The sequence below is a fragment of the Sitophilus oryzae genome, unplaced genomic scaffold, assembly GCF_002938485.1.
Source record: "Sitophilus oryzae breed Bouriz unplaced genomic scaffold, Soryzae_2.0 scaffold_810_pilon_pilon, whole genome shotgun sequence".
NCBI lineage: Eukaryota > Metazoa > Arthropoda > Insecta > Coleoptera > Curculionidae > Sitophilus > Sitophilus oryzae.
Genome location: NW_022147429.1, coordinates 6,566,255 through 6,627,202, shown reverse-complemented (window position 1 = coordinate 6,627,202; position 60,948 = coordinate 6,566,255). Strand labels below are relative to the sequence as shown.

The 60,948-nt window shown below is 33.9% G+C and overlaps 4 protein-coding genes and 1 long non-coding RNA gene across 11 annotated transcripts; 2 read left to right on the top strand and 3 right to left on the bottom strand.

Annotated features, from left to right (window-relative positions):
- Window positions 1-1,492: 1,492 nt before the first annotated feature.
- On the bottom strand, window positions 1,493-22,087 carry LOC115888976 (proline-rich protein HaeIII subfamily 1-like). 6 transcript variants are annotated; one of them, XM_030908868.1, is made up of 6 exons: window positions 21,763-22,087; window positions 21,642-21,701; window positions 20,675-20,806; window positions 20,573-20,596; window positions 19,955-20,020; window positions 1,493-3,026 (listed from the first exon to the last, which is right to left on the bottom strand). In XM_030908868.1, exons 1-6 carry the CDS (start codon window positions 21,818-21,820, stop codon window positions 2,884-2,886), a joined length of 483 nt encoding a protein of 160 aa, XP_030764728.1. In that variant the 5' UTR covers window positions 21,821-22,087; the 3' UTR covers window positions 1,493-2,883. The 6 variants fall into 6 exon arrangements, with proteins under 6 accessions (XP_030764728.1, XP_030764731.1, XP_030764732.1 ...); XM_030908871.1 differs by lacking the exon at window positions 20,573-20,596 and having other exon boundaries at window positions 21,763-22,077; XM_030908872.1 differs by lacking the exons at window positions 21,642-21,701; window positions 21,763-22,087 and adding an exon at window positions 20,995-21,299.
- A 2,809-nt stretch (window positions 22,088-24,896) lies between these two features.
- Window positions 24,897-25,798, bottom strand: LOC115889062. The gene is made up of 3 exons (XR_004051365.1): window positions 25,773-25,798; window positions 25,555-25,687; window positions 24,897-25,086 (listed from the first exon to the last, which is right to left on the bottom strand). It is a non-coding gene; the product is annotated as an uncharacterized LOC115889062 (long non-coding RNA).
- A 6,528-nt stretch (window positions 25,799-32,326) lies between these two features.
- Window positions 32,327-38,175, top strand: LOC115889085 (structure-specific endonuclease subunit SLX4). The gene is made up of 7 exons (XM_030909000.1): window positions 32,327-32,570; window positions 32,638-32,860; window positions 33,052-33,556; window positions 35,424-37,308; window positions 37,366-37,783; window positions 37,839-38,037; window positions 38,086-38,175. Exons 2-7 carry the CDS (start codon window positions 32,796-32,798, stop codon window positions 38,158-38,160), a joined length of 3,147 nt encoding a protein of 1,048 aa, XP_030764860.1. The 5' UTR covers window positions 32,327-32,570; window positions 32,638-32,795; the 3' UTR covers window positions 38,161-38,175.
- Window positions 38,176-38,181: 6 nt separating this feature from the next.
- Window positions 38,182-39,227, bottom strand: LOC115889087 (iron-sulfur cluster assembly scaffold protein IscU). The gene is made up of 2 exons (XM_030909002.1): window positions 39,045-39,227; window positions 38,182-38,991 (listed from the first exon to the last, which is right to left on the bottom strand). The coding sequence occupies exon 2, from the start codon at window positions 38,980-38,982 to the stop codon at window positions 38,515-38,517; it is 468 nt and encodes a 155-aa protein (XP_030764862.1). The 5' UTR covers window positions 38,983-38,991; window positions 39,045-39,227; the 3' UTR covers window positions 38,182-38,514.
- Window positions 39,228-39,317: 90 nt separating this feature from the next.
- Window positions 39,318-57,274, top strand: LOC115889086 (alanine--tRNA ligase, mitochondrial). Of its 2 annotated transcripts, XM_030909001.1 has the most exons (12): window positions 39,318-39,739; window positions 39,819-39,992; window positions 40,044-40,189; window positions 40,261-40,452; window positions 40,504-40,648; window positions 40,703-40,842; window positions 40,897-41,044; window positions 41,108-42,162; window positions 47,314-47,515; window positions 47,570-47,727; window positions 47,784-47,994; window positions 57,032-57,274. In XM_030909001.1, the coding sequence occupies exons 1-12, from the start codon at window positions 39,509-39,511 to the stop codon at window positions 57,236-57,238; spliced, it is 3,009 nt and encodes a 1,002-aa protein (XP_030764861.1). In that variant the 5' UTR covers window positions 39,318-39,508; the 3' UTR covers window positions 57,239-57,274. The 2 variants fall into 2 exon arrangements, 1 of the variants encoding a protein (XP_030764861.1); XR_004051367.1 differs by lacking the exon at window positions 57,032-57,274 and having other exon boundaries at window positions 47,583-47,727; window positions 47,784-47,924.
- The last annotated feature ends 3,674 nt before the right edge of the window (window positions 57,275-60,948 follow it).

Sequence of the window (60,948 nt, the reverse complement as noted above, 5' to 3'; positions counted from 1 at the left end):
ATGCTAATGATAAGCAAAATTGTATTATTTAAGCCTGGCAATAAAGACCGCGTGATGCATAGACCGCATCACATTGGACAAGTATTTGGATGGATCTTTTATCTTTTTATTCGAGGTATACCGGATTTTTAACTAAATTTTATATATCCGGGAAAATACAGAGTACAAAATCAGTTGTCTGTATTTTCTATATTATTTATTTTATAAATTTTAATAAGATTTAAAGCCACCTTTTCTTTCTAATTACATACCTGGTGCGTCTCAAAAGTTTCGGTTATAGGATAGGTTTGGAATTGTGAAAATTTCAAACGTTTTTCTTTTGATTTAAAAATACTTTTGATATTTTTCAAATAAGGGTATTCCAAAATTATACCGGGTATTTCTCAAAAGTATTTCTCACTCATATAACGTTTTTATTATTGCAGATAAGAAATCGAGATTTGGTATGTTGGTATTTGACATAAATTAGGATTGATTGACGTATTCAATACTTGTTTTCGGTCACTTCCTGTTTCACCGGAAATTACTGCAACTTTTGATTTTTAAATGGCACCTTCGGTATTTTGTTCTTATTTCGAATATGGTTTATTTGAAATTGCAACATGCGATTCATAACGACAATTTGACTCAAAATACCAAATGTGTGGTACCAAATTATTCGTAAAAAAATGCTTTTTCCCAAATATACTGATAAGCCACCATCGTGAAAAATCTACCATCTACCATTTGAAAAAAATTGAGATATTTGGATGCATCTTTTAACCGACCAAGATAAGGATAAGACACTAAAAACATTAGAAGATCAAATCTATTTTTCCAAGTCTCCTTATTAAAAATTAGTGTTTTTAACACAGCCGTCGAAACCGTGGAGCCTAGATTGAAATTTAAAATACAATTTTGTGTTAAGCAAAAATGTCAAAAGTTGACATATCATTCTATTCAGAGTGTCATTTTCTATCGAATAAAGTAAAAAAATACCGAGTGCTATTTAAAAATCAAAAGTTGCAGTAATTTCCGGTAAAAGAGGAAATGGCCGATCAGAATTGAATACGTCAATCAATTCTAATTGTCATATACTAACGTATCAAATCTCTTTTTTTCCGTGAACAAGTAAAAAAGGCTATAGGGGTGAGCCACTTTTGAGACGCACCCGGTATTATTCAATTAAAAGTAAATTTAATCTCATTATGAAAAAAAATCTATTATTTGCCCTGTAAACTATAGGATGATTGTCTAATAAAACAAAATACCGCTATAAAGAATATTGTATTTATTTCGTACATTTAACATAAATACATACAGTCTTAATACTTCATAAATATTTATAAGCATAATATATAATTATAATAACTAGAATATTTATATTTATTTATCCATTTAGGGGTTGTAACAGCTCTTAAAAGTATCACAAAAATGGTAAATTATTTACTAAGATAATGAAGAAATTGATCAAACCATGCATATAATAATGACTTAGGGTAACTCGTAAATCTTTTTTTTTGAGTATATACGTATCAAAAAATCTTGGAATTGACACTGATTAAAAATACATGATTTTGTTAATACTCAATGCCTAATATATTCGTCTAAAGTCTGTCCAACAAGAATATACATGACAGTTGTCTGCTAATTTAATTTACAGTAAATTGTATCATTTGTCATTTTTTGGATGTCCTACGTCAAAATCTTCCCTAACTCCTTGGACAGACTTTAATTATCAAATTATATATAAAAATAATATATGGTCCAATTTGCTACAAGCAACTTTTTGAGAGACATTTTGTGCGCATTAAGAAATAGATAATGTCAAATAATAATTTTTTATAAATGCCATTTGAAATATACCTATTTTACGCTAAAATGGCGATGACACAATTGAATAAAAAATACATTAAGAAATAAAATGAACCCATTTGATAAATATATAAAAACATAGATCTACTCTAAATAACAATAAATTTAAATATAAAAATATGTATATACACTCACCGACACGAAAAACGGGCACCTTAAAATTTGTACCTATGTATTTTAAAGTATAATATATTTTGTTCTCGTTGGACCATTCTGATTATTTTTCAAGCAATTTGTAGCTAAATTACGTGATATTTTAGTACTTCTTTTTAAATTAAAAATGAAAATCTGCCCATATGCCAATTATACAAGGGAAAACAAAGTGTTAATATTTTGGTAAAAGTTTGAAACACCCTGTAGAATATGTTAACAAAGCAAGAAATTTAAAAATCGCTTTATCATCTAGATACATCTTAATAGAGTTTTTGTTTTTCTAATGTCATTGTCAATTGAAAAGTCATATTATTATGTGAAGGGCTTTAAAAATCATCAAAATCGGTCCACTAGTACACAATATAGAAAACTTTAAAATACATCAAAATTTTAAGGTGTTCATTATTTGTGCCGGTGAGTAAATGTAATTTTATATTATTTACAATGAATAATCCCTAAATTAAAAGAACTATCTTTTTTATTGTGTATTCATTATAAAATAAGAAAATATTTTTCATCTCATCTCTATTTATCTTATCTGAAAAACTGCAAACACAGCGAAGAAAAAAATGTCACTATATCGGTTTAATTGAAGATGTGTACAGTAACTGAAATAAATTGATTCTTTGCCTATTAAGAAAGTTTTCTGAGAAACTTTTATATTTTTTTATTCCATTCCTGACTAAATTTTATAGATGTTTTAAATTAAAGATAGTAATTCCAACGGTGCTAGTAATATTTCACTGTTTATTTTTTATTTTTCGTAGGAAATATATAATAATAATAATCTGAAAACGTCAATGAAAACTATAAGTGATAATGGACGATTTAAGATAACAACCAATCTGATTTAATTCATTGTATTATTGTTTTAACTTAACTTTGATAACTGGGATTATAAGGAGCTTGTTTTCCATATCCTTCGTGGATAGGCTGTGGTGGATGCATTGGGGGTTGTGATACTGCTATATCGTAGGGCGGTGGCTGGTGTTGAAATCCTGGATGAGGTGGGTAACCCCCTGTAAAGTAAAAAGAGGAAATACATATATCGAACTCTTTTAATGTCTTTTTTTCTCTGTATCAACAAAAATATCGTTCATAAATTATTTTCGTGGGTATTGGTCAATTTTAATTTAACGATTGCTATAGATTATTTATATATTTATAAATAAGAAAAAAAAAACATATAGATATATCTTTAAAAAATAGTTAGCTATTAAACAGCAATCTAAAAAATAAAAGCTATCTTTTCCAAAACGCCACTGCGAAAATCAGCTTGTTACTGGAGATGAACCTACCACAAAGATATAGATATTGTTTAAAAAAACATTATTTTACTGTAGAGCAATAGTGAAAATATTAAAATGTGTTTTAACCGAAGTTCTTTAACTAAAGACTAAAAAAAATTTTTTTTTCAAAAAATTCCAAATTTATTTTTTTTTCGCGAAAAAAAATCATAATCGTGTTTCTGGGGTCGAAATATACCACCCCTAAAAGTATTTGCACTTATTTTAAGACTCACCCTGTATATATAAGAACTTTAGTTACATTTTTTCTAACTAGAATTATGTTTTCCATGTGATGGACAATTCAATATCACTTTAACGTATTTTCAGCAAAGTGTATATAAGTATTAGCAGAATACAGGCAAGCCTGGATAGCAAAGAAACAGCACTTTGTGCCTTCTTGGACATTGCAGGGGCGTTTGACAATATACCTCACAAGGTGGTCAAGAGATCTCTTGAAACAAGAGGGGCGAACAGTACGATAATTCGCTGGTTTTGGGAAATGCTCTCAACACGAACAGCAGAGGCTGAGATAGGTACCAAAACTGTAGTTGTTAAAACAACGCAAGGAACTCCACAAGGTGGAGTGACCTCCCCCCTACTGTGGAGCTTGGTAGTGGATGAACTACTGGAAGAATTAACTCTAGCGGGAATACACTGCATAGGGTACGCAGATGACATAGTCATCATTGCACAGGGGAAACATGAAGGCACCCTGTGTGATATTATCCAAAGAGGATTCCGCATCGCTGAGAGATGGTGCAGGACTGTCGGGCTGAGTATTAACTCAGATAAAACCGCAGTAGTGCCATTCACCAGAAAGCGAAGTTTGAAAAACTTGAAAAGAATCCATCTAGATGGAAAGGAAATACTGCCATCACAGGAAGTGAAATATCTGGGAATAACCCTGGATAGTAAACTTCTCTGGAACAGGCATATTAAGAACATTACCAGCAAAGCCACAAAGGCTCTCATGATATGCAGAAGACTGGCGGGAAATAGGTGGGGCTGCGCCCCTAACATTTTGCGCTGGATGTATACCATGATAGTAAGACCCATGATTACTTATGGAGCAGTTGCTTGGTATACAAAACTAGAGCAACGTACAGCAAGGCAAACCCTGTGCAAAGTACAGAGACTGGCATGTATCTGCATCACAGGTGCCATGAGAACATGTCCAACAGCAGCAATGGAGGTCATTCTAGACCTAACACCACTGCATATTGTCGTCGGTAGTTATGCCAATGCGACAATGATTAGAATGGTCATTGACGGAAACAGTACTGGGAGAATTTTCAGGTCAGGGGCTTGGAACACCCTCAAAAAGAAAATTCCACTTCTCCAACTCCCAGTGGATGACATACCAAGAATTTACAACTTTGAGAAACACCTCACTGTAGTATTGAGTAATAAAAAGGATTGGAAGAAAGAAACGCTTACTCAGCATATAAAAGACCATACCATCACGTGGTATACTGATGCTTCCAAAACCAAAGCAGGGACAGGGATAGGAGTATTTGGGCCGAAAACTGAATACTCCGAACCAATGGGCACCTACCCCAGTATCCTTCAGGCAGAAATTTGCGCTATCGAAAGATGCGTACAATTTATCTTGGATAGGAACTATCGAAAACAGGAAATTGCCATCCTATCCGATAGTCAAGCAGCACTTAACGCGATCAACTCAGTAACCATCAATTCGAAGTTGGTCAAAGAATGCCTAGAGAAGCTCAACAAATTAGGCAAAGAAAATAAAGTCCTCCTACTCTGGGTGCCTGCTCACCAAGGGATAGAAGGCAATGAAAAAGCAAATGATCTAGTAGGAAAGGAGCGAACACTCCACTAACTGGACCAGAACCGTTCTGTTTTCCAAACGGGAACCAACTGAAAGCGGAACTGAAGAATCTGGAAGACTCCATCCGTAACTTGGAATGGGTGTCCTCCAACGGTCTAAGACACTCGAAAAGTTCCTTAGAACTTATGACCGAGAAAATCAAAGGTTTTCCTTGATTTAAGTAAAACAATCTTCGGATTGTCACGGGGTTTCTAACAGGACACTGTCTCCTCAACGAACACCTCATTAGGCTGAAACTGAGAAACAACGGCGAATGCAGATTTTGTGGGGAAAATGGGGAAACACCAGAACACCTTATCACTGAGTGTGCCGAGACGACGACCATTCGTGCCATGAACCTTGGCACGTCTGATGTCGAGGATGGAGAGCTGGCCTCTGTGGAGCCGTCTCAGATACTGGCTTTTCTTAAAGCCCTGAGACTGTATGATGAGTTATAACTCGTTATAACTCAAGAAAGGGGAACACACAATAGATCTATAAGGTCGCGGTGATTAACTCCCCTTCTAAACATTCTACATTCTACATTCTACAAGTATTAGCAGAGCAAGTAAACCGACGAGTAGCGACAGTCCGGTTTTCAATTTACTTTGGGCTGCGCGATTGGCATTTATCAAATATCTTCCAGAATGCCTCAGGCAACGAATCATTTTTTTAATTATTTATTAGCTGTAAGATATTTTGTACATTCAAATATAGAATAGAGATTAAACAAAACAAAAAAAATATGTATAAAACTTTTCGTAAGCTGAGCAGTTAAATAGGTAGTCTATTCTTGACAACCAGATGAAACATATTGGTGACATCATTAAGGTATTTCGTAAATTACTGAACATTGGTAATTGTTATTATTACCTATTTGGTAACTGTTATTATTATTTGATAATTGTTATTATTATTTAAATGGGCTGTCAAACGATTTTTTATTCTGACTTTTTGATTTTTAATTTGAATTTTCTTTATCAATAAAAGTTCTCATCGCAAAGTTTATTACTTATTTTATGCGAGAAAAGAGACACTGGTAAATCACTTTTGGCCGTAGATGCCATATTTGAAGTAATTCCAATGCAGTGGCGGCTCGTGAAGGAAGGTTTGGTTTGGTTGGAAAATAAATTTCACCTATGAAGTATTATTCTGCGACACGTTGTACTAATTTTTAAATGGTACGAAACCTATTAGGTTTAGTACCAAGATATTTGAAACGTTCTTAAATACCTATTGCCTACCTTGCCTCTTATCGTTAAATATCGCGGAAATTTATGACTCCTTAATATTTGCCCTTTTGCAGTTTCATTTCGTTTTAGAAAACCAGTGATCCAAGTACAGAAAGAATAACGTTATGAATAGGATTCAAAGAAATTGATAGTGAATAGGAAAAAAAGAAACACTAAAATTCAATTCTTCCTCGGAACGGGTGCCGGTGCAATAAATAAAATAATTCTTACCGGTGAAGAAAGGCTTAACCTTCAAATTTCAACAATATTATTTGTTGCATTGAATTTTAAAAACTGCTAAAATTCTTTATCTTTTGTTAGAGTTAAAATACTTTTATTTAAATATAAACTTAAATTTAGAAACACAAACAATCTAAATAATTCTCGCCTTAAATGTCCAAATAAAAACAAAAACATACGCTAATTAATTCACCTACGCTGTACTCACTACCTGCACTTTAACTTCATGAGTCATGCATACAAGATTGAGACGTTGTCGCATTTTTCAACAGTCAATAGTCAGATTATTTAAACTACCAATGAAAACAAACCCTCAAGCGCCAAATATCTCGCCTCAACCCTGCGATAGAGGTGTACCCCGTCGTCGGCCGTCGACTCGCATGGTCTTAAATCGTCGCTCATAATAGGTAGGCAATTCGAACTCTCCCAACAATTATTTCGCCTTTGTGGAGTCGCGTACTTTTTTGGCTGGGTTTACACGGTTTACATTGCGCCTGACCATGGATGTATTTATATATTTTTTTTAGTTTGATAGTGTTGAATGTGTTGTAGAATTGTCATAAGTTCATTTTAAAGGCCTCAGAGGCCTACCCTGACAAGCCACCACTGTTACAATGCAAACGTGTGTAGTGTTATGGTTATCTAAACACAAATTAACTGCCTTTTTAAATAAAGCCTGTTGCTGATGCTTTTTATACAGTTTAAGAAATACAAGTGTGTTTAATTATTTTAGGCATTTTGAAATAAGTATCAAAGTGTACTTTACTGTATAGAATCACAAGTATTTTCATAAGTTTATTTTTAAAATAGGTACCATTTACCTGAAAAAAACTGGTATATGCGCCCAAAATTATAAATTGAAAGACAATCAAAATTAATAAAGGCCTATAACATACCCCCCCTACATGAATTTAACAAAAACGGAATTCACTGAATTAGTAATTCAAAATGTAATTATTTTTTTCTAAACAATATGAACTGATCTCAGACACCCTAAACCTAAAACGCATAATCAGAATTCGAAAATAAAACGCATAATTGACAAATAATGATGACGTTACGTTCTATTTTCAAAACAGCATTTTTTTCATTAATATTACTTTATTTTATTAATCATTAATTTACTTTTATATAAAAAACAATTATGATTGTGACTGACAGAATTGTGCAAATAATAGTTTTATCAGCGGCTCAACAGTAATATATACCGGGTGTTGCATAGTCGAGCGGGACATAGGAAATCCCATGTAAATTTTAATGGGGTCAATTATTGGCTTCTCTAATTAATTTAGAGAATAATTCTATTTAGGATTATTGAAGAGCACTAAAACCCACATTCAAAAGAATAACTTTAGATATTTTTAATTAGCCCGTTTACGAGTTATCGCCGATTTCTTTTTAAATATTCTCCTTTCTTATGGCCCTATATTTACTTATGAGCATCAGTCAAGGTAAAAGATAAATGTCAAATGAAGTTGTCATTTCAGAAATTTATCTATTTAGTGCTTTATTATTATTATTAAAAACTCATACCTACATCGAAAATATTAGCCATGAATTACACTACCGAAGAAAAAGTATTGATGATTAAATGGTATTATCAAGGAAATAGTTATCAAAAGGTGTCGGACATGTTTGCTGCTCTGTATCCGAATAGACCGATAACTGGAAAATCTACAATCGCAAGGAATATCCAGAGATTTGAGACCAAAAGTACCCTAATAAATAACTGCAGATGGGAAGCAAGGCAGGAACAAAGAGAAGATGCAAGAAATGATACCGACTTGGAAGTTTTATTGTGCGTGGAAGAGAACGATGGAAAGATCAGCACAAGGAGACTTGAGGATGAAATAGGAATAGATCACACTACAGCGTTTCGAATTTTGAAACGACATAAATACTATTCCTTCAAATATGAAAAGCACCAAGAGCTACGAGATGGGGACGAAATACGGCGGCAGGCGTTTTGTTTTGATATGATGGAAACACGGATAGGGAATTTTTAAAAAACATATGTTTCACTGACGAATGCACGTTTACCTTAAATAATGGACCCAATGTTCAAAATTATCGATATTGGAACAAAGAAAACCAACACAGGATTGTCGAAACAAGTACGCAATATCCACAGAAAGTAAATGTTTGGGCAGGGATATTCGGATATAATATTATCGGGCCATTATTTCTTACGCGAAATTTAAAAGCAGAATCTTATTTGGAACTACTCGAAAATCATATTTTACCTGCTTTACATGATGCCGCTAGGGAAAATCAGGAAGTTTGGTACCAAATGGATGGCTGCCCGGTACATAGTACCCTGGCTGTTCGGGAATATTTAGACAATAGTTTTAACGGAAACGTTATTGGCCTAAATCATACAGTAAATTGGCCAGCAAGGTCTCCTGATATTTCGCCAAATGATTTCTTTCTCTGGGGCCATTTAAAAAACAGGATATACAAGGATAAAAAATACCCAAATCTAGACGAGTTAAAAAATGCTATTTCTGTCGAATGCAATAGAGAGAGAGCGAATGTAAGAAGAGAAGTCTAACAGTCCATGGAAGAATATTTGAACACCTTCTTAAATCCTAAAGTTCTAACAATTTAATAGTACCTAATATAATATGTTATTGAATATTGTAATAATACTATAATTAACCTTGTAATTGATTACTTTATTTTACTTTAATTCATATTAAAGATGGCGGCAGCTATAAATAATGTTCAAAATTGTAACAAGTGTTTTGTGAATTTTAAGCAAAGCGATACTATAATTAAATGTAGCGGAATATGTGAGCAAATAGTGCATAAGCATTGTACCAATCTCGGAAGAAATGAAAGTAAAATCTTACCAGAGTGTCCTAATCTACGATGGTTTTATTGTGATCAATGTGTCAAAAACACATCAATTTTGTCAGCAGTCTTCCGGAATTTAGACAAGAAATTGAACGAGCTTCTGAAAACTGTAAGTACACAGTCTACATTAATCAAGGAGCAAGGCACAAGAATACCCACACTAGAAAAATCTTTGAGTGTTTACCAAAACCAAGAAAATAAAAATATTGGCAATAATATAACCAAAACAACAAAGTCACCGCCATCTACAACCATAACGTTGACTGGAACCCAACAAATAGAGGAATCTAGACTTAATCCAAGCGTTATTAAGGTAAACCACAAGAGGGAGACAAATAGCAACAATTTGTCGAATAAGGGCGCCGAAAAAACCGGAGCTATTAACAAATCCCATAGAGAGTTTTCGCATCAACAACGTAAGAAATCCGGAAGACCCAAGCAGCAGAAGTACATCAAAGGTAGCAATGTAGAGAAGACAAGTCTTAAAGCTGTTGAGAAGCATGCCTGGATTTATGTTACTCGTCTGAATAGAAATACATCTCAAGATGATATAATATCTCACATTTCTCAGATCTGCAAAGTTGAGTGTACAAAGTTAGAACAGAAAAACAGCGACAGAGTGGCATCGTTTAGAATTCGCGCGCCATTCGACAAAAAGAACGAAATCATGGATGGAAATATATGGCCCAATGGAACGTGGATCGACAGATTCCACTTCCCATCTAACAAGACAAAACCTCAGGACTTAAGAAACTACGGCACAGGTGTTTCCGACAACGAAGAAGATTTTTTAAACAGGACCATGATCGAGATACCATCAACATAATGCATTTTAATATTCAGGGATTGACCCCAGACAAGCTGATAAGCCTGGAAGCAATTCTGGATGAATCCAAAATCGATGTCTGCTATCTGTCAGAGCATTGGACAGAGGGTAGTATTAGCTCTTTGAGTTTTGGTAATTATAGAGTGGCTAGCTCATTTTGTAGGAGGGAATTCAAGAGAGGTGGAGTCTGCATCATATTAAAAGCCGGCCTTGATTGTATAAATGTTTTAAATGAAAAGATCTGTATCGAAAAAGAATTCAAAATATGCTCAGTTAAAAATATGAAAAAAGAACGTTTAACGATAATCGTATATCTTCCTCAAAAAATATAAATAAAACAGCATGGAGGGTCACAAACGAGAACAGACAAGGAAGTAGAAATAGTTTATCCGTATCGCATTTATATGACCCACTCTCCGAGAATGTTATTATTTCAGATACAAAAACAATTTGTAATAAATTAAATAAGTTTTTTGTCGATAATACCACACAAAACAAGAAAATCTAGTTTTTTAACAATAATTCTTTAAATAGGCCATTTTTTCTATATCCAACCAATCCTGAAAAAATTTTGAAAGCTATACACAGAGTATCCAATAAACGATCATACGGCGTCGATGGTCTTCCGGGCACTTTATTAATCGAAGTTGCGGAAATATCATATCCTTTGTCGGTGGTCATTAACCATAGTTTTGCACAGAGGATATATCCCGACATATTTAAAAAATCTCGAATTTTGCCAATCTATAAAGGTAAGGGGGATAAACGCGAAGCAAAAAACTATAGACCTGTAGCCCTTCAGAGCCAGTTTGCTAAAATTTTTGAATATTTTAATCAAAGGCTTTGTAAGTTGTTAGAAAAATACCATCTTTTATCTCCCCATCAAAATGGATTCAGGGCAAATTTCTCCACAGAAACGGACTTAATAATGCTACAAAAAATATTATAAAAGGCTTAGAAGAACGAAAATTTGTTTGTGGTTTGTTTTTTGATATGACGCGTGCATTTGACTCGGTGAATCATGAACTTTTAATTCATAAATTAAACTGCATGGGTATTCGGGGCCCTCCTCTGAACTGGCTAAAATCGTATCTGTCTAGCAGAACTCAGTTAGTTGAGAAGGACGGTACTAGATCTGAGATGGAAAAAATTAGCCTAGGAACACCTCAAGGCTCTTGTCTATCGCCAACGTCATTCAATGTATTTATTAATGATTTACCACAAAAAACATCCACGTATGGTATACCAATCCTATACGCGGATGACTGTAACGTCATAATACAGGCAGATACCTATAGGGAGCGAACTGACAAATGTAACTGGACAGTCCAGCAAATGCTGAGCTGGTGTTACCATATAATGGACTTAAACTAAATGCTTCCAAGTCTAATATAGTAGAGTTTGCTACAAAGAATAGATCCCTCGACTATAGTTTGTTAGTGAAGGCCGAAAATCGGTCTCTTGAGAGTGTCCACTGCAGTAAATTCCTGGGCGTACATCTAGACCAGAAGCTAACATGGAGAGGTCATACCAAGTTTATTTATTTATATTCATTGTATTTATATTCAATTATTGTATTTACAATTAAGAATGGGGAAGAATTATCCCGACGGCGCGGCGCCGCGGGAAGTTCACAGTCACAACACCCGCTACAAAGATGAATTTGATATCCCATATACGCGCCTTACTATGGGACAACACAACCCATCGATATTTGGGAGAAGGTGTTTAAATAAAATGAGAAGGGTGTCCGTAGAGTTTAACTCTCTAAACCTAAACAAAAAAAATAAGTTTAATTTAAAGAAATTTTTTATATTATGGAGCTACTACACCCTAGACGAATTCTTCTGGGAGCCGGAAATTCCATGCTTGTCAGCAGATATATAATAATATTTCTTCTTTAGAATTGTTTTTGTTTGTGTATAAAAACGGTATATATTTGTTTTATATTTCTATTTGTATGATTTTATATCAAAAATTGTTGTTTTCTGTATATATTTTTCGACGATCCTATAATCTAAGTACCATGTATTTATATTAAAAGGAATTAATAAACTAAACTAAACTAAACTAAACTATTAATTTGTATTTATAAATACATCTTTAAGATTTCCGATGTAGGAATGAGTTTTTAATAATAATAAAGCACTAAATAGGTAAATTTCTGAAATGACAACTTCATTTGACAGTTATCTTTTACCTTGACTGGTGCTCATAAGTAAATTTAAAAATTTAACGTAATACTGGAAACATCACATCAAGCTTTTAGTTATTTTATGAAACAGAAAAAAATACGTTATGAATGGGGCTGTTTTGCAGTTTACGAATATGTTAGCGTACTGCGTTGCTTCAAGTGTTGGAAATTTGGGCATATGGCTAGAACGCATGGTACAAAGAATACAAGGTATGATATTGCGCAGGTTGGTCGCTACGTCACAGGTGATAACAGGCGCTATTGGTCAGCACGCTCCGCGCGCCAGGCCAAATCGTCAAGATATTGTTATAAACCTGTTTTTTTTTTGTTTATATACCGTCATTGAATTATCGCTAAGCAAGTTACTGTGGAGCAGTGCATAAGAAGTCGGGCTAGGAAGCGAGAGACCGGAGTTCGAATCTCGACCGGAACATCACTTTTTATTTATTTTTTTAAATACTGTTGTATTCTATAGTTGATTTTTGTAGTAGTAGTATAAAAAAAAGAACTATTTATTCTGTTATGTTTTAATCTCCGTTATTAATATAAATTGATTGTTAGTACAATACCTCATTTAATATAAAATAATATTCTACTTTTTGAAATGTATCGGGCCCTAATTGTACCTAAAAGTAATATATTTTTAGTGATATACCATATTGTAAACTATTTAATATTTCAGTCACTTAAAAAGTTAATTTGCATTGAATAATTGCCTACCATTAAAGGAAATTTGAGCTATATAATCCTTGATGGGCATATTCTGGGTATGCAAATACTTCCTTTAAATTTTGGGTGTCGTTCAACCGATTTATTCTCAAAACCAGAAACATCTACATATAAAAAGAAGCACAGGTCACTAATTATAATAAACTTCACCCTTGGTATTACTTCCACTAATTATAATAAACTTCACCCTTAGAATTACTTCTATCACAATTACAATACGTTCATCTGCATTGGCATTTTCTACTTTTCGATGGGAAACAATAAACTTCCCAACATTTTTTAAATGATGTAACAATTCCTCTTGTGGTTACTTTTCCATAGATATCCTCAACTCTGTCCTCATGTGAATTCAGAGGCAATGAAAATGAAAATTATTTACCATAAACATCGCAAACTAAAAACCTAATAAACAATTTTATACCGAATATAGAAATAAATTTAGTATTTTTACCTATTATCGTCCAAATCCATGTTAATAGATAATTATTATTTTTAAATATATTTTTGGAACTGCTGGTTTTAGTAATTATTAAATTAAACGAACTAAAAAGTCTTAAAAATAAACAATTCTTAACCATAACCAGAGCCATAACCTCTAAAATGCAGATCTCCTGTCAACTTTCTTTATTTTTTATTTATTCCTCATTTTCCTAGTGACGTCACAGGTGGTATGCGCGAACTGAACGAAATTGGAGCCGCTATCGATCATACCTTGTATTCTTTGTACCATGACTAGAACGTGTCGACAGGAACATAATACCTGTTCACAATGCGCGGGAAATCACAAATCCGAGGCATGTACTTCACAAGAAAAATGTTGTGCAAATTGTAAATATGTTAGTACTGTTTTGAATGTGCCAAATATTTCTTATGATCATTCAGTGTTTGATCGTGGCTGTGTTTCGTATCAGAGGCACTTAGAGAAACGTAGGTTGAACGTTAATTTTGAATAGCCATTAAAACAAATTAAAGAACTGTGTCTGTGTATCAATATTCAAGGATTTACTAATAAAATAAATGAATTGCGACAACTCACCCGTGATAGCAATCCTTTGATTATCTGCGTAAATGAAACACACGTAACGGACGATTTCCTCGACAGTGAACTATTTATTGATGGATTTTGGACATTTTGTTTGCTACTCTCAAAGCCGACACACGGGCGGTGTAATAATTTATATAAAAGAATATATCCAAGCTTCAGTTGTTAAGGAAACAGTGTCGAAACTGTTGTGATTGGCTCACTGTATCGTTCCCCAAACGGCAATTTGGATACGTTCATGTTATTTTTTGAAGAACTACTTGAGGACGAGGTTATTGCGAGTAATAACGCTGTTATTTTGGGTGATTTTAACATTCGCTTTGATTATGACAATAGAGCCAAAGAAAGATTAAATGCTATAAGCCAAGACGCCGGTTTTACTCAAATTGTTAAAGACGACACAAGAATAACTAATGTATCATCGTCATTGATCGATCTAATATTTACTAACGATTATAATCTTGTGGAAGCTCCGCGAAATTTTCCACAGATATCAGACCACATGATTATTGGATGCTATCTCGAGTCACGTGATTATACAAGGAAACAAGAAGACACCTATAAACGCAAACTAAATGAAGAGTGCATGGAACAGATAATAGCGGAACTTAATACCAAGTCTTGGAATTATACTTCAACAGATGTAGATATTATATACAATGACCATACAGAATATTAATGAAGTTGTAAATACCATAGCTCCCTTGAGCAAAGTTAATCGCCGTCATGTTTCCTGGATGAACGCTACTGTATTGCAAACACGGAATGAACGTGATCACGCATATAAGAAATTTAAGTTTACTAGAAATCAAGTGGATTGGAGAAATTATCAACAAAAGAGGAACAACTTTGTTCATGTGTCTAGAACAGAAAAAATAAAATTTTATGAACAAAATATTGACAAGTGCAGAGGTGATAGCAATCGAATGTGGCACACACTGAAGCTTCTCATTGGGAAGGATCGAGGTAGTGTGGAATGGGAAAAGATTCAGTTTGACAGTGGGGACCGCAATACAAAGGTCGAGAATAAATTTAATATATTTTATAGAGATAGCATTACACAAATTGCAAATAGTATCCCTTGTGGTACCTTAGATTTGGCGAATAGCCTAAAAGCAGTAGAGACAGAATTTTCAAGTTTTTCGCGGGTTACATTAAGCCAGCTAAGAAAAATAGTTTTTCAATTTAAAAATAAGTCAACAGGTGATAATGTACTAAGTATAGAGTTGATGAAAAGTATTTTTTGTATAGTGGGTTATCCACTGCTTTATTTGATAAATACATCATTGTCTACGGGTAAAGTTCCTGAAGAATTAAAAATAAGGACTATTGTACCGGTACCAAAAGTTAAGAACCCAAAAAAACCTGAGGACTTTCGACCAATTAATTTGCTACCTTTGGTGGACAAGATTCTGGAAACTATCGTTGCTGAACAGTTGAGAGAATACTTGGAAAAGGGAAACTTCATCTACCGTGGACAGTCGGGGTTTCGTGCAAAACATTCTTGCGAGTCCGCGCTGCAATATGTGTGTTCAGAGTGGCGTAATGAAGTAAGTCGAGGAAACTTGGTGGTTAGTGTATTTATTGATCTGCAGCGTGCGTTTGAAACTATAGACCGTAGTATACTAATTGAAAAACGGTACAGTTATGGTATTAAAAGTACAGTAATTGATTGGTTTCGTAGTTATTTAAGTGAACGGTTTCAAAAAACTAGAATTAAGCTCAGTGTGTCACTGGACATTGAAAATAAATTAGGAGTGCCTCAGGGAAGTGTACTTGGGCCATTATTGTTTTTAGTGTATATTAATAAAATGAATAGGGTTATAAATAGATCATTTGTTAGTTTGTTTGCTGATGATACTCTAATTTCTGTTGCGGGAAGCAATTTTAACGAAATCGTCAATCTAATGAATAGCGAATTAGATATTTTGTATAATTGGCTTTGTGGTAATAAACTGAAATTGAATGCTTCAAAAACGAAGGCGATGATTTTCGGCAGTAAAATAAATTGTAAGAAGTTTACAGATAATAATTTTCTATTGCACATTAATCAAGTGAAAATAAACCTTGTAACGGAAATTAAGTATCTGGGTGTTGTTTTGGACCCGCAATTGAGATTCTCCTTGTACATTGACTATATGTGTAAAAAGTTAGGTAAAAAAATTGGAATGTTTAAAAGAGTGTCTAAAGAATTGACTCTGTGGACTAGAAAAACTGTTTACAATACAATAATCTATCCACATTTTCAATATTGTAACTCATTACTATTAGCATGTACAAGGGGAGATCTTCATAGGTTACAATTATTGCAGAACAAGTGTATGAGAATCATTATAGGGTGTAATAAATACACACCTGTAAAAACAATGTTAAACATTTTGCAGTGGAACTCGGTCCAATTTGATTTTAATCTACAAGATCGAGCATGGTTTGTTGCCTAAGTATTTTGATATATTTGTGCGTTGTAGAAATGAATGTCACAATTATAATATAAGAGATAAAAATAAATATAATATAATTAAAGTATCTACATCGCAACTTCAAAAACAGCTGTTCTTTGATGGATTGAAATTGTATAATAAACTACCAGACGATTTTAAATTGGCAAATAGTATTTATACATTTAAGAAACTAGTTTCTAAGTATTACGCTGATAATTTGGATATTTAAGTGAAATTACATATATGTAAAAAATTGTTGTTAAGTAGCATTTTTGCTAAATAAAGAACTATTATTATTATTATTATTATTATTATTATAAATACAAGGTCATAAGAAAGGAGAAATATTTAAAAAGAAATCGGCGATAACTCGTAAACAAGCTAATCAAAAATATCTAAAGTTATTCTTTTGAATGTGGGTTTTAGTGCTCTTCAATAAACCTAAATAGAATTATTCTCTGAAATAATTAGGGAAGTCAATAATTGACCGCATTAAAATTTACTTGGGATTTGCTATGTCCCGTCCGACGATGCAACCCCGGTATGTGTTGTAATTAATGTTTATATAAATAATGCTTATGTCTTTGTGTTGGATCCATTTCCAGTAATAGGCCACTGACAAGTTGATTTTCGTTTGGATTCAACGCAGTTTTGGAAAAAACGCTTTTATTTTATAGATTTCTATTAACAAAACAGAAAAAAAATATTTTTTTTTCAAAAATTATAATCCTAAACTATTATAAAACAAAAATATTTTAAAATAGTTGCTGGTATATTTTGTAATATGCAATTGTTTATATTACAAATTAATATAAATGTAAAGTTATCAAATATCTGTTTAAACTTTTAAACATCTTTATCTGTTTGAACAGCTTTATGCCCAATTGCACCGTTTGTATAAACTTTGTTTAAAGGCTAAACAGTGATTAACTATATAATATCTTATTATAGTTAATCACTGTTTAGCCTTTAAACAATGTTTATACAAACCACAAAACATCCCCCTTTAGAACTTTTTCTTTAATGGCCATAAGCGGGAATAAAAGACCAACCGCCCGAACAAACACTAGAGGTGCCACCGGTCATCAAATGGTGGGAAAACTGCGAAAATTTAATCATCTAATTTTGACACAGGGTGTCGCGCTTAACTTTTTTAATTTTAATACAATATTCATTGTTTTCGAACTATATTATTAGACTTTGTTGTATTTTGTGAATGTATAAATGTTTTCTTAGTATAAAGTTGCATTATATTAATTTAAATTATATTACATGCATATTTAAAATTCAAATATTATGACATATATGTCAGTTGCCGTCACAAAACATCCCCCTTTAGAACTTCATCTATCATGTTAAGAAATGAAAGTAAATAATAAAGCGCCTCTCGTGTTTGTTCGCACTCTAAAAATTTCAATTAATTCCTGTATTATTTTATTTATTTTTAATATATTTTTTAAATTTACATTTTTATAATTGTAAAGTAATATATTACATTTAAATGGAATATATTACATAACAATTATGTCAATTACAGGATTAGAAGCTTGTTTTCTAACATTTTTTAAATAAAACGAATTATAAAATTTCAATATATGTATATTTGTCGTTGGCATGAAAAAAGTAAAATATAAAATGGACAAACGCTTACTTACATTGCAATAAAACTTCCACTTTTAGTTTTGCAATCCAAACGCAATATTTCTATTTCACAAATAAAAATATCCGACAACACTAAAATCACTGAAACTTCCGCGGCTGAAAACGAAAACTGAAAAATATAACGGCACTTTTTGTTTTGGACCTGCATATCAACATTACGCTGTACTATTATGTGTTTGTTGTTAAAATAATATAAAATATCTAATTATAACTTGTAAATTTTAATATTTTAACATGATTTTAACGACTCTTGACAAAAATTAACTTTTTGTTATCAAGATGACATTTTAGACGGCAACTGACATATATGTCATAATATTTGAACCTTAAATATGTATGTAATATAATTTAAATTACTATAATGCAACTTTATACTAAGAAAACATTTATACATTCACAAAATACAACAAAGTCTAATAATATAATTTGAAAACAATGAATATTGAATTAAAATTGAAAAAGTTAAGCGCGACCCCTTGTGTTAAAATTAGATGATTAAATTTTCGCAATTTTTACACCATTTGATGACCGGTAGCGCCTCTAGTGTTTGTTCGGGCGGTTGGTCTTTTACTCCCGCTTTTGGCCATTAAAGAAATAGTTCTAAAGGGGGATGTTTTGTGGTTGCCGTCTAAAATATCATCTCAGAGTATCATCTTGATAACAAAAAGTTAGTTATTGTCAGAAATAGTTAAAATCATGTTAAAATATTAAAATTTACAAGTTATAATTAGATATTTTATATTATTTCAAGAACGAAAACATAATAGTACAGCGTAATGTTGATATGCAGGTCAAAAACAAAAAGTGCCGTTATATTTTCCAGTTTTCGTTGTCAGCCGCGGAAGTTTCAGTGATTTTAGTGTTGTCGGATATTTTTATCCGTGAAATAGAAATATTGCGTTTGGATTGCAAAACTAAAAGTGGAAGTTTTATTGCAATGTAAGTAAGCGATTGTACATTTTATATTTCACTTATTTCATACCTACGACAAATATACATATATTGAAATTTTATAATTCGTTTTATTTAAAAAATGTTAGAAAACAAGCTTGTAATCTTTTAATTGACATAATTGTTATGTAATATATTCCATTTAAATGTAATATATTACTATACAATTAAAAAAATGTAAATTTAAAAAATTATTAAAAATATATACAGATATTAATTGAAATTTTTAGTGTGCGAACAAACACGAGAGGCGCTTTATTATTTACTTTCATTTCTTAACATGACAGACGAAGTTCTAAAGGGGGATGTTTTGTGATACAAACGGTTCAAGTGGGCATTAAAGTTGCAATATTAATGCCCACTTGCACCGTTTGTATAAACTTTGTTTAAAGGCTAAACAGTGATTAACTATAATAAAATATGTATAGTTAATCACTGTTTAGCCTTTAAACAAAGTTTATACAAACGGTGCAAGTGGGCATAACTCAAATATTATTAGAACAGATATCTGTACATTATATTAAAAATCAATTACACAATTTGAAAGAAAATAGTTGATTTAATTAATTTTGCTCTTGAAACCACATAATATATAACCATAGATAAAAGAAAATAATCTTCTATTAAGATATATAACTTTATTATTTATCTTACCTGGAGGTTGATATGGTGATCCACCTGGAGCCGGTCCTGGTGGATATGCTCCATGAGGAGGATATCCTGAAAATATATACTCAAATTTAACCATCATGCAAACTCCATATTATTAAAAAAAAAGTAAAAAAGAATTCACACATAATACAATACACTAAAAAATGCACAGCTTCTTTTCATCATAATGAATAATTGAAATGAATTAGAATCTACTTAAAAAATCAGATGCTCACCATTAGCATAGCGAAGTTAATTACTTAATTGAATTATTATTTATATGAAAAACATTTTTATTATCAATTAACAGATTAAGTATATGTATATATAATATATAAACTGTTGAAAATACTGTCTTCCCCTGTTAGCACTTTATCATATTTTAAAATAGATATTTAAATACATTATGCTGTAAAGTTAAATACATATAACACAATTATAAAAGTGTTTCTGTAATATAAGCAATCGGTCACTAAACAAAGTTATTATAAAAATATTGTCTTAAAACAACAAGATAAAATTTTAACAGTATAACTATCACAGTTACTTCCAAGCACTTAAAACTATATAAATCTACTAAACATGCAAGAGAAGCCCTACTAAACAATGCTATAAACATACCCATTGGAGGGGGAGGATAGTAGCCTGTGAATTATAAAAAATGTTAATAATTTTAAAAATGTAAACTTTAAAATTGCATTAATATATTATTTTCTATTTTACCTGCTTGAGGCAAAGGCATTGAAGGTGGTGGGTAAGAAGTTCCTCCATAAACCCCTGGTGGAGGTCCACCATGAACTGGATATGGCTGCTGTGGTACTGGCTGAGTAGTAACTGTTACATTACCAGGACCATCTAAATTTAAAATTTCATATAAGACAAGTATACTGGTGATTAGTAAATGACATTAGTATCAAAAGTTCCATCAAAACATGATTCTTTCACACATAAATTGACCTTGGTTACAAAGAAAGGAAAGATGCAAATAACCAACTCAACAAAGATGCGAGTAACAAACTCAAACTTACATCCATATACTGTACCTTCACGTTTTCTTTTACAACACCAACCACAAATTGAAACAATAATAATTATGATAATAAATACAATAATAGGTCCGACTAGGTCCATTTTTAAGGTATAAAAGCGATAGTACGTTCTTTTTTTTACCAATGATTGATGTGAAATATATTCTAATTTATTATAAGACTTAATATTACGAATAAGGAAGAATGATATAATTAAACATCACTTTTCTATTATTTTCAAGTATTTCTAATTTCTATTAAGTGATGTGATAAGTGACGAAAAAACAAATAGTGATAAGTGAAGACAAATGACATGACATGACATATGACATAAGCCAAAAGTGGACATGACATATGACATCATGTCAAAGATGACAAATTATGTCAAATACTTTTCTCGATCTCTCTTCTCCACTCTGCTCCACTCTCTTTCATCATGCTTTCATAAAGGCTTTCATCCTATGCTTTCATCTATCATCTATATCTATGGATCTATGCCTCTCCTTTTCTCTTTTCATGGAAATAATAAATATATATAATTCGTCATACGATCGATACGTCACACATCATGTGAAAAAGGATTTAAGATAAAATTTGGGAATCGGTGTTAAATTCCTTACTCCGTTCGTAATAATTCAGTATAATAATTCTTGTTTACTTACTTGCATACGGATTTGAGTTGTGATTTGAATCATTACTTTTACAGCACAAGCAACAAAGACCTAAAACAGGTTTTTAATAACAAAAATAGGTAAAAATATATTGTGAAAACCTGTCAGTTACCTAGGCAAAGACCACATTCACAACAACACCTGAGCAATTCACAACAATCATCATCCATGTTAAACTGTTGATTTACACTTTATTAAATAAATGTAAAATGTGCAATATTGGATTCATAGTCTCATAACAAATCGTATGATCACTATGATATGGCTATGAGCTATGATCTATGATCGTATATTTGTAAAGTTGACGTATTGTTTAACCATTTAGGTCGTTTATTTCATAAAGTAACTAAAATAAAAGAGTGTTTGAAAGGTTGTCTAACTTGGCCATAATGTTGCATAGTTCAGTTAGGGCTCCAAAGCGTCGCCACCTGCTACCTGTCACGTATCATGACAAGATTGACAAGTGACATGACAGCAAATTATTTGTATTTTGCAATTATTTACAATTTTGTTTTGAATTTTGGAATTTTGTTATTATTTTGTGTAGCATATACTTTGTTTGTTTTGTGTTTGTGCGTACAGAAATTATGGAGGAAGTGTTATTTCCCGAGGAACCGGAGAACTTATATTTCTCTATGATTTGAACTTTATGTTTTGTGCTATGTGTTTTGCAGCCATCATGTAATATTTTGTTCAGTCGGTGATGTGATTTGAACACGATCCAGGAAAGGGTATCATGCAAAGCAAGTTCGATTTGTAAAGACATTGCCCGTATCTGAGCTCCGTGAACGTAAAATGAACTGACTATAAATTTGCGTCTTCATTTTACAGTGTTGAACATTTGCTACCTCAACTGAACTTCAACTGCTGAGTTTATAAATCCAACTTAAAGGTGAATTAATTTTTGGTGATGTCTTATTTAAATCTTAATCTGTTATAATGGCATAGATTGAAAACCGTGCGATCTTATATGCTTTGTTAGTAGCGTTATTAAATATGTTTTATAATACTCTGATACTATAGGTTAATCGAGGGGTACACCGCTGGTGTATTTTGGTGTACAAGATACAAGATGTTGGTATTTTTTCGTGGTATTATTGGTATTAGTACGAAATTATTTGACATTACTTTGGCATTAGTGTACAGAAATTCATCAGCGGTTTACCCCTCGAGGTTAATTCAGCATATTTTTATATTAATGTTTTATATTATCAAATTTAATTTAGCATTTAACTGTAAGCATTTGAAAAGTGTACAATAGTTTATACTTACCAAATAATCCGTTTTTAAAAATAAATTTTCATTATATTTTTTGCAGTTTTAATTTCGTAATATTTTTAAAAATACATAAAATTTTATAATCACATTTAAACTGCCCGCCTTTTTTGTGGTAGGTAATGCAGATACCTATTTTACCGATTACGTCTGTCATATTTCCATTAGTTCAGTTAGGGCTCAAGGGTGCGCTACAATCGATCCTCGTTAAACGTGTTGCCTACTCTTGACTATGGAAATGACAACTCTTTTATTTTATATTTCTCTATGGTTTATTTACACTAAAGACTGCGCCGTCGCAAAAAAACCAAATTGTTATACGCATGTTTTTTAAAATTTATATGTATTGGCATGTATTGGGTATTGGTTTGGTATTGGAAGGATATTCAACTCTGTGATTCAACTCCCTATACTCCCTATAGCGGGCTATTGGCGGGCTATGTCAGAGGGCTATGTTGGAAAACATTCCGTATTTTGTCGAGGAAGACGATTTCGTCACGACCAATGAGCGTCGAGTATTTGAAATTGAAATCATATAAATTGACGGTAACCTATGTTTTTTTGACTCATTTCACTGACAGATGTGATGAGATTATTATTGTAATTTATAGATCCAAACGTTTTTGAAAAAAATAATGTATTTTAAAGTTATTTCCTAGAGTTTGGTTTGGCCTTCTATATTCTGGTATTTGTCTACTAATAAATAATATATTATTTTGTATTTCGATGTATGGAAATCCGCAAGTTTTGTATCTGAAGCCGCAAAGAAATTTCTGCTCTATATAGTGAGAAAAATGTTATTATATCTTTTTAGACGTGTTACAAAAATTTCTTATTTCAGATGTTCTAAATGTGAGTGCATGTCAAAAATTTAAATATATACTTGAAATATTATTTCAAGTTATATGCTTTGACATTTTTTGGAAGTAAACAAATATTGAAGAAAGTGTTGTGCCTTCACAGAATTTAAATTGGCATTAGGAATAGATTTCCTTGATTTAGTAATGATTGCTCATAGAAATTGATAATGTGAAGAATAACAATACAGGAACATAGAATAACAAGAAAGAAATTCTAGCAGCAAGTTAGGTTATGAGATAAATTTTATTTATATAGTTTGTTTTAAAGAGTTTAGTTTGAAAAAAGGTAAAACAATTATTATTGTCCAGGTCATTTGATAACTGTTGTTAATTGATAACATATTACAGGGACACAGTAAAAAGACAAAACATTTAGACCCTTTGAAAGAGAAATGTTTGCAATGGATATTAATAAATTCTAGCCAATTTGTACGATGTACAATGCAGGCAATATTTCTGCCTCCTAACCTCCTAAAGATGTGGGTATTGTATTTATAGGTAGTTAATGATACATGGAATATATTTCTATATTATTGCAATAACGATGTCTTTATGTTGTATTTTTTTAGAACAGATTTATTATTAGTTGGCTAGTGTGTTAGTAGGATAGCCATTGGTAGTTATAAAGTATGAAGTCGTCAGGTATTAATAATAGGAATTGATCAAAGCTTATACATTTATTGTGATATTTATATTGTGAATTTAAGTAGTTAGTTTTGGTTGTTTAATAAACGAATTATTGTGCTTATTGTGTATCTAATTAAAAGTACAATGAAAAGTTGAATACCATAGGGGTACGTATGTTATACAAAGAATTTGCATCAACATTTTTTTGGTTATATACTTGTACTGATATTTGTTTCTTGAACTAAAGAATTATACAGTACCTACTACACAATATAATAATCTGCAGCTACATAGGTAGGTAGCTGTTGGTAATTAAATTTTTTATCTAATATAATATCTAACATCAGAAATATTGTTAATTATCAACTATAAACAACTAAGAACTAGAATTATCAACTATAAACACAATATAATATACTGTATCTTAAGCAATATGTAATTATTTAACAATTATTTTTTTTGGGAAATAAAAACTGGTACTAAATTCTTTTTGACTATTTAATTTCTAAGTCACAAATAATGGTGGACAAATAGCAAGAAAATTATACAAGTAAAACATAATTTTAACTTATTTCTCTAATGGAATTTTGGTATTGATCTACTTAGTAGGATATGCAGTTTATCATATTTTTGAATATTTATATTCAATATTGTTCAGGAACAGCCCAATTACTCTGAAAAAAAAATATATGGTCAAATTCTTTGAAAAGAAACTTTTAAAATCAGTAATGATAAAAAAATATATAATTGTTGTATAGCAGAACCAGGGGACACAGAATTAGGGGAATTAACAATAGATTATTAAAAACTGCCTTCTCTTAAAAAAGTAGTATTATATGCACTTAGAAAGACTATAAAGGATATAAGTACGCATAGAAAGAAAGTAAGTATCTATACTACTGATATATATATTAACTATATATGAATACGATACCTACAGTATACAATATTATTAGTATAAAAATAACAGCACAGTCGGCACACTTTAAAATAAAAAAGCAGCATAATATTCAGGTATGTATAAAAGTAAAATTTTCTCAAAAATATTAGAATATGAAATAAATTGCAACTAAATTTTAATTAATAAACATAAACAAATAAAATTGTCAGTGTTATTAAAACTTTATGTAAATATATGTTACCTTAATACTTTGTCTTTAATCCTACTCTTCTGACATGGCTTTTCAAACTTATGCCCAAATCTCAATTCTTGTTATTAAGAATAATATTTATGAACTTTTGTTTCCATATTAATTTCAATATATTTGAATAAAACTGGAAAAATAATCAATATTGGCACTTGAAATTTTAACTTCTTATGTCCTTAAATTATTTATATTGTGTTATACATAATACTTACATAAATATTCAATTTAAAAATAGATCAGCACTTGAACGAGTGAATATAAAATAGTATATTATCAATTTCTATGAGCAATATTATTACTAAATCAAGGAAATCTATTCCTAATGCCAATTTAAATTCTGTGAAGGCACAACACTTTCTTCAATATTTGTTTACTTCCAAAGGGCAAAGGGTATAACTTGAAATATTTCAAGTATATATTTTAATTTTTGACATTAAGCACTCACATTTAGAACATCTGAAATAAGAAATTTTGTTATTCTACGCGTCTAAAAAGATATAACATTTTTCTCACTATAGAGCGAAATTTCTTTGCGGCTTCAGATACAAAACTTGCGGATTTCCATACATCGAAATACAAAATAAGATATTATTTATTACTTAGTAGACAAATACCAGAATATAGAAGGCCAAACCAAACCTCTAGGAAATAACTTTAAAATAAATTATTTATTCAAAAAACGTTTGGATTTTGGATCTATAAATTACAATAACAATCTCATCACATTTGTCAGTGAAATGAGTCTGTGGCGGACTTCCAAAGGTAGCAAGTGCCCGCCACAGATTGGTTGGCTCCACGGGAGGAGAGTAGCAACCTTGAATCGCCACCCAGCTGATATCTGTCAATCGGGGAAGAAGAAGGATTATTCTGTGGATAGACATTCGACCTTCAACATTCACGTTTCGCGCCAAGAAACCGAATTCTTATGTTTTTGTAATAGTTATTTAGTTTGTAACAATTGATCGAGTTAATTAAATGACTTAATTATTTAGTGTGCCTAATTTGCTACCCGCAACGGCCACATTGGTGACCCCGACGAACGTGTGAGTGCAACAAATTCAGATACGCAATGTCCACCTCCGACACGAACGACTTCCAAACCGACGATCAAGTCGTTATTGCCCGTGTAGGGATTAAAGCACCGGAGTTTTGGCGCACAGAGCCCGAACTATGGTTCCTACGCCTGGAAGCCCAATTCAGGCAAGCCAAAATAACATCTGATGACTGCAAGTTCGATCACACCGTAACAAGTTTAAACAGCGAGGTCCTATTAGAGGTAGCCGACATACTACGAAATCCAACTAGAGGTAGGGCCTACGAAGACCTCAAAACTAGACTGTTAGAGAGATATGGCAGTAGCGCTGATGACAAAATTCACCAGCTTATGGAGATGACCTTGGGCGACCTTAAACCAACACAGCTTCTCCACCGAATGCAAGCTTTGGCCTCAAATAACGTTTCTACGCAGGTTCTAAAGAAACTCTGGTTAGACCGCCTACCACCCCAAGCCCGGGGAGTCATAGCAATCCTGGATGGAGACCTGGAGGAATTGGCCAAGAAAGCTGACAAATATATACAATGTTCTAGTTTTCCTATCATGGCCATGGACGGAAAGCCTGCGTTAAACAACAAAGTAAGTGTGGACGAGAAAACTGACGGGCACTGCTACTATCACAGGAGATTTGGGTCCCAAGCTAAGAAGTGTAGAGCACCATGTACCTTCTCAAAAACGATCAAGAGGGGCGCAGTAATCATGACAACCACTGCCCCCCATGCACCACGTCGCCTTTTCGTCACAGATAAAGCCCTAAAACTGCAGTTCCTCGTTGACACTGGAGCCGACTTAAGTGTGCTGCCACGCAAAGCATGTTCTGCTTCAAAACCTAGTATGATACGCCTATACTCTGCTACTGGTTCCTGTATTAGAACGTTTGGGCAGAAACAGTTGACACTTGACCTTGGTTTTGGCCAGCCAGTCACATGGACCTTTGTTGTTGCAGATGTCACTACTGCCATCCTAGGTGCTGACTTCCTCGTACACCATGGTTTCACCGTAGATATGCGAAACAAGCGCCTTGTGTGTCCAACTATACCAAGCAGCATTACGTGTGTGTCTCGACGAGTAAGCGCGTTGGAGGTGGGAATATCTACTGCCCATCCTTATGACCGACCAACGGATGCACCAGACGACCCTGGAAGAGTCCAGCACTATATCGACACCCAAGGCCCACCAGTGTTCTCCAAGCCGCGCAGGCTTCCACCAGACCGTCTACAAGCTGCACGGGCCGAATTCAATCAACTTATACAAATGGGCATTGTTCAGCCATCAAAATCGCCATGGGCTAGCCCGCTTCACATGGTCCAAAAAGCCAACGGCCAGTGGCGTGCTTGTGGGGATTTCCGTCGGTTAAATGCAATTACCAAGCCTGATCGCTATCCAGTGCCACATATTCAGGACTTTGCAAATCAGCTACATGGAAAGAAAATTTTCTCTACCATTGATCTTGTACATGCATTCCACCAGATCCCAGTCCGCCCAGAAGATGTACAAAAAACGGCTGTTATTACACCTTTTGGTTTGTACGAATTTCTACGTATGCCCTTTGGCTTACGTAACGCCGCCCAGACACTTCAGCGGTACCTCGACCATCTCTTCCGAGGGTGTTCATTTGTATATGTGTACATCGACGACATACTGGTAGTCTCGGAGACGGAAGCAGAACACGAGCAGCACTTAGCAGTAGTTCTTCAGATCCTAGAAGCAAATGGACTCCAAATCAACAAAGAAAAGTCCAAATTCCGGATACGAGAGGCAAATTTCTTGGGCGTCACAGTCTCCCCAACTGGAGTCAGGCCTCTGCCAGCTAAAGTCAGTGCTATTCGCAGTTTTCCGCAACCAACAACATACAAACAGCTACGTCGCTTCTTAGGGATGGTTAATTTCTATCGACGCTGGTTACCGAATGCTGCAAAAGAGCTTATGCCACTCACCGAGCTACTTTCCCACCAAAAGAAAAAGCAACAGGACCTCAACTTGACCCCAGCAGCATCAAGTGCCTTCACCAGAGTTAAAGAACTCCTAGCTACTGCTGCCGAGTTGGTTTTTCCAGCACCCCATGCTCAGTTGAGCATGTCAGTCGACGCTTCGGACACCGCGATCGGTGGTGTATTGCAACAGCTTGTTGGTGAGCACTTACAGCCTATTTCTTTCTTCTCACGGAAGTTGTCGAAGACGGAGCGTAACTACAGTACCTACGACCGCGAGCTGTTGGCAATATTTAGCGGTATTCACCATTTCCGCTACCTTCTTGAGGGCATGCCATTCATCATATACACTGACCACAAGCCCTTGACGTATGCCTTTCAGCAGCGACATGACCGTCAATCTCCACGACAGATCCGCCAGCTGGAATTTATTGGTCAATTTTCCACAGACATCCGACATGTCCAAGGAGAAAAGAACATTGTAGCCGACTGTCTCTCACGACCTGAGGTAGACGCAATAACATCACCCATCACCATTGACTTTGACCGGTTAGCTGAAGCTCAGACAACTGATGAAGGTCTACAAGAAGCTCTGCAGGACCCCACAAGCTCTTTAAACCTTCAACACATTGTCATACCAGATAGCGAACGACCCCTATACTGTTCAATCCAAGATGGACGTGTACGTGTGTACGTGCCGGCGACCTTCCAGAGGGATGTTTTCTTGAAGTTCCACACCCAGTCCCACCCTGGACACGCTGCTACGCTGAGAATGATCGCCGAACGCTTCGTGTGGCATAATATGAACCGTCAAGTCAAGCAGTGGTCCAGAGAGTGTCTTCAATGTCAGCGGGCCAAAGTAGGACGTCATACTGTTACACCGGTGACACCACTAGGAATGCCTGACGAACGATTTGCCCACATACATATCGACATTGTGGGACCACTTCCCCTAGTGACAATTTTCGATACCTACTCACGATCATTGACCGATTTACGAGATGGCCTGAGGCTATCCCTATTTGTGAGATAACTACTGAAGTAGTGGTACAAAAACTCCTCGAAGGATGGATATCCCGCTTTGGTGTGCCAGCGACCATTACTACAGATAGAGGCAGACAATTGAGAGCCAGTTGTTCCGCCAGCTCAACACAGCACTTGGTGTACAGCACATAAAGACGACTGCTTATCACCCACAATCAAATGGATGTATCGAACGCTTTCACCGAACCCTCAAGGCTGCACTCATCGCTGCTGACGTATCCTGGGTCGAAGCTCTTCCCCTCGTCATGCTGAGCCTACGGAACACCTTCAAACCGGACATCGCCTGTACAGCCTCCGATTTAGTGTTTGGTGCACCAGTTCGCCTCCCTGGACAGCTATTTGTTCCAAGTGCTACCCCAACTGACGAACGCCGATTTGTTCAACGACTCCGTGAGACCATGGGAGCATTGAGGCCTGTACCAACGAGCAACCACTCAGTTCGCACCGCCTATGTCCATCCCGACCTACAGACGACTACACATGTCTTCATACGTAACGACAAGGTGAAGCCTCCATTGACACCTCAATATAGCGGCCCGTACAGAGTTGTGGAACGAGATGACAAGTTCCTAACGGTGGACGTCCAGAATGTTCCCCAACGAGTCTCCATGGATCGACTGAAGGCAGCATATGTTCCAGCATCTCATCAACTGGCGGAGGAACATTCATACGCCAACCGTTTGCTGCTCAACGTATGCCAGAAGAACCGTTCACAACCAGTGGGTTCCTCACTGGGGGGGAGCCCTGTGGCAGACTTCCGAAGGTAGCAAGTGCCCGCCACAGATTGGTTGGCTCCACGGGAGGAGAGTAGCACAGGGGTGTGACAGTAAACCGGAAAATTGGAAACAGTTCTGGCGCGGTCCTACCCAGGCAGAAAGCATGGCCTTCTAGACTGTCCTAGACAAAAATCTGAGTATTTCTATATGATTTCTGTCAATCTCTGTTACGGAACATTTTTATGCACGTCGGCGTCCTCTTCTTTTGTCTGTGTGTCAGCGATGTGTCAACTCCCGAGGCCTCTGGCAAGGTCGAGCGCCATTTTAATTTTTGCCGTTTAGATTTGATTAGAAGCTTGTTTATGATATTTCGGCGGAAATTTATAAGTACAAAGATGTTTTTTGATATAAAGTTCCTTGTTAACACTTTAATAAAGTATATATGATATTAATTACATAAAGAAAATGATGAAATCGACGTTTCTGCGTGTAGTAGGTATGGGCCATATTATATGTAAAAATAGGTAATATATTAACTGTTATATTTTTTTAGCTTTAGATCCAAGGATCTTGGGATATTCTTTGCCAAGGATTTTTCCGTATATCTACTTTAAAGACTGATCGGAGATTTTGAGCAATTGAAAGCAAGTTACACAAGGTAAATTATGATTATTGAAATATTATTAGCCTACATTAATTATCTACAAGATGAACAGAAATGCGTAATTACATATCACATAGGTACCTATTATGTATTTTCATAGCAATAATCTATGTATGTAGATTATTTTTAAAATACAAATGAGGTATTAGATGTATATGTATCATATTTTTTATTCATTTTATTTTCATTCAAGTCCTGATTTAATTCACAAAAGTCTTATGTACCTATATTTATATTTTTTACATATTTTTTTGGTTCCAGGTTTTGCGTGGGTTTCTGTTGTCTTTTTGCTTCCAGTTAGTTTTACGCCCGTGAAGCTGTGAAAACATTTATTTATCTTCAAGTTTCTGTAAGTCAGTGCACTCTGTTACTTTACTAATTCACTTTAACACAGCATCTCTGATGTTATTTAAATATTTTGATATTGATACAGTAGTTTATGTGTTTATAGCTAATTGTGTTGATTTGCATATTTACATTGTTCTAAATTCCAAATAAATATTTTTCAGTAATTTTGTTGTATTATTTACTACTAGAAAGAGTAAAAAGTATATTAACCCAGATTTAAACCTCCTGAACAGCCCGCCATTAAAAACCGGAAACGGAAATAAATTTCATAAAACTGAAATTGTCATGTCTATGTCATTGTCTATGTCATGTCATAGTCATGTCAAATGTCCCAGCCGCCATATCTGAAAATTAGTTACCCAGGCAGCCACGCTGTTTCCATAATTTAACATTGACTTGACACTTCTTCTTGTATTTATTATTTTATGGAGTAGCAACCTTGAATCGCCACCCAGCTGATATCTGTCAATCGGGGAAGAAGAAGGATTATTCTGTGGATAGACATTCGACCTTCAACATTCACGTTTCGCGCCAAGAAACCGAATTCTTATGTTTTTGTAATAGTTATTTAGTTTGTAACAATTGATCGAGTTAATTAAATGACTTAATTATTTAGTGTGCCTAATTTGCTACCCGCAACGGCCACAAGTCAAAAAACAAAAAAACATAGGTTACCGTCAATTTATATGTTTTCAATTTCAAATACTCGACGCCCATTGGTCGTGACGAAATTAACTTGGCTCTATAATTTATAACAAAATAGTTATTCTTGCCATAAGAAGCTGTGTATTTCTAGTATCCCAATCATCACAAGCGCCCCTAACGGCGATTTTCGAACTTCATTTAGATCTCAAAAACTGGGCCCATAATTTTTGCGTTCGATTCGCCTCCTCCTTTTAGACTCCATACTCGACGCTCATTGGTCGTGACGAAATCGTCTTCCTCGACAAAATACGGCATATTTTCCAACATAGCCCGCTATAGGGAGTTGAATATTGAATATCCTTCTTCTATATATCCTTGGATCTTAATTTGAAGTTTGAAAAAATATATAATAAATAATATAAATGATATACTTTACGTTATTGCAACTAAATATTCGCTTACCCTGAAGTACCTATTGCTATGGACAGAAGAATCGACGAAAGACTTCGTAAACCAAGACGTACTAGAGGGACACCATTTTATGTTGAAAGAAATTATTGGGCTTTGGGTGCATTAGCAGTTGCTGGTCTAACTGCGATTTTATGGGAGTAATATACATGATATAGTCATTATATTATGTTCAACTAACTGGCTTTAACAAATTTGTATTTTTAGACTATCTCCAGGTGCTCGATATATAAAAGGTCACATGCATGATTGGTTTGATGAGACAGACGAAGCAAAATTAAGGAAGAAACGAATGCAAATTGCTTTAACAAATCCAGCTCTTGATAAAATTATTATACAATCAAACGAACGCTTAATCTCTAAAGATGAGCCAAAGGAACAGACCTGGTTCACAAAAATATTCTCAGAGCCCGACCTCTAAACACAATAGGTGATGTTTTATAAAAGTTATAAAGTAGCAATGGTTTTATTAGTTGTATCTTTGTAATTGTAGCATATATATTCAATGTAATAAATTCTGTAGTGAATTAACCTAAAAGTGATTATTTATTTGCTTCTAAATTAAATAGGTATTTAAGATGACATTACAATTTTAAAGAGCACACATTTGTTTCATTTTAGTTCTCCAAAGTCAAAGTATTTTAATGTTAAAAGTCCTTGTAAATTAAATATGAAGGGTTACAAGTGTAATGTTAAAAAGTTATATAAGTCAGTAGAAATTTCAAATAAAGATGTTAAAATGTTGTTAAGTGATGAAGATCTTTCTGATTTTCAATCTCCAAAACCTGAAAAAGTGAAGACTTTAAAATGGAAAATCAAGAAAGCAGTTGTTACACCACGTAAAAAAAGAGGGAGGAAAAAGAAACAGCAATCAAATCCAACTTTGAAGATAATAGAAGATAATTTCAAACATTCTGAAAATCCTGAACATTTGCAAATGGCAATAGCTTTATCTAAGTCTATATATGATCAGGAATGCCAAATAAAAGGCCAGGCATTAGCTAATGAAGAAACTCCAAATATTAGTGATATATTAAGTTCACATAACAAACCCTCCCTACTAGAAAAATATGGTTTTACATCACATAAATCAGTGCTACCTGTTAACCAAAAAAGGATATTAGAAGTGAGTAATTTCTATATTCATATTTTATAAATAGATATCAATATATTATAAGGTGTTTGAAAAATGCATGGCCCAATTTTAGGTGAGCCTCATCAAAAAATATGGAAAAAGGTTCCTATAAACGTGTCTGGAAATGCATAGTTTTAAAGATACAAGATGTAATTATTTTACTAATATGAAGTAGTTCAGAGACTTGGAATGAATTGTTTTTTCCTCAATAACAGTAATTGATAGGTATATGGTACAAGAGAAAAAAAAAGACTAAAACCTGAACTTAACTTAAAACTATGCATTTCTTGACCCATATTTATAGGAACTTTCTGCTATATTTTTTTATCAAGAATTATCTCCTGAAATTTAGCTGTGGAGAGTGGGTAAAATTGGACGTTTTTAAAGGGAGACACCCTTTTCTATAGATCTAAGACAAAAACTAATATGGGTGTCTGGAGCTTAATTTTTATCAAAAACATGATGGTAAAAACCGCACATCTATATGTGTTACCGTTTTTCGGTTTTCCAAAAACGCGCATTTTTATCAAATTGCTGTAAGTTTTTTGCTATGGAAAATTTTGTATTTTTATGAAAACATTTCCAAAGCACATTTTTACGTAGAATTTAATGGTTTAAGTATATTTTTTTAAATTAATAATTAAGAGTTATCAACAGAAAAATTTATTTTTTATTTGGGACACCCTGTATATTTTTAATTAATTGAAAAGATCTTAAAATTACCTTTCCACAAATATAGCACACTTGATATTTTGTTATAGTCCTTTTCGAAATATAGACTTTTAAAAGTTCGCCATTTTTAACTAGGAGGCTTTGGACCCCTTATTGACGATCTGCCCCTAATGGAACTCGCGTGGAACTGGCAAACATATTTTTCCAAGCCTTGCAGCAAGCCGAGGCATCGCCTCAAAACGCTGAAGTTATCAATCGAGAATAATTGAATAGAGTTAACCAATATCCCAGCCGTTGGCCGTCGAGGCCGCCGGACTTATTGCCTGTGGATTTTTATCTTGGCGGAAGAATAAAGGTTCTTATTTTTAAATTGCGACAAGATAATTCTTGTTGGATTAGAAATACTTAGCGGTTATGCGAAGGTATCTTTTATTCCCACTGAGTTAATGAATTTCGCGAGAAATGCTTAAAAACGGTCCCGTTTGTCCATAACAGAAGACGGCCGACATGTTGAATACCTGTGGCAAAATCTCATGTCTTGATTTGTTACTTATTTTTATTGTTATTAGATATAGTTTAAATTGTTATAAAATTCTGCATTTCTCATTGCAAATATTATTTTCGTTTTAATTGCTGCTCACAGCTAGAATTTTTTTGCATTACAGCCGGCGCCGTTCAAAGCTTACTACAAATCTTACTTATTCAAAGTGGGCGAATTTCTAAAAACTCTATATCTCGAAAAGGAATCGAGCAAAATATCAAGTATGCTATATTTTTGGAAAGATTATTTTATATTCTTTTCAATGAATTAAAAATATATAGGGTGTCCCGTATAAAAAATCAAATTTTCTGTTGATAATTCTTAAATTATTAATTTTAAAAAATTATATTTAAACCATTAAATTCTACGTAAAAATGTGCTTTGGAAATGTTATCATAAAAATACAAAATTTTCCATAGCAAGAAAGTTACAGCAATTTGTTAAAAATGCACATTTTTGAAAAACGCCCCGTAACTCCGCGGTTTTCACCATCATGTTTTTGATAAAAATTGAGCTCCAGACACCGATATTTGTTTTCGTCTATTTCCTGTAGTAAAGGGTGTTTCCCTTTAAAAGTCCAATTTGGCCCACCCTGTACATTTTAAGAACACCCTGTGTAATTTGTCTAAATTTGCATATTTTTAGCCACATGCCAAAAGTAAATCAAGATTCAAATATATTACACCTATATTAAACATCCGTACTACAGAAGAACAACAATCAATTATTGACGCCAAAATTGCTATTATTCTCGCTGAAAACAAACCAGAGACTTCCTACGAAAACTGTAAATTAAATACCAATAAAATATCCAGCACTATTTTAGAACGTTATATTCCTAAGCGTAAAATTTTTTATTCAGAGTATAATAGTGATAACGATTTTTATGTAGACGAACTGGATTTTTCTAAATCTAATATTAAATGTGGATATCTACTGAGAGATTGGCAATCAATACCGTGTAGGGAAGTTTCGCCATGTAGGGAGACTTCATCATGTAGAAATAATAGAAGTGAAAAATTAACAAAATTAACTGAACCGACAAATTCACATCAGGACTTATTTTCTATGCAGGATAGGAAAGAATGTTACATAGATGAGGAAAAACTAATGTCAGCAAAGTGTGAAGATGATAACATTATTATTCACAACAGACAATCTGATTTTCCCAGTATTGTATTAAATAAGTCACCTGTGAGGACTATATCTCCAGATTTGTTTGGTTCGGATGTCGAGTCTGAAAATGAGGCTCTTGACTTATCTCCTATAATAAGTTTAAAACAATATAGTTTTTCTAATAGCCATAAAACTAAAAAAGATTCCCTGTCAATAGAGTTAGCAAGGTCATCAAAAAGTAACAGAGAAAATTCTATCATAGACATTATTGACCTAACTAATGATAATCTTAAGGATTTTTTGTATAAACCTTCAAATAATTCAACTATTGAAGTAGGTAATAAAAATATAAAAAATACTGTAAACATATACAATTTAGATGATTTTGAAAATGATAACAACTTAGGTGATAATACAATTATTTCAGAAAATTTGGATAGATTGGCTAATGTCGAAAATGTTAACATGAATTTGTCTCTGAATAAATTAAGTATTTCATTAGATCATAATCCTGATATCAAATATGATCAACGTAATGTTAACACAGTGGCTTCCGAAAATACTTTACCGAATAATTACTTTTCTGAAGAATGTATTACGCAGTTTAATTATAATTTAAGAAGTGAAAATAAAGACAGAATTGAAGATATCTCAAATTCTGAATTATCATTAAATGGAAATGGGACTCCTAAAAAATATACAAGAACAAATAATAAAACATCATCAAATTGTAAAGCTGATAAATTAAATATTACAACTGCAATTATTAATTTAGATGACAGTGAAAACGATAACGGTAATACAGTTATTTTAGAAAATTGGGATAACTTGAGTAATGTAAGAAATGTTAAGACAAACTTTTCGCTGAATAAATTAAACATTTCCATACATCATGATAATGATAACAAAGATGATCAATGTAATGTAACAAAAATAGTAGCTTCTGAAGATACTTTACCTCAGCATTATTTTGAAAACTTTTCAGAAGTATCTATAATGCAGTTTGATGAAAATTTAAGAAGTGAAAATGAAGATAAAGTTGAAACTATGTCAAATTTTCACCCACTTCACATATCATTAAATGAGACTCCTAAAAAGCAATCAAAAATAAATTATGAAACTTCAGTAAATTGTACTGCTGACAAATTTTGTAATTCTGCAGAATTAAATATTACTCATTATATAGACAACATGCTAAATCAAGAAAATTATAGTTTTGATGATATCAATAGCGAACCGGGGAATTTAAATACTTATGAAAATATGCAGGAAAAAATAGAAAATGTTCCAGAAAGTCAAGGATCCCAAAATAGTACAATTTCAGATGAAGAATTAAATTATTCAAGTTATTTTGGAAAATGTAAGAATATTGCAGAGCCTAACATTGAAATAGAAGATAATCATACTATTAATAGTAAGAAAAATATTAGTCCACCTTTCTTTCACATAGGCAACTTTATATTTTTTTTAGGTGCAATAGCCAACAATACAAGTATAGAGAAAGCCATGAAAAGTTCTGATAAAGTCTCGCATTCATGCCAACAAAAATTAACACCCAATAAGTTAGTTATAAAAACAGATAATGTAACACCAATGCCAAATTATGATGCTATGAGTACACCAATTTTGCATAAAGAACTAGACAAATTTGGTTTGAAACCTTTAAAACGTACTAGAGGAACAAAATTGTTAAAACATATTTATGAGTCTACACATCCTATTGTAAATATTCACAAACAGCTAGATTCTGATGGTTCAGACACTGAGGAAAATCGAAAGACTAAAAAAATTAAACTTACTAATGTTACAGGTCTGCCTAATAATCATTCTGTTTCAAGTGATCCTTTTATATCACTGATAGAAATTGTTGGAGATTGTATTTTAGAGAAGTAGATTTATCTACTGTTTTTATACCTACATCATATTTTAATATACATATTTTAGTGAAAAATTAGAAGATCTTATATTTGAAAGAAAAAGATCAGTGAAGATATCCTCTTGTGCTATCCCCTTACAGATAGTGTGGCATAATTTTGTAAGCTCAAACAAAAATATCCGGCAAAGTATTCTATTATATGAACCACTTCAGTTGGAAACTATTCATATGCTTTTAAAAGAACATGGATATAAGTTTCACATTCAGGTATGGAATACTTATTATTAAATAACAAGTATTTATATATATTTTTAGGATTTACTTACTTTTTTGGATAAAAAATGTATTACAATAAGGACTGTAAGAAAATCTAACCAGAAAAAAAGCTGACTTTTTAAAGCTTCAAAACTATTTTTAATTTTAACTGCTAGTATATTTGTATATTTTAATCCAACTACATATATATTTCAATATCACATCTTATGTTTTATTTACACCCAACCAATATAAATGTGTATCCCTGAAATTTTATTTATTTTATGGTTTAGATGTAAATAATTACTATACACAATAGTTACATTTCAACCCTAGTTTATGGTATTAATTAATATTAAAATTTGTCTAATCTTATTTCTAATGGTCTACTTTAACATTGACATTATTATTTACTTAGCCTGGGCTATAAAGGTTGAAATCTAACTATACAATATGTACCCACTGGTTTCTTAATTTACACAGTACAAATTAAGATGTTTCTTCTTTTTTCTGCTTAATGCGGTAGTCTGATAAAGCTGCTTTAATAGCATCTTCAGCAAGCATTGAACAATGCAATTTCACGGGTGGCAATGACAATTCTTTTGCAATCTCAGTGTTTCTCAATTTCAAAGCTTCATCAACAGTTTTTCCCTTTACCCATTCGGTAGTGTAGGAGCTACTAGCAATAGCAGAACCACATCCAAATGTTTTGAATTTTGCATCAACAATTTTGCCACTCTCATCAACTTTAATCTGTAGTTTCATTACATCACCACATGCTGGTGCCCCTACTAACCCAGTACCGACTCTTTTATCATCCTTATCCAGAGATCCAACATTGCGTGGATTTTCATAATGATCTATTACTTTAGGATGGTACGAAGCTGACAAAATTTTAAAGGGATGACAAAATCCACATAGCGATTTCAATATATTTGAACTGGGATTTAGTGCCATCTTTTACAGCTAAAATATTTAACCGGTTTTATATAAAAATAAATATTGAAATGCAGTCTTACTATTTTCCAAACCGACGTCAAATTCTTTAGTCACTGGGATAACAACACGGGATAACAACAAAATGAATAACCAATATTTTTTTTTAACCCTAGTCCAGTCAAAATCTTTTATCTATGAGTCAGATCTAAAGTTATAAAAAAAAAAATTTATCATATATAATTATCTATTAAAATTAGTCATTGATTAAAATATATGATATTAGTCTTCTATATAACTTTCATCTCTGCTGTGGCTGTAGTATGGAGATGGAAGCGATGGAAGGCTCTAGTTCTAGTTAATTATATTATGGCTCTAGCAACAATTGGGCAAAATTGACAGGAAAACATAACTTAAAATGTGGTCTGTGGTCTGCAGTGACAAAAAACATCTGGCAACTATCTGTGGTTAAATTTTAAAATGGTATTTTAGGTTAAGTAAAATTCTTTAATAACTAAAAAAAATAAAATTTCTGTGATTTTAAAATATGATACAAAAGAGATTTTTAAGGTTCTTATTAATAAGTAAAAATTCCAGAAGCTATTTAAGTTGTCGAGGGATTAGTAAATATATACAACAAGATATATCATCCAAGAGTATTAGACAAACATTCTTGGATTACTTTATTAAGGAAAAAAATCATGTTTTTGTCAAATCTAGTCCTGTTGTTCCATTTTGCGACCCAACAGTTCCGTTTGTAAATGCAGGAATGAATCAGGTACCAATCAATGAAATTGCTATCAGTCAGAAATCAATTTTATTATTAGAAGGTTAGTAGGTATATATTGTTCTTGTAGTTCAAAGGCATTTTTTTGGGGACACAAGTTCCTCACTTCCCAAGAGTAGCTAATAGTCAAAAATGTATTAGAATAGGAGGGAAACACAACGATTTAAATATAGTTGGAAAAGATGGCTATCATCATACATTCTTTGAAATGTTGGGTAATTGGTCATTTGGAGATTGTTTTAAAGTATAAAATCTGTAGTGTACTGTTATAGTTTGTATCATATATTAATTTCAGGAAGAGGCATGCAAAATGGCATGGGAACTGCTAACTAAGATATATAAAATACCACCTGCTCATTTATATACTACTTACTTTGCAGGAGACCAACAATTAGGATTAGCTCCAGATTTAGAAACAAAAAACATTTGGAAATCAATTGGGTATTTAATACACTAACTGTTGACTATGTTTTGAAGTAGTCTCTATAAAATGGCTTTAATTATGTTTTAAGGCTTAAAGATGATAGGATTTTACCGTTTGGTTTAGAGGATAATTTCTGGGAAATGGGTGCAACTGGTCCTTGTGGCCCATGCACAGAAATTCATTTGGATCATACTGGACACATAAACAGATCTCAACTTGTTAATATGGGTTTACATGATTTAACAGAACTATGGAATATAGTATTTATAGAATATAATAGGTAGCAATAAAATACTGTTCCAATTTATGTCTAACAGGTTTTTCATTACAGGTGTCCAAATGGTGTAATTGATAATCTTCCAAAGAAGCACATTGATACTGGGTTAGGTTTAGAAAGACTAACTTGTGCTCTTCAAAATAAATTAAGTAGTTACGATACAGATCTGTTTGATTATCTAATTAATGCTATACATAAGGTATTATTGGCAAATATGTACAAATATTATTAACAACCATTAAGTATTGCATAGAATTGTAGCAATATACCAAAATATTCTGGAAAATTTGGAGAACAAGACTGGAATCACCTTGATACATCATATAGAATATTATCTGATCACACAAGAACGATAGTAGCATCATTGGCTGATGGAATAATACCAGAAGAAAAGTATTATACATTTTTAATTTATAGTAATCTCAGTCTGTTATAGCATAATTTTAGTCAGAAACTTAGAAGGATATTAAGAAGATGTTTTAACTTAAGTCAAAGAGTTTTTGGTAAAGAACAAGGACTTGTCACTGAATTATCAAATTATGTTGTTGAAAACTTAGGAGGAATATATCCTGAAATGGAAAAAAATATAAAACAGGTATCTTAATATTTTCTTGCAAATTGTATGTTTCCATGTAGATCTGGACTTTCTTTGAATTAGGTTCATCATATCATAAAGTTTGAAGAAGAACTATATAAAACATTAAGAGAGTCGGCTGAGAAAGAACTTAAAAAACTCTCATTGGGTAATCTAAATCTAGATAGTAATGATTTAGTTGAAATTACTCCAAGTTTTGTATTGGCATATAAAGAACTTCATAGTATTTTGCCCAATGAAATAGATGGAAATATGGCTTTTAAGTTATATGATACATATGGATTGGATGCAGACAGCATACAACAATTATCTGATATTCTTCATATTTCATTTAACTCATCTAGTTATGCAAAAAAGATGAATGAAGTTAAATTAAAATCCAAAGAATCTAGACAAATTTATTTGAATAGTCCTTTTAATTCTTTAGCAAATAGTGATTTAATGAAAACCGACGATTCAGCAAAATACTCATATGAAAAAAATAACTCTAAATATACATTTTCCAATATATCTTCTAAAGTTTTAAGAATAATAGAGAATAATCAATTTGTAAATAGAGCTAAAAATGGAGCTTCATGTTCATTAATATTGGATAAAACAAATTTCTATTGTGAAGCTGGTGGCCAAGAATCAGATAAGGGTCAGATACAGTTTCAAAATGCTGTATTTCAGATTGACTCAGTTTTAAATATTAATAATTATATCATTCACAAGGGTTATCTAGAAGGTGATGATATTGAAGTTGGTAATGAAGGTATAATGATAATTGATTCAGAATCAAGACTGAAATTTATGCAAAACCACACTAGTGTACATCTGTTAAATGCAGCAATAAAAAAAGTCACAAAAGGAAGTTGTCAGAAGTCAAGCAAAGTGACTGATCAGTATCTAAATTTGGATGTTGCAATATTTGGACCAAAGTTAACCAAAGGACACATAGAAAAAATAGAATGTATTATTCAAAAAATCATAAAGGATAAGATAGATGTTCAAGTGAATATTACAGATAGTCAGGGTTTATATAGCTATGAATCTATTACTTTAATACCTGGAGAAACTTACCCAGATAATAATATAAGGATTGTTGAAATAACAGATAGTTCAGATTTTGTTTCCAGGTATATCTCAAAAATATTTTATAAAATTCCCTTAAGGCAGGATTTATGAACCTATAATTTGAAGTTTAGAATTGTTTTATTATTTTCTCTAACTAACTCACAGCAATAAGGTGGTTTACTAAAATGAACTTCAATTTAAGAGTTTATAAATCCACGTTACAGAATACCTTAGCTATACAAAATCGACAGTAAGCGTGACTTAATGAATAATTTAGTGAATAGAGTTCAAAGGGAGCAGCTTTGAACTCTATTCACTAAATTTTTGGGCTTTGAAGTCACATATTTTGACAAACTCACTTATACAAAGAGATACGAGTTCCGTTAAATTGAGGCAAAGTTGCGTAATTTGATGCTAATCTATTTTTGATGTCACATTAAAAGTTTAAACTTTCCGAATACCTTTAAATTTTTTTTGAACATTTAATTTTTTTTATGTGCGATACATCATTAATTTTGGGATCTTAAAAGGACTTAAAATCTATAATAAAAATCCACGGCCTTATTTAAAAAAGTTCAAGATGGCAGCTGAAAGGCAAAATGTCGGTTTGAAAATCTGATAACACTATCTAGCGGAACAAAAAAAGTAGCAATTGTTGTCCTCCATTCGCGAATTTCAAGTTCCAGAGCTTTACGCCCTGGGCTACTCGAGAACGGTTCTATCTGTATAATGGCACACACTTATAATCACTTTATAGTTTAAACACCTCATTTTACAGATTTATAACTTTTTTCACCCTTCTATTATCGATGTAGCAATACCACCCCGCTACGCGCTACGACAGGCGCCGCCGCGCCGAGCCGCGCGCCGTCGCCCCGGAGCAGGGGGCGTGAAATATCGATAACATACATAACATATACTATAAACAATATCTATTTTTTTATTGTTTTTTTTTTCTCATATTATACACTATTGTGAACTTAAAATATTCCTTTATTAAATTTGATTGATAAAAAGTGAGAGATAAACATTTATTGACTGGTATGATTTTTTTCCGTATTCTAATAAAACTATTTTTATATACTATAATATTTTTAAAAACTCCGAAAAGACATTTTAAAACTTCGAAATATATCTGGCGAGTGAAAAAAGATCCACAATTTGAACTTTTATCGGGTAATTATCAACGCTGCTAAATAGAGTTGGGCCTCCAGTTGGTGACGTCACGAGATTTTTACGTCACAGCTGTCCGGCCTTGTTATTACGGTGGTTACGGTTAAAGCCCCTTTACAATCAAGAAGTGTTTTGGGAATTGAAGAAAAATTATTTACCGAGTTATTAACTGTATTCTTTGCTCCTTACATCCCATAAACACTTCATATTGTGGTAAAGATCTATAAACCCATCAATATCCTCCGGCGATAACTTATTTGCCGCCATTTTTGTCAATAAACAAAACCGGTACTCGTAATTCGTAATGAAATCGGATCTCACTCAACTTTGAAACAAACACGTATACGATCTACGAGTTCCTATTTACATATGCGAAATCGTATACGATTTGCTTACTCGTAAATGTAATTTCGGCTTATGACTCAGTTCAATGGAGTGAGAGTATCGCGTTCTTGAACAGTTCAGAGCTGCACAACTGCGTGAATGGAGGACAGTAATTGAGAATGTGAAATGTGTTTTGTTATATACAGGGTTTCCCAGAAATAAGTGCAAGTATTTTAAGAGGTGGTAGATCTCGATAAAAGAAAAATATTTCTTTTTTTTTTCGTTTTTCAAATAAGTCCAAAATAACGGAGTTATTTTACTTTGAAAATTAAAACAAAATGATTTTTTTGCTCAAAATTTGAGATTGCTGGAAGAAACCGTCGGCTCTTTTGATGTGGTGGGACCAAATTTTCTTTCTCTCTCTTTTGACGAGTTTGACAGATAGACTACGTATTTAACTGCTCAACTTATGAAGTGGTCCTATAAACATGGTATACACTGCTCATAATTTGAAGTGGAATGAATTATAAAGTTTTATACATATTTTTTTTGTTCTGTTTTATCCTTATTTCTAAATTTAAATGTATAAAATATCTTACAGCTAATAAATAATTAAAAAAACGATTCGTTGCCTGAGGTATACTTGAAATAAAGTATATAGAGATATTTGATAAATGGCAACAGTGGCAACTTCGCTTCTTCATATGACAGATAACCTACTTATTTCGCGCAGCCGCAAAGAAAATTGAAAACGGGACTGTTGCTACTCGTCGGTTTACTTATAACAGCTATTAAATTGGAAGATTTCAAGGACATGTTTGAAAAAATGACATAATGCTGTTTTATTATAAATGCTATTTTGAATTTATTTCTGTAATCTGTACATTTTCTGTTTCCTCAATAGCCTGCAAATTTTGTGGAATACCACCCAAAAAAACACATTTTTATGTAAATTCCTAATAATGTTAACGCTTAAATTTATTTAAGAAAAGAACATTTTTTTTAACCTAACCAACAATTGGTATTTATACTGGTTTACAGTAATTTTGTTAATTTATATGAATATTTTCGTTGATTATTGGTTTGAAATAAATATGACTATGTCCTCCAATGAAAATGCGAGTTGCTTAACTCTAATAATTCTAATTCTGAGCTTAGTAAATAAGCTCAATGTTTTACATAGACCGTTATTCAGAAGCTACAAACCTCTCTATGAAAATATGAATGAAAATTTACTTCCTAGGACATAACCAGAGCATATTGGTACCCAGGTACAGTATCAAGTTTATTTATAATGCTTTTCTTAGCATTAAATCAAATGTTTTTTGGTGTTTGCGCGATCCTTACCACTTTTTTCTCGCCAGCCCGTGCGTCAAAGCATGGTCAAGATCACGTTGTGTCAAGGCCGTGCTGTGTCGGGGCCTTGAATTTTTACTTCCATCGCGCGTAAAGAAGTTTCACTTCAATAAAAATGAAATCGCGAATATCTTCGGAATAGGATTAAATTTTTAATGTGACATTTGGATCAGCATCAAATTACATAACTTTGCCTCAATTTAACGGAATCTCTTCTAGTTTACAATATCCCAATTAGGGAATGCAATCCCGCAAATGCGGGATCCCTCTGAGATTCCGCAGGATCAAAGTTGTGGGATTTACCGTGCGGGATCTGCGGGATCGACCTATTACTACTGGGTAATCGAATCGATCTCGATCAGGGTCAAACCGGTTCGTTCCAGGCCGATGCGTCGACGGTCGAAACCCGGGGGATTCCCCTTACGGCTTGGCCATTAAAAATAAGTGAAACAAACAGGTTACTTGTTAGATTTCTTTCTGACATATGTGCGTAAGTGAAGAAAAGCATTTAACTAGTACTTGTGGACAATTTCGTCAAATAAACTGACGGACATATGTAATTATCGGGATAAGCAAAATTTTAGGGTAAATTTAAAGTTGAATAGGTATCTCTTGAACTAAAAAAGATTTTGGGATGCGGTTTGGACCAGGTTTTAGATGTATCTATTGTAATTAAGATGCTATGGTTTTCGAAAATATATTTAGCGAATTCTCGTATACAGGGTGTTTTATAAGAGTGTGAAAATTTGGTCAAGAATCTTTTTTACCGCAAATTTACAGTTTTTAAAAAATCGAAATTTTTACCAAGTACGAGTAATCTGTATTGAAATTAGAAAAAATAATTTGATAGGTTTTTTAACTTTTTTTTGTTTTAATGAAAATACGTTTTTTTTTAAAATATGCATTTTTAGTCATACGTTTGGTCCTAAATGGTACAAAAAGCTTTATACATTCTGCATAGGCCAAAAAATTATTGATATAGAGTGTATCTAAAAGCAGATAACTAACACTAAGTTAAAAAAAACTTTAACATCAGAATAATATTTTTATTTATAAAATAAGTAGATAAATAATTATAATAAAATTTAAGTTTATTTAATATTAAATATATTTTTTGAACACCCTGTATACATCGGTCCAAATTTCTGTACATCTAGTTTAATATACACGCTATATCAACATATTGTGGGCCTATGCAAAATGTACAATGCCTTTTGTACCATTTAGGATCAAATGTATGACTATTGTTTACAGTCCCGCAATTTTACGGATCCGCGGGATTGACTGCTGTAATCCCACGGGTTTGCGGGATTGAGATTTTGGTGCGGGATTGCATTCCCTAATCCCAATGATGAGGGTCGAATTTGGAACACCCTGTATACTGAAAAAATCTTTAGAATTTTATTGGAATAAATTTTCAAATTACCGAGAAAAATAATTTTCTTATGTAACAGTTATTGTGATGTTTTTAATTTTTACTAAATTAATTTAGTGAATACAATTTGAAATATAATTTAAATTTATACTTGAATTATAAAGGCGATTAAAAAGGCATAAATAGGCATTTAAGTGTCTGTTCTTTTCTTGACGTTTCTTTACATTCAGACCTAAAGTATACCTAAAAAAATAAAGAGGAAGTAATAACACTTGCCAATAACTCCTAGAAGATTAAGAGTTATTGCATTTACCTTCTTTTCCAAACTATACTTTCAATTATTTCAGCGGTTATTAAATTATTATAAAACCCATTAACAGATAACAGCGTTTTTAAGGAGTTTTACCAGTGGCGGCTCGTGAATTCTGCAGGAGGGTGGGCACAGCCTTCGCAAGGAAAAAATTGATTTAGTTTTCATGTTAGAAATGACATTATTATTTGATTGTAATATAGTGTAACGTAAAATATCATCATGCACACTCAATAATTATATACTTATTTCTTTCCATTTATCTAGGCGGTTGGGTGACACGTGCTCCTGTGTCTTTTAGCCCACAGTCAAATGTAAACTCAGCCGCCACTGAATTTTACTAATTTCAAAAATGTGTTGAAAAAATTTTTTTATTAAATATTTTTTGCAAGTAAAGGACTAGTTTTTTACATCAAGGCTTATGTCAAAGCTTTATATGCATAATGTTACATCGTCCCGAGTTGGTTTTATGGAATTTTATTGGTTTATTTAAAGAATTACACGTAATACGTCAATACGATTGGCGTGACGTAACGACGGGCGACGCATGACGGATGCATAAAAACCAAATGACATACTTAGTTATAACTTGGTCTGCGAAAAAATCGCTAATGTCGTTTCTGTATAGTTAGGAAATTCTGTGACCAGGCAAACATTTAAATTCATTATTTTTAGGGAACCATGCTGTGGCACTCATGTGTTGAATACTGAAGATATCGAAGATTTTTGCATAATTAGTTCAAAATCATTGGGTAGGAGCACTGTTTCATTACACGCTGTTACTGGTGAAAGAGCAAAATTAGCTAGAAAAAATGCTTCAGAACTACAAGATGATATAACAATTTTGAAAATGACTCTAAGTGAACATCTAGATAATGTATTAAGAACATTATTTTTTAATATGATATATATTTTCTACTATTCTTTGTAGCCCGAAATTTTAGATATGGCAGTTTCATCTCTTAAACAAAGACTACATTTTGATGTTACAGATAATACTATAATACCTGTGGTATCTAAGCATGATATTCTTAATGATCTTAATGAGATAGGAAGGAAAATAAATGAAACTGGGCGAAATAAATTAAAGTAATTTGTGAAATAAAATATTGCAATTCTCTTTTTTAAAATTTAAATATTTTTAGAAATTTTATTGATCTTGAAATGCATGATGCCTTAAAATCAAGTATATCATTGACAAAGTCAAATAAAAAATATATGGTGCATTATTTAAGAAGTTCAGTGATGTTAGAATCAGTGCCTTTGCAAAAAGCCACTAAAATGTGTCCGGATATACCTGTCATAATTATTTCATATTCTGATAATATGGTGAAGGCAAGATGTTGTGTACCAAAGGTATGCATACAAAATGGTCATACTTGGTAAATTAAAAAAAGCAATTATAAAATACGTACCATACTATCGAAAAAAAATGGGTTCAGAGATGGCTTGGGAATGAAGAACGATGTCATTTTGTGTGTAAAATTACATGGGAAACGTCATCGCTCGTCATTTCCAAGCCAACTGGACGCCGTTTTTTTCAATCATATATAATAATGAAATCTTAATAAACTATTACATTATATAATGTCTGCAAAAAAATTCGCAACAAATAGACATTGTTATTATTCAGTTATTGAAAAAAGTTTATGCGGATTTACTTCAGCATGACATCATGCCTAGTGACAAAAAATATTATTTTGAACTGATTTGCGACAACTACTACGCAGCAGTTGAGGTTCAGCATTTTTGCATTTATAAACTGTCAGTTTCGGTTGTAGGTTAGGTTTGGAATTGTGAAAATTTCGAACGTTTTTCTTTCGATTTAAAAATACTTTTGATATTTTTCAAAGTTCAAACTTAATAATCTAAGCGTAATCCAAAATTATATCGGGTGTTTCTTAAAAGTGGCTCACCCCAACTTTTTTATTTTTTTTTTATATAAAAAACGAGATTTGGTATGTTAGTATATGATATAAATCAGGATTGATTGATGTATTCAATTGTTTTCGGTCACTTCCTGTTTCACCGGAAATAACTACAACTTTGGATTTTTAAAGGACACCCTCGGTAATTTTTTACTTTATTCAATAGAAATGACACTCTGAATAGAATTACATACCATATGTCAACTTTTTACGTTTTCGCTTATGGTTTATTTGAAGTTGTATCATGCGGTTCATAACGAAAATTTGACTCGAAATAACAAGTGTGTGGTACCAAATTATTCGTAAAAAATGCTTTTTCCAAATATGCTAATGTGCCACCCTCGTTCCATTTGAAAAAAATGAGATATGATTAAAAATACGATTTGGGCATCTTTTACTTGGCCAGGACAAGACAGGAAAAACATTAGTCTGAAAAAAAAAATACTGAGATTGCCATTTAAAAATTAAAAGTTTTAGCCATTTCCGGTGAAACAGGAAGTGACCGAAAACTATTGAATACGTCAGTAACATACCAAATTGACAGTAACATACCAAATCTCGTTTTCTTGTCAGAAAAAAAAAGTTATAGAGGTGAGCCACTTTTGAGAAACACCCATTTCAAATGCATCGGCGCCGCCTCTCTTTTCCATGCTTCACGTGATCCGTCAGGCGCTTATTCATTGGCTGACGTTCGAGCCGCCGAACGTCGCGAACGGTCGCCAACTATCGACTTTGACCATCACCATCTCTCAACCACTCTGAAACTCTGAACTCCATTGAACGTAAAACGAACTGCCAACTTTTCCACCAACTGACTTTATAAATGCACGCGTTCATTTCATAGTTTTGAACATTTTGAACCTCAACTTAACTTCAACTGCCGTGTTTATAAATCCAGCTTTATTGAGGTACATTACAAAAAACAATAAACCTTTTTTAATATAAAGTGAGGTTAAGTGACAAATTATACCCAAGTTATGCGATATTAGACATAAGTCTGGAAACTGATGTTGGTCCAAACAAGAGTGTAAAATCTGTCAAGACGCACAGCTCACAAGTAGTACCAAAGTCACTATTTTAAAGATGAAAAAGCAAAAACACCCGCCGGATGAGATCGGAATCGAGGTCGGTAAGCGGTAAGCCAATGGCTCAGGCTGTGTACTGTGTACTGCGGTTCGGATTCTGCGTAAACAAAAAAGGCTCTCTCCGGATAAGTCCTAGCACTAAAAAGGAGAAGTTAAGACTTTAAGAGAGCAAAACAGGGTAGAATTCGATTTTGTGATTGATATGTTTAATTTTAAGATATGAAACACAATGTTGGAATGACTTATTGAAAAGGAAATATTCAACATAACATATATTAGTTTTTTCGTCTGGAATACAATATCAGATCATTAGATAAGGTCTGTAAAGTTAATTTGAATGTGTTGGTTCAAACATTTTTTTTTATAGCCCATTGCAACAAAGTTTGTCGGCTGACAATTAACATATATTTAGTTTTTTACAATATATTACGAGAGAATAAATCTAAAAGTAATCTAATAAATTGCATTGCATAAATCTAAATCATTGCATTAGAAATTATTTTTTACTAGAGTTGTCTTTGTTTTATGCCATTCTAATGAAAAAAAAACAATAATTAAGTCTTTGAAAAATAATGGAACAATTTTTTAAGTCTTTGTTTATTTATGAAACTTGGTACACAGACTTTAAAAAAAATATATTTTGAACAACTTTTTATGTATTGTCAAGGTGTATTACTGGTTGCATAACTGCATACTGCTAAAAATCCTGGCGCATTCGCCAGAAAGTAAAGAAAATTATAGAATTCTTTAGAAAAATCTAGAAACAATCGCCAGGGGGTATATAAGGCCCGCGCTTTGACAGTTGGAAAAGTTTGAAGTCAAGTCTGAAGATAGTCTGAAGTTTGAAAATACCGCGAAATACCGTTAGAGTAATAGTAGTTGCATAAGTTGTGTTGTAAATAGTATAAGTTGTGTGTACAGAGTGAAACAAATAAATTCGTTAAGTATTTTATCGTGAGTTTAAATAGTGGACCCACGGAATCCGTAACAATTGGTGTCGGAAGTGCGATTCAAGAGGATTTTAAGAAGAAATTAAGTGGATTGGAAGATTTTTAGACCGGATTAGAGTATTTTTATGGTTGGTACAAGGGAGCAAGCGAAGAAAATGGAGGAAGTAAGCAAGTTATTAGAAGGTTTTATGGAGAATATGAGAAGAGAAAAATCAGAAGAACAGGATCGCCTACTGAAAATTCTAGAAAATCAAGACAAAATTTTCGAAGATTTAAAAATTCAACGACAACAAGACAAACAAGAAGAGCAGGACCGGCTTGAGAAAATTCTCGAAGATTTGAAAGCTCAACGACAGCATGATAAACAAGAAGAACAGGACCGGCTTGAGAAAATTTTCGAAGATTTCAAATTTCAACGACAGCACGACAAACAAGAAGAACAAGACCGGCTTCAGAAAATATTAGAAAATCAGGAAATTCGACTTCGGAAAAGCTTCGGGGACATGGAAAAAAAGCAACAAGCAATGTTGGAAGTACGTTGCCAGGAACAGCAGAATCACTTCCAAGAAGCCGTAGAAGATCTGGAGGAACGCCTTCAGCAGAAAATGGAAAAATTAGAGATGGACCTACAGAAGACCAAGGTACAAGTAAGGACACCTGGCGTTCATGGAACTGCGAACCTCAAGGCCCCGACCTACGATGGACAGACCACCTGGACGATGTACCACCGCCAGTTTGAAGCAGCGGCTGCTGCCAATGGATGGACTGACCAAGAGAAAGCAGCAGCACTTGTCATCGCGCTGCGTGGCCCTGCCCTAGAACTGTTGCAAACTATTCCGGCAGCCCAACAACAGGAATACCAAACTTTGATTGCTGCACTGGACAGAAGATATGGCGACCAACATCGACGTCAACTTTACCAGGCCCAGATCAAGACACGCCTGCAAAGGTCCGGAGAGAGTCTGCAGGAATTTGAAGCAGATTTACGTCGGCTGGTACACCTGGCATATCCAGAAGCACCGGAAGGATTTAGGGAGGAACTCGCTGCTCAGTGTTTTATCAGCGGACTGAGGGACAACGAACTGCAGAGGGCGCTGCAAATATCCCGATTTTCTACCAGCAGCGAAGCACTGGTCAGGGCGCTAATAATTGAAGCTGCTTTTAGCGCCATCCCTAGACCGAAGATAAGATCGGTAACGGTCGAGGAACAGCCCGGAAGTTCTCACATACGTTTGGAGGAGATGTTTAGTAAACTATGTGAGTTACTAGTGAACAAGGGTAGCAACAACACCCAGACAGAGAACCATAGAAGATCCCAGGACATAAGGTGCTTTAGATGTGGCAGGAATGGCCACATTAAACGGGATTGCCGCGTTCAAATGCGATCCCGTTCACCATCCAGAGAACGTAGGCACCAGGAAAACTAAAATCAGTCAATACTAAGGGGCGAGTATTGACTGGGGAGAACTGAGAGCCCCAGGATTTTTTTCCATTAGAAGTCTAGGAAGAACCGCTGACAGTTTGGTGATCGACGGGAAAGTCAATGGAAAGGGAATCCGAATGACTGTGGACACTGGCGCTATGGTATCGTTGGTACGGGCTAACTCAGTGCAAGGATTGAAGCTGATGCCTCTGGGAAGAAGAGTGTGTTTACGTACAGTTACGGGGGAAATGGCCGTTGTACGGGGAGAGGTTATCGTCGAACTGAAGTTAGGAAATTTGAAGTTTCAGCATAGCGTCTTAGTGGCAGATATTGAAGATGACTTCATCTTGGGCATGGATGTGATTCGTCAACATGGATTTTCGTTCGATCACCAGAGAAATATCTTAAATATTGGAAATGAAGAGTTCATGTTATCTCCAGACAGGGACCAGGAAGAATGGATGTAAGATCAGCGGAAACTGTGGTGATACCTGGTAATACCGAGAAGATCGTATTCGGTAAAGTGGAGAAAATCGCTGGGTGCTGTGTTGGACTGGTACAAAGTGTCGACAAGAAACAAGATAGGTACTTAGTAGGAAAATCATTGGTGAACACCGACAAGAATATACCGATCAGAGTTGCGAATGTTTTCCCGAATTGTGTCAAGATTCAAAAAGGTGACAAGATAGCCATCTGCGAACCTGTAAGAAGTGTCAACCCGATGTGATCAGTGCCGTCAGCTGTTACACAAATGACATCCAAAGAAACACTAAAACATCTAGAGCAGCCATGGGATCACCTAACATCTGAGGAGAAACAGAAGGCTAAGGAGTTCCTGTTTAGGCATGGCAGTATTTTTGAAAAGAACAACAGTGGAAGAACAGATTTTGTGAAGCACCGGATTAAAACTGGTCATGCCCAGCCTATTCGACAACGTCCTAGAAGGGTGCCCCTTTCCAAACAACAAGAAATGGAGACCATGGTAGATAAGATGCTAGAAGATGGAGTTATCGAAGAATCATCGAGTCCATGGTCATCTCCTGTTGTTTTGGTGACGAAGAAAGATGGTAGTACACGATTCTGCGTGGACTATCGGAAGCTCAATGACGTCACTAAGAAGGACAGCTACCCACTGCCACGTATAGACGACACGTTAACCACACTGGCAGGTCGTGCTGGTTCTCCACTCTCGACTTAAAGAGTGGATACTGGCAAGTTGGTCTGGACGAGGAAAACAAAGAAAAGACGGCTTTTCTACAGGAAACGGACTATACCAATTCAAGGTCATGCCGTTTGGATTATGCAATGCTCCAGCCACTTTCGAACGTCTCATGGAGGTGGTGTTAAGAGGATTAACTTGGAAAACGTGCTTGGTTTACCTCGACGATGTATTGGTTATGGGAAGAACTTTTGAGGAGCATTTGCGAAATCTAGAAGAAGTCTTCGGCCGCATACGGAATGCTCACCTGTACTTGAACCCGAAGAAGTGTAGCTTATTCCAGCGACAAGTGGAATTTTTGGGCCATGTAGTCTCAGCAGACGGAATTTACACTGACCAGAAGAAAATCGCTGCAATCAAGGATTGGCCTAAACCTCGCGACAAACATGAACTTAGAAGTTTTCTGGGTTTATGCACCTATTACAGAAGATTTGTCAAGGGATTTGCCAATATAGCTGCACCCTTACATAGACTTACAGGTGATGAAGTCGGCTACGAATGGAACACCGATTGTGATGTAGCCTTTGGAAGACTTAAGGCGGCTTTATGTTCAAGTCCTATTCTAGCCTACCCGCAACAACAAGGGAGGTATATCCTGGATACCGACGCCAGCAATATCGGCATAGGTGCAGTGCTATCACAAGTGCAAGATGGCGAAGAACGAGTGATAGAATATTACAGTCGAGTTCTATCCAAACCAGAAAGGAATTACTGCGTTACCCGGAAGGAGCTGCTAGCAATTGTGAAGGCAGTTGATCATTTTCATAAATATCTGTACGGCCAAGAATTTTTAATTAGGACAGATCATGCGGCTCTCAAGTGGCTTATGGAGATGAAACAACCTGAAGGTCAAATAGCACGATGGCTCGAGAAGCTCCAACAGTATCACTTTACCATCCAACATCGTGCTGGAAAAATGCATGGTAACGCAGACGGTTTATCCAGAAGACCCTGTCAAACCGATTGTAAGCACTGCTGTAAAACGGAACAACGTGAAGGCACTGTCATGATAAGGAGTTTAAACTTGGAACCGATGAACAGTGGACGACGACACAATTGAGGAAAGATCAAATGGAAGATCCAGACATCGGAGCAATACTACGGCTCAAGGAAGGTAACGGCGAGAGACCACCGTGGCAGGATATTGCGGACAGAGGGCTCGTTTTCAAAGCTCTCTGGGCTCAGTGGAATTCACTGGTTATTGAGAATGGATTGTTAAAGCGCACATGGGAAAGTGCGGATGGCAGCACAGTAACAACTCAGTTACTGGTACCAAGGAAGAAAGTTACCCAGGTATTGGAAGAAATTCACGGTGGTAAAACTGGAGCCCATCTTGGGGTAAACAAGACCTTGAGCAAGCTGAGAGATCGCTTTTACTGGGTGGATTATTGCGAAGATGTCAAGAAATGGTGTCGACAATGTAAAATTTGTGCAGCCAGCCAAGGACCAAGCACTCGATCTAGGGGAAAAATGAAACAATATAACGTTGGACTGCCATTCGAAAGAATCGCTGTTGACATTGCAGGCCCATTCCCTGAAACGCACAAGGGCAACAAGTACGTTTTAGTGGCGATGGATTATTTCAGTAAATGGCCAGAAGTTTTTGCCATTCCAAACCAAGAAGCATCGACTGTAGCTGAAGTATTAGTCAATAATGTCTTCAGTAGATTTGGAATTCCTTTAGAGCTTCACACTGACCAAGGAAGGAACTTCGAGTCAAGACTGTTCCAGAAGATGTGTGATCTGCTTGGTATTCACAAGACTAGGACAACAGCTTTACATCCGCAGTCTGATGGGATGGTCGAGAGATTCAATAAGACCATTGAAGAACATCTCTCGAAAATGGTGGATGAACATCAAAGAGATTGGGATCAGCATATACCACTATTCCTAATGGCATATAGAAGTGCAGTTCACAACACCACCGGACTTTCACCATCGAAGATTTTATTTGGTCGAGAATTACGGTTGCCTTGTGACTTGGTGTTCGGATCACCAGACGACAGCACCACGAACGTAGAGGACTACGCGGATGAACTGAAGGAAAGGTTATTGGGAATTCATAAGGCCGTGAGAAGTAAGATTACGCTAGCCAGTGACCGGATGAAAGCTCGTTACGACCTCAGAGCTAATTCTACGGGATTTCAACAGGACGATATGGTATGGTTATATAACCCACAGCGCAAGAAAGGGAGGTCCCCAAAGTTAACTCCAGCATGGGAAGGTCCTTATACAGTCATCAAGAGGATAAATGATGTTGTGTACCGGATTCAACGCAGCCCTAGAAGTAAGATGAAAGTAGTTCATCTGGATCGATTGAAGAGATACCAGACAGGAAACCTTGATCGGGACGATCAAATTTGAGAAGGGGGCAATGTCAAGGTGTATTACTGGTTGCATAACTGCATACTGCTAAAAATCCTGGCGCATTCGCCAGAAAGTAAAGAAAATTATAGAATTCTTTAGAAAAATCTAGAAACAACCGCCAGGGGTATATAAGGCCCGCGCTTTGACAGTTGGAAAAGTTTGAAGTCAAGTCTGAAGATGAAAATACCGCGAAATACCGTTAGAGTAATAGTAGTTGCATAAGTTGTGTTGTAAATAGTATAAGTTGTGTGTACAGAGTGAAACAAATAAATTCGTTAAGTATTTTATCGTGAGTTTAAATAGTGGACCCACGGAATCCGTAACAGTATGTTTTCGTTATTGGGTATGCTGAAGAAATTCTGCATAATTTTTTTTCAATATATGTAATTGGTTTGAGCCTTTGTTGCGAAGTATTATATTCTGGCCTCGTCTCATAAATAATAGTGTGTAGGACCAAACAAGTAGTACCAAAGTCACTATTTTAAAGCTGAAAAGGCAAAAACACCCGCCGCTCGTCCTGCAGCACTGCTCCATATTCAGTCTTCCTTTTAGTGCCCACGGATCACATTTAACGGCACGCGTTAAATTTTCAATTTATTTACCTTTTGATTTCCTTTTCGGGGTGCGGATAACTTAAAAGTGCCGAATCCTTCAAGAAAAAGACATAGAGAGAGGTGTCGTAGTAGGTCTGCGACTCATAACGATATTAATGTAGTGTTTAAAAAATAGAACGTCAAGATGAATAAATAGGAAAACAACAGAAGAAACGACGCCATCTTTCGATCATTTAATGTCTACCACGACTGGGTCCGATTCGCCGTATTTGAGTTATCAGGGTTAAGGCAGCTATGTCAGGGCATAATATCAACGGATGGCGATATGGGCAATTATGTGCTGTTGTAATAGAAAATAGTATGTACATTTTCTAAGCATATAAAGTATTTTACGCTACTTGTTAGCTTATTTAGATCTGTCTGTCTAGGGTGGCAGATACAAATTTTATTACAATTATTTCTAGAGTTGTCTAATCCTGATAGTTTGTATCAGCATTTAGACCATCTTCTGTATGATTGTTACGATATTTACCTAGGGTGGTAATAAATAAATAAAAATGAAGATAATTAAAAAAGAGGGAGGGGCAAATAAGTACCACATCGAAAGTTTAAATGACGTTCAACAAACTTACTCTATAGGTAATTCATTTTTGAATTATTTCCGTTGCAACAACAGCTTTAAAACAGACTGAAAATGGAGCAGTGCGGCAGGACGAGCGGCGGGTGTTTTTGCTTTTTCAGCTTTAAAATAGTGATCGGTTCGGGCTAACCCGAAGTTACTACATACTATTATTTATTTCGACGAGGCCTACATATAATCAAGGTCGAAGATCACTTAAGGAAATTTGTTTGATCTTATGATTTTAGGAATATTTAAATGAAAATTTCAATGCACAAAAGTGGTTGGAAAAAACGATAGCGGCAGTATTTAAAAGTAAAATTGCGCCTCCTAAAGGTCAAGATGAAACACTGGTATGTAATATGAAAGCACGGAGAATACATGTACAAAATTGGGATAGTTTGTTAGCAGAAAGTATAAAGTGTGCTAAAGATTATATTAACGATAATTTGTAAAATTTAATAGTTTGTTAATAAATTTTTTTGTCATTATCTGTTTTAAGATTTTTTTCTTAGCAAATTCTATTCTACACAGAGCAGTGTAGCTACAGCTTACCAGAGCTACAGTATAAAATCATTGTCATAAGGCACAGAGTGGCACATATAAATAAAACTACTAAAGTTGTATTTTTTAATGGTTTTACACCCTGTATATTATTAAATTTTTAGTTTCTACAATTGAAATAAAGGTATATTTGATATCATAGACTCATAGACGTCTTTATGGGTCAAATATACTACCCTTAAAAATATTTGCACTTATTTAAGACTCTGTATAACCCATAAGTATTATATCATTTTTAGGTCATCTATCTCTCTTTGAGTTTTTGTACAAAATGTATATTTTTATCAGATTTTATTCCTCATACATGATTACAGGTGGGAATTCTAGTTCCTTGGGAGGAACTAGTTCCTTAGTTCTAGTTCCTCCAGAGGAATTGTTCCTTGAACTAGGTCTTTAGTTAACAATAGTTCCCGACTAACATTGACATCTCCCTTGCTTGCTAATGCGTTTCGTTGTCAGTCAGAACTATTCATAGTATGATCTGTATAATTTTTATAATGTACGGAGATTAGCGAAATTGGAACAACTTTCGTTGCACGTCATCAATGACACCATGCGTCGTCTTATGGAGTTTGCTGGTGGTCGTATTATGATGTGCAACGAAAGTTATTTTAATTTCCCTTATAGGTAAGTTTTACTGCAGATAAAAAAAATAAAAAAGAAACTCAAATCAGAGTTTAAAAAACTATATCACAAATCAATTAGAGCAAATATTACAAAAATTTTACGAAAAATTGCATTTTTCCTCACTTCAAGCTTTTTGTTTTTGTCTAAAAATTCAGAATATCTACTTCGTTTTATAAGATATTTCTTAATTTTAGGGACCTAAAGTGAAACATTCCCATAAAATATTTAAAAAACAAACTAAAAATCAAAAACAGTATCCACAACAATTTTCTGTGGTAATTACGCTGCGCCGGCTGTGGCAATAGACAAGGCCGAATCCATCGTCGTCGCCTTGTATTATATCTCGGATCTGCCGACTGAATAGATTCCTGTGAACTAGTCTGTTAATAGTTCCTTTATGTCCGGATCCGATAACATACGGCTGGCACTCCCCACGCCTGCCTAGCATCGATCGCGCTGGCTGATCCATACGTAAACGGTTTATTTAGTTCCTCTAGTTCCTTTAGGTCCGGATCCGATAACATACGGCATATGGCTGGCACTCCCCACTCCTGCCTAGCATCGATCGCGCTGGCCCGATTCGTACGTACGTAAACTAGTCTTTTATTTAGTTTAATTCCTCTAGGTCCGGATCCGATAACGTGCGGCTGGCACTCCCCATTCCTGCCTACCATCGGGCTACGCGCGCTAGTCGATCCGTCGCCGTCGCATCAGTGTTGCCAGGTTAAATATTTTTATTTCCCTAGCATAATCTCAAAAAATTCCCTAGAAGTTCCCTAGATTCTCAGTTCCAAAATTCCCTATAATTTCCCTAGAAAACGTTTTATTTCCCTAGATTTTTCCCGGTTTCCTATTTAAAAAAGTTTTTTATATGTTTTTTTAATGTGCAGGTATTTTATCTGGTATCTACGAGTACGAGTACGTGTTTCCTTCATAAATAAATAAGTATAGTAAACTATTTAGTTCAGATTTTGCATAAAAAAATATTACCTATTATAATTTGTAGGTTATATTATATTGAAAACCATTCTGTCAACATAATAATATTACATGATATTACTATATAGAACACAAAATAAACAAAACAAAAACATTGAACAAAAAATAATATATTCCGAGTAATACTATAACGAATAGACTATATACTCTACCTAGTCAGTATAGGTGCAAGATATATTTGCTTTAAAAATGTATTTCGATTTAAGAAACACAATTTAATAAAATTTTCTGAAAATTCCCTAGAATAGTAAAAAATTCCCTGTAATACTAAAAAATTCCCTGAAATACTAAAAAATTCCCTTTTTCCCTGCAGAGTTCATTTTTTCCCTAGATCTAGGGAAATTTCCCTGCCAATGGCAACACTGCGTCGCATATCATTCTATATTGGTCACAGTCTCGATCCCGGAATAGGTCCTGAGGTACTAGTTCTTTGAGAAACCAGGGACTAGTTCCTTTCATTCCGGGGTCGGAATAGTTCATTGGAACTAGTTCGTTCACGAACTACACACCTCTATACAGGATTGGCAAGGTCTGGCATTGAGTGCCGATTTTCGTGTGTATGCTCTTATGAACTTATCTGAAGATCGCTATAGCGATTTACTTATAGACGTGTAAATACCGACTCTACGACGATATCTACTACCCAATCCTACGACGATATCTACACCCATGGAATCTATTGTAGATTTTTTCCAAGCAACTAATTTACAAATTTTGCAGATGTTTTCATTAACAATCATTCATAATCCAATCAGTATGATTTTTTTGAAGAACTTTTTCTATCAAACATTGGTTCAAAATTTGTATAATATAAAATTAAAAAACAAAATTCTTTATTTTTTTTTATTTCATAAATACAGTATCAACAAGCTTAACATTTAATGCGACATTTATATATATTTCACATCAGCCATAATTTTAACAATGAAGCCTATACTTCTTAACAATGTTTCATTTTTTTTAATAAATAAACAATTCATATCGTAATATATATTAATACATGTTTATTTTAGTAGACAATTATAATTTTACTCGCCTGTCTTCCAATAATTGACGATAAATGCGTATTATATATTGGCCTTAAAAAAATTAAGCAGAACCATTAAAATTCTTTATTAACGTAATAAATTTTTCCATTCATAATAATATTGGAAAAACTTACTGCATTTAAGCCAACTGTGCATTTTTTATATGTATATACGCGTTCAAAGGCGAGTAAAATATTAATGTTCATTTGAATACAAAATATAATATCAAAATATATTTTGCAGTCTTATAGGTAAGTACTAAATGCGTTATGATTTTTAGCGTTTTGAATGCTGGATTTTTAATTAATTCAAATCGTATATTGCAGCATGGACATGTCCACCAAAATAATTGATGTGAATTTATGTTTGAACAGTATAAGTAAATAGACCATCCTGGACAGTTTATCTACGTAGTCTGTATTTTAAGGCACGCGACGCGACAGAGATAAATATAAAATATTGGTTGACAGACCGAGACAAAAAAAAACAGCATTCAGTATTGCCGGTTTTTACGTGTGTAAGAAAATGTGCGTAGAAAAAATAAACTATTTTAAACACTTTCATGTATACTACTGAAATGAAGATAACGTATCTAACCTAAATATAATTTATTACAGCTGTAGTAAAATGAGTAACTAGTTGTGAAAAATAAAGTGATTGAACATTGAACCCTAGATACAACATTTTTCGTAAACGTCTACTTGTGCGGTTTGAAATTTTGATGCAAAATCCGGCAATACCGCATAGATGAAATGTATCAACTTTTGTCTCTTTTTAATGTATTTGATTTTTCATGGAGCTGTACATCACTGTCTTACACGTTAAACTACAGACTACGCTTTTATGATGGCCCGATTAAGATTTATGTTATACTTTTCTGACTTTCCGAGAATTTTTAAAATAAAATAACACAAATAAAATTTATACCAATGATTTAAAATGTCTAT

Excerpts from the sequence above, each read along its gene's own strand:
- LOC115889085 (XM_030909000.1), top strand. The coding sequence starts at position 32,796 with ATGAGCCAAAGGAACAGACCTGGTTCACAAAAATATTCTCAGAGCCCG. Across the intron at positions 32,861-33,051 it reads CCGACCTCTAAACACAATAG|TTCTCCAAAGTCAAAGTATT; the intron begins GTGATGTTTTAT and ends GTTTCATTTTAG. Across the intron at positions 38,038-38,085 it reads GATATAAGTTTCACATTCAG|GATTTACTTACTTTTTTGGA; the intron begins GTATGGAATACT and ends ATATATTTTTAG.
- LOC115888976 (XM_030908868.1), bottom strand. The coding sequence starts at position 21,820 with ATGGATGATGATTGTTGTGAATTGCTCAGGTGTTGTTGTGAATGTGGT. Across the intron at positions 21,702-21,762 it reads TGAATGTGGTCTTTGCCTAG|GTCTTTGTTGCTTGTGCTGT; the intron begins GTAACTGACAGG and ends AACCTGTTTTAG. Across the intron at positions 20,807-21,641 it reads CAACTCAAATCCGTATGCAA|ATGGTCCTGGTAATGTAACA; the intron begins GTAAGTAAACAA and ends TTTTAAATTTAG.
- LOC115889087 (XM_030909002.1), bottom strand. The coding sequence starts at position 38,982 with ATGGCACTAAATCCCAGTTCAAATATATTGAAATCGCTATGTGGATTT.
- LOC115889086 (XM_030909001.1), top strand. The coding sequence starts at position 39,509 with ATGATACAAAAGAGATTTTTAAGGTTCTTATTAATAAGTAAAAATTCC. Across the intron at positions 39,993-40,043 it reads CATTTGGAGATTGTTTTAAA|GAAGAGGCATGCAAAATGGC; the intron begins GTATAAAATCTG and ends TATTAATTTCAG. Across the intron at positions 47,728-47,783 it reads ACTGGGCGAAATAAATTAAA|AAATTTTATTGATCTTGAAA; the intron begins GTAATTTGTGAA and ends AAATATTTTTAG.